The 72,089-nt window shown below is 39.7% G+C and overlaps 1 protein-coding gene across 1 annotated transcript; it reads right to left on the reverse strand.

The window, feature by feature from the left end:
* Positions 1–9,693: 9,693 nt before the first annotated feature.
* Positions 9,694–48,394, reverse strand: GALNT5 (polypeptide N-acetylgalactosaminyltransferase 5). Its single transcript, XM_068969455.1, has 10 exons — positions 46,947–48,394; positions 33,004–33,170; positions 31,222–31,341; positions 23,721–23,856; positions 23,020–23,139; positions 20,366–20,483; positions 19,039–19,362; positions 14,281–14,361; positions 12,179–12,340; positions 9,694–9,834 (listed from the first exon to the last, which is right to left on the reverse strand). The coding sequence occupies exons 1-10, from the start codon at positions 48,392–48,394 to the stop codon at positions 9,694–9,696; spliced, it is 2,817 nt and encodes a 938-aa protein (XP_068825556.1).
* Positions 48,395–72,089: the final 23,695 nt, after the last annotated feature.

Consider the following 72,089-nt stretch of genomic DNA (forward strand, 5'->3'; position numbering starts at 1 on the left):
ATTTTTAGTGAGAAAGCTCTGATGGTTGTTGGGAATATATAATTTACTGGACCTCAGCCCAAATCAAGATGCTTAAAACTGTGCTTGTGAAGCTTCACTCAAACCAATGTGTCAAATAATGTATTGAATATTTATGAAAAGGGAGAATCTATATTTATATTTTTAGATCCATAATTTTTCATTTCATGCTTCTATATATATTACCCTCAACTTTCTGTCACCACAGATAAAGACATTTTTTTGGCCCTGGGAGTAAAAAGACAATTCCTTATTGTCTGAATGTAATACAGTCTTCATTGTACTATTCAACCCTTTGTTTACTTATTTTCATTTTGTGAAAAACCCTGGGTTAGTCCTTCTCAGATTATTGCTTATTTATGTGTAACAAATCCCACACATTCTAAAGGCACTTTCTTTAATTCTCTATTGTCATATAATATGTTTCCATAGTATCATACACTATTATTTAGTGTTTATGAGACTCAATTTTGAATTTTTCTTTTTGTTTTTTCCAAGCAGATACTTTATAACCTGACCATATCAAAGTCTGTCATGCTTAGTCTATAGAATCTATACATTTTATTCTCGACAATGTAAGTGTTCAGAATAAAATCAGGAAGATTAGGTCTTTATTGATAAATTTAAGTAGAAGATTGATGCACTAGGACAGTTACCTGTTTATTTAGTGCCTTTAAATCTTTTTACCTGGACAACCTATTTTCTTTTTTGGATTACTGGTGACCCCTATAATTTTCTACTTAACTTCAAAGCACAGTATTGTATTATCCACCACAGGACAGGACCAATTGTTAACCTACAATTAACAGAGCCTGCATTTTGAATTATTTCAGCAGAGGTGGCAACTTCCAGTGGAACTTGAGTGAGGTGTGTGGTCTGTGGTCATTCGCTGTGGCCAATCAACTATCTCTGATTGGGCTCCAAAATATAGTAACCCTGGCCCTTTTAGCTTTGTGATATCTTATCAGATGATTAACCAGCTATGAAAGATTTCAACAAGACTATTGCAGGGTATGTTCAATGAGTAAATGCTTAATGCTCACGGAGGAGGCAACGTAGTTGCAGAGCATTAAACTATCATTTGGCATCAGTGCTCATTGCCCCGTGCTGCCATGTTGCTGTATACCCCAGAATTAAGGAACCAGAAGCACATAACAGTGATAGGTGGCTCTGTGATTCTTTCTAACTTAGGAAAGACAAAGGTCTGGTTCCAATTGTAGTGGGTGGGTCTTTGACATTTGAAAAGCATATAGGACACATTAAGAATACAAATTGGGAGCGACATGTGAAGGCTTACTGCCTTTGGGATCCAAGGTTCAGGGATGGAAGAAGGACTCTGGTAGCTGTTAGGAGGGAGAACTGATTTATTATGAAAATGCTGATATTCCTTGCCTGACTTTTTATCTTCCTTAGATGCTGGGTGAACAGGAAGTAATAACAGCTCTATTTCTCTGTCAATATAAAACTTACCCTTCATATAATGCTACCTTTAAAGACACAGCATGTACATCAGACTCTATCGATCTACCTATTAACAGTTTAAACAAAGAACTTCTGTGTTTGCTTGTTCTCAATAAAAGTTTGTATCCTTGTTTTTTTGGTGTCTAGATTTTACTTTCTGTAGTTGCCTTTTAAAATTTAGAAGGACCCTTGCACATCAGCAGCTATTAAGACCATCAATAAATGCTTTTTCAAAAATCAAGACAACACCTTATTTTAACTCATTTGCATTATTTATTTCAAAAAGGTCTTAAAATACTTGTATATGAAATTGCAAAAACAATTTCTGATGGGTAGATATGTAATGTTCATGAAACATTTCTATTATTTTTACAGGAATTGAACTATTGTTTTAGATGCATCTTAATTCCAACAACTTGAAACATATATACATATATCTTTGAAGTCTCTAAGGTAAAACATTGCTGTAAACTATGCTGACGTTTTTATAGTAATTGTTTTATGTATTTACATGGTGTAGTACTTTTGGAACATTTTCAAATGGAGAATGGGCATTTAAGTTTTTCAAAATGATAAGAAAACATTTAAAATAAGTAATAATAGAGAATTATAGAAAAAGAAGAAACACCAGCATATCATAAAGAAGAAATATGTCTGACCATATGAGAAAGGCACTAGTTCTTTTAAAGCCTAAACTTTCACTGCTCCATAAAATTAAGAGGGCTATAAAAAGTAATGTCAAAAGTATAGCAAACATTTGCTAATATTATAGAACATCAGACAGTAACATAATAAATATGAATGCCAAAATGTGTGAAGAACACAAGGTAAGTAGAACATCCAATCAACATAAACACATGGGTAGTAATGAGCAGTGGAAATCACCCAAATATATGCAAAACTATAAAATCAAAGAGCTTTGTAATTAACTACCAGTTTGAAAGAGTTTTGGATATGATTTTGAAAGGTAGTTGAACTTTTACTTAGAAACTTAGGTAATCAATAACAAAATTCACTAATTTAACCTTTGCCTTCTCTTTTTCTATGCCCGCCTCTTATAGCTAATATGCATAAAACTAGGAACATTCCATACAGTGGTCATGTACGGATGTGAGAGTTGGACTATAAAGAAAGCTGAGCACCGAAGAATTGATGCTTTTGAACTGTGGTGTTGGAGAGGACTCTTGAGAGTCCCTTTGACTTCAAGGAGATCCAACAAGTCCAACCTAAAGGAAATCAATCCTGAGTATTCACTGGAAGGACTGATGCTGAAGCTGAAACTCCAATACTTTGGCCTCCTGATGTGCAGAACTGACTTGTAGGAAAAGACCCTGATGCTGGGAAATATTGAAAGCAGGAGGAGAAGGGGACGACAGAGGATGAGAAGGTTGAATGACATCACTGACTCAATGGACTTGAGTTTGAGCAAGCTCTGGGAGTTGGTGATGGGCAGAGAAGCTTGGCGTGCTGCAGTCCATGGGGTCGCAAAGAGTTGGACATGGTTGAGCCACTGAACTGAGCAACATTCAGGCAGTTGTTTGAAGCAGAATTAAGACATATGTATAAGCCTAAACTGAATAACAAGGATCCTGATAATTTAGTTTGTTTACTCCTCACATCTGGAAAATAATAGCCAGAGTAAAAGTCCACATGAGATTCTTTCGTACAGAAGGCCAGATGCAGACAAAGCTGTGTACTTAAAAGAGACTTAAAAAATCCCAAACATTTAAAAATGTTTCTTTATTTGTAGAAACTTTTGGTTTTACTTTCTGTCAATTCAAAGTATAAAATATAGAAGCATCAGTTCAGTTCAGTTCAGTCGCTCAGTCATGTCCGACTCTTTGTGATGCCATGAATCATAACATGCCAGGCCTCCCTGTCCATCACCAACTCCTGGAGTTTACCCAAACTCATGTCCATTGAGTTGCGATACCATCTAGCCATCTCATCCTCTGTTGTCTCCTTCTCCTCTTACCACCAATCCCTCCCAGCATCAGAGCCTTTTCCAGTGAGTCAACTCTTCACTTGAGGTGGCCAAAGTATTGGAATTTCAGCTTCAGCATCAGTTCATCCAATGAACACCAAGGACTGATCTCCTTTAGGATGGACTGGCTGGATCTCCTTGCAGTCCAAGGGACTCTCAAGAGTCTTCTCCAACACCACAGTTCAAAAGCATCAATTCTTCAGTGCTCAGCTTTCTTCACAGTCCAACTCTCACATTCATACATGACCACTGGAAAAACCATAGCCTTGACTAGACAGACCTTTGCTGGCGAAGTAATGTCTCTGCTTTTCAATATGCTATCTAGGTTGGTCATAAATTTCCTTCCAAGGAGTGACTTTTAATTTCATGGCTGCAGTCATGATCTGCAGTGATTTTGGAGCCCCCCCAAAAAATAAAGTCTGACACTGTTTCCACTGTTTCCCCATCTATTTCCCATGAAGTGATGGGACCAGATGCCATGATCTTTGTTTTCTGAATGTTGAGCTTTAAGCCAACTTTTTCACTCTCCACTTTCACTTTCATCAAGAGGCTTTTTAGTTCCTCTTCACTTTCTGCCATAAGGGTGGTGCCGTCTGCATATCTGAGGTTATTGATATTTCTCCCAGCAATCTTGATTGCAGCTTGTGCTTCTTCCAGCCCAGCGTTTCTCATGATGTACTCTGCATATAAGTTATATAAGCAGGGTCACAATATACAGCCTTGACGCACTCCTTTTCCTATTTGAAACCAGTCTGTTGTTCCATGTCTAGTTCTCACTGTTGCTTACTGACCTGCATATAGGTTTCCCAAGAGGCAGGTCAGGTGGTCTGATATTCCCATCTCTTTCAGAATTTTCCAGTTTCTTTTGATCCTCCCAGTCAAAGGCTTTGGCATAGTCAATAAAGCAGAAATAGATGTTTTTCTGGAACTCTCTTGCTTTTTCCATGATCCAGCTGATGTTGGCAATTTGATCCCTGGTTCCTCTGCCTTTTCTAAAACCAGCTTGAACATCTGGAAGTTCACAGTTCATGTATTGTTGAAGTCTGGCTTGGAGAATTTGGGGCATTACTTTACTAGCGTGTGAGATGAGTGCAATTGTGTGGTAGTTTGAGCATTCCTTTGCATTGCCTTTCTTTGGGACTGGAATGAACACTGACCTTTTCCAGTCTTGTGGCCACTGCTGATTTTTCCAAATTTGCTGTCATATTGAGTGCAGCACTTTCACAGCATCATCTTTTAGGATCTGAAATAGCTCAACTGGAATTCCATCACCTCCACTAGCTTTGTTTGTAGTGATGCTTTCTAAGGCCCACTTGACTTCACATTCCAGGGTGTCTGGCTCTAGGTAAGTGATCACACCATCATGATTATCTGGGTTGTGAAGATCTTTTTTTGTACAGTTCTTCTGTGTATTCTTGCAGCCATATATATATATATATATATATATATATATATATATATATGTTTTAGTTTCAATATCTACTATAAAGACTTTATATAGATATTTTGGACCAATATCCTTGACTGGGAAAAATCCATCCATCAATAACAAAATAGGAAAGCCTCGTTTACAAAGAAATTATTTGTTACTACTTATTCGATGGCAAATGTTGTCATTAGAAACTCAGTATATTAGAAGTTGCTCTATTTGTTGGAAAATAAGAATTTTGTTTTTTGGAAAGCAAGACTTACATAAACTTTCAAAGAGACCCAAATCATAGTGATAGCTGCCAGTTGACTCTTCAGGTTGAAAGCAGGGGCATTAAATCTACTTAGTGTAATGGTATTTTTTTCCCCTTTATTTTAGACACAAATACCAGAAACACTGAAATTCCATCCTTTCAACTTCACCAGGAGTTAGATATTTTTGATGTTGTTCCGTTGTTAAGTCATGTTCGATTCTTTAGGACCCCATGGACTGCAGCATGTCAGGCTCCCCTGTCCTTCACTATCACTAGTTTACTCAGAGTCATGTCCATTGAGTTGATGATGCTATCTAACCATCTCATCCTCTGTCATCCCCTTTTCCTTTTGCATTCAATCTTTCCTAGCTTCGGGGTCTTTTCCAATGAGTTGGCTCTTTGCATCAGGTGGCCAAAGGTTTGGAGATACTCTTTTACATGACTTGTTCAAGCAGTCTGTGGAATGACTATTTGTCCAAAATAAATATTTATGTATATAAGCTGTAGTTAGTGTCCTTTTCTCATGTCAAGGTATCTTGGCTTCTAGCAATTGTTGAATACACTCATGCAAAGGTTTCTGTAAAAGCACTTTGGTGACAATCTACACAGTGAAGTGAAAGTTATAAGACTTGGTTTTTGTCTTAAATTTAAGGACTCTGATTTTCCACTTCCCACCTGCACTCAAATTAAGCAATCTGTCAGCTTTGATTAATGGTTAAGGGAACAAAGAGTTGGTAATATCATTCACAGAGAAGCAATCTCTCTATGTCCACTTCTCTCTCTCATACTTGTTCTAGGAAATGGAAAGGAATAAGTCTTGCATAAAGTCAGGAGATAAGACCACTGAGAAATGTGTGTATAACGATCCTTAAGCCTATACTTCAGTTGTTTAACAGTAAGGAGTGAAGCCTCTATTTCCTGTTGGTTCAACATCCAAAAAGATTTGACCAAAATGTAACATCAAATCACATCAAATCACCAAAAATCACATCTCATCATCAAAAAGACTCTGTACCATAGGATTTTAACTGAGTCCACCTAGGTTGCCTGCCCTACTTATAAAAGAAGAAATAGGAAGAAAAAGAGATGAAGAAGAAGAAAAAGAAGGAGAAGAGGTAGAGGAAGAAGAGGAAAAAGAATTAAAAAAATCATAGAAGAATGGTTTAGTGAAAGAGGCTCACTTTTTTTTTTTTTAAGCCTGATAGAATGGAAACTGGATTTTAACTCTTTCTAGTGTGATGCCTTTAGACAATCCCTCTCAATCATCCTCGTCTGCATAATGAGGAGAAGGAGACTCACCTCACTGAGTTGTGCAGACTGAGATGAGGCACAAACAATGCCTAGCACATAGTAGATACTCAAGGTAATTAGTCCCATCTCTTTTCTCTTTATTTCTTGTAATTTCCTTGTTTTTATTCAAGATTGTGGACTTTCTTTTGAGATGGAATTTGTTTTCTATGTTTGAATGTGGAAGATAAAGATATTAAAACAAAAACTGTACCATCTGGTGTACCTCAACTCCCTTCTCTTGCATGGTAGCCTCTTGAAAATCATTCTAAGCCATCCATAAAATCAAGATTGACTGGGAAAATTGAATTCCTACACTATAACTGGTATATTTTCCCCTTTACAATCTTGAAGGTTATTATTCTAAAGGAAATATGCTTTATTATTCAAGAAAGTATTTCCAAATTAGTTGAAAGCTAATGATACTTTATGATCATGGTGCATGGTAGTTTTTGCCCTTGTGAATGACAGTTGATTGAATATCAACAAGCAGAACTGAGCAAAGTTGATGCTGGTGATAAAACACAGTTGTACCAACAACAGCTGTGTCATCCTTCAAGAGAGTAGCGGTTGAAAATGAGAAAAGAACTGTGCAAACTGGAAGGCTCAGAAGTACTCAAATGGTTTGGTAAATTAGGTTTTGAGCGAATAAGACCTGTAAAATATTGTCAACTATGCTTGTGTTCAAGGTAATAAGATGCATATATATTTTTCTAGGAAAAGGTAATAAATAGCTTAAGCTAATCCAGGGAAAACTCTGTAAAGGCCCTAAGAACAGAACCCCTTATTGAAGAACTCAGGGCTGATAAAGACCCTAATGTGTCTCATCCAAGGGTTTACCATTAGAAGTACCAGAATATCTAGAGGCATTTATACTTTTATTACAGTCTTCAGAAAACAAAAATTTAGAGCATATTGCTTAAAAGAACGTTGGTGGTAGCTTTCACAATTAGTCAGTACTCTTTTAAGGGAGGTCCATATGATTTCTAACTACTGATTATTGCCCTGCTTCTTAGAGTAAGTGGGAAAAACATGGTAAAAGCTGTTTTAAAAATTCTACCCAAGAACAAACATGTGATGTATGAAAATAGTTCTTTGCTATACTGACAATATGGATTCAAATACAGCTTCACATAATAAGTATGTCAAGGCAAAGCCAGGAGAAGAATACACCAAACAGGTCACAGAGGGTTCTTTTGAGCAAAAACATTTCAATTTCTTCAGCTGGTATATCCAAAGATAAACCTATCCAAAACATAACTCATCTTTTTCTGAGTAGAGTTGACAATTTTGGTGGAAACTGTTTTTGAATAAAAAGAGATTCATTAGACTGGCAGAAAACCTTTCAACATTTTTTCACTCACACAAAGAATTGCATAGGGCATCCAGCACACTGAGTTTGGTCAGCAACTCAATTAGTCCTTTGGCAACTAACTTATGTTTTATCCCCTACATGGCGCTCTTTTGAAAAGAATTATCTCATTTTCTAGTCATTTTCTCATCTCATCTGCAATATCAATTATTTACATAAAATATCTCAAATATGATACAAATGTTCAAAACTATTTCCCCTTCCAGTTCATAGTTATTGCTCTGCTTTTGTGTAATTAATTGGGAATTAAAATTAAAGTTTTAATAGGAAATCAGAACTAAGGACACCAAGTTTCACTGTCAACTCAATTGCACAGGTTTCTTTCTTTCTTTTTTTTAAAAATATTAACAAGCACGTAGCATGATTATTTTCCAGACACCCAACCTCAACTGGAAAATTTATGCTTTTTTTTTTTTTCTTTTTTAAGAGTGTCATGGAGCAATTTTGGTTAGGCTGGTGGCCTCATCTCTGAAGATCCTGATTCCAGATATTTAATTTAATCTAATCTTGATTCTAATTCTGATCCTGATTCTCTTACTAACTGGCCTGGGATTTTTAGATAGGTTATGTGTCTGCTGAACATCAAATTTCTACAAAATGAATGCAAAGGTTATCAGAATTTCTTAGATATCTTTCAGTATGACTAAGTTTTGGCATACTTAAGATTAGGTACTCAATTTGGATCAGAGTAATATTGGGATTGTCTCCAAATTTATCCGTGTAATCTTTAGGTCTACATCTAGGCACTTATTCTTTTCTCCCCCACAGAGGTGCAAGATCCCTTTCCTTATCTGGGCTAAATCTAGGACATTTTTCTCTTCACTCTCTTCTTCACTGTGGTTATCATTCTCTTCCCCTTTCTTTATGTCTCCTTCACTTTATTTCTACCTTGAAAACTTGGAAAGCCTATTTTAGCATACTTCATCTGTGTGAATGCTACTGAATATAAAGTAGTATTTTCACATAAGAGAACTTTCATATTTTTAGTGCTCTATTTCTGCTTTATTCATTTTAACTCCTCTTATTTGGTTCTATATTAGAGTAGGTTCAATGATGAAATTTATTTTCAGTTACTAAAATGTGTGAAGTGATGCAGTCTGTATTTCTTTGCTTTTTTTTTTTTCTTGTTTAATATCCACATACATCTAGAAGCTACTTGTATGGCTATTTTTTAAAGTGCAGTTTAAAAGCACATAATGAATGGAAACATCCATGTCTAGAACTGAATAAGCATTTGACTACCTCACTTAGAAATTTTCCACTGACTCAGAGTAAGAAAAACATTATACAGTCATCTAGATCAAAACCCTGCCATCAAGGAGTATTATATTAATATTATTTCTAACATTAGGTAAACATGTGTGTGGTTGGGAGAGATTTCACCAAGGTGAAGGCTGTGTGTTTCTGAGGTCTTTTAGTCTAGGAACTCAAGTAATTTTCTCTCTTTCCTTCTACCTCTTTTATTTTTGACGAAAAACTGGCAACTAAAGGACCAGATTCTTACTAATTATACCTACTTGTGGGTCAAAAGAGCTGGTTTTGATCAGCCATCATTGAATATCATTGTGCTTTTCCAAGTTCTTCTGTCTTCATTTCTAGTTACCTGTTAGATGGCATGGGATAACTAGCAGGCTTTGTTCCAGCAGAGAGTGGAAAGCAGGCAATTCAAAAGGCCACCTAGTGCTGAAGAAGGACTCCAATCCAATGTTGAATTGTCTCCCTGAGTTAAATTTTGGTATCTCAAATATTGTGATTAAAAAAAAAAATCTTTCATTTAAATGTTATTAATTTTGAAAATTTTAAACTAGCATGGAGAAATATGGTCACCAAGTTCACTGTCAAATTCACAGTGTCTAGTGGGTTTACTAGATAAAAATATCACTTCCTCTTCAGTCTTCATAATAGTTTTCAAATTTCCACTTTTGATTTGGCTTTGCTGGGTCACAAGGAGCAGCTTTCAGGGTCTTCTGAGTAAAACTTCCTTCCAAGCATAACAACTGATGATGGTTTCCGAAAACAATGTGATTCACCTGGAGAGAAAGGGGATCTGATAATGAGCCATAGGCTGAATTTAACAATTGTGATGTAAAGAAATTAAAACCAATTACCAATTTTTTAAAAAAGGTGATTTCATTTTTTATATTTTAGGAATTCCCCTGAAATAAATTAATAACATAGACAAGACTTTAGACAGTATTAAATTTGTCTTTATCTTAAACTAAATTCTCACACTCTCCAAGCTACAACTTTTAGTTCTTCATGAAGCAAAAGATGAATTTTCTGATGATATGGCTGATAACTGTATTATTAAAGGAAATAGCTCCAGATGGTGTTTACTGTATATGGTGACTGGCTCCCTCATGGATGGTAGTAAAGAAAAACAAAAATAAAAAACACCATCACAAAAAATGAGTTAATTTCTTAAGTTCATGCCTTAGAATGCAAATTTAGAATAAAATGTGTTAAAAATCATGTATTTTATTTATGAGTTCCTTACCATGTTCTCTGATAGAATGCCCAGTGTCCAGAAAGTCCAGATATAACTAGAAGTCACAGGCATTTCAGAGGGTTCTGTTATTGATTAATACTTATTAAACATCCTAGAAATTGTCAATAACCTGCTTACAACTTGCTCATGAGTTTACAATTTTTTCACCTATCAATCCTCTCAAATGTCCATAACTGTGACAAAAGTCATCTTAATCATTCTTGCCTGGAGAATTCTATAGATAGAGGAGCCTGGTAGACTACAGTCCATGGGGCTGCAAAGAGTTGAACACAGCTGAACCACTAACACACACACAGAGGTTTTGAAATGCTCTAAAATTTTATCAAATAGAGGTGACTTTAACTTATTTTAAAGATACTCTTACAAAAACATTGTCACCCTTGGACTTCCCTGGTGGTCCAGTGGCTGAGAATCTGCCTGCCATTGCAAGAGACACAGGTTCGATCCATGATCTGGGAAGATTGCCATGGGGCAACTAGGCCCAGGTGCCACAACTGCTAAAGTCTTTATTCCCTAGAACCTGTGCTCCACGGCGAGAGAAACAACCTCAATGAGAAACCCATGCACAGCAACTAGAGAGTAATCCCTGCTTGCTGCAACTAGACAAAGCCACTGTAGCAGAGAAGACCCAGCACAGCCAAAGAAAAAACCCAGAATATTGTCACCCTTTTAGAATTTTAGAAATATGATGTTTGAGTAACCTCAAGGATTTGTAAAAAAGATGACATTGAGAAGATCTGGATTAGCTATAATAATCCGCTGGTGAGTTGTAAAGAGATCCCTCAAATATAATAGGGATGAGGTATGAAAAGGAAGATTGGAGAGTGTGATGCTTAGGTCCTAATTTTATCTTGAGCAGGGAAAAAAAATGTCATGAAGAGAGCAATCACTGGCTGTGACATCAGAAAGAATGGAGACACTCCAAGGAAAAAAGTGTGCATGCTTTGGGGTCATCCCTGAGCAAAATGATGGTCTCCAATCAAAATGATACTCACTACTCATTCAGTGGGTTTGGTGGCTACCTGCTAGTGAGACAGAAAAAAATTTGAGAAGGCAGGCCTGAAATTATTCCTGCCATTCAAAGATCCTACAGAAAACTTATGACTTTGTATCTTACTAAAATATGATTGGGGAAAGCAGAGTACTTGGGCAGTGAATAGGATAGGGCATGGTTGTTCTGGTTAATATCTACAACCTGACCTCTGGAAAACCATCCCTTGATTTCTAGCGTGGGGTTTTGTAAATACTCCTGTCATGGTTGGTTTCAATCACCAATGTGACATCACTGAGTGTGAAGTTGGCAAGAGCTGCACACGGTCAGCACCTGCAAGCTGGTTGGAACTGACTCCAGCACCCAGAGACTCCAGCACCCTTAGACTCTCCACAGCCTAAGTCTTGAGGAAACAGAGGACATGAGAAAATCTCTCTAAGGAAAGTAGGCAGGAACTGGAGACAGATTCATACTAAGCGCAGGGTTTGGGGAAACACACTGCTTCTTGCTTTCCCCATCTACTCTCCCTATAAACTTTTCTGGTAATCAATGAGAACCAGTTCTAAGCCATAAGCCTGACTTTTGGCATTGCTAACTGACTTTCAGAAGCAAATGACTTTCAGAAACAAAGATGATAACAGAAATATAACCAACAGAACTGATTTGAAGTAAATTTTGTTAAAAGAATAAAAAAGGACTCAACAATTTATTTTAAAAAAAAATCTGTTTATCTCTGTGTAAGAACTTTACACTGCCTCTATTGTCCCTTATACATTTAAAGCCTCTGACTGAAGAAGCTGACAAGGAGGGTTTATGTCGCATTTAATGGAAAGTTGGATTTGTGGTAAGGAAGAGGTACAAATATTTTGCTTACCAGTTCTGGACGGACCACTGATGTTGATTTATGCAGCCATCTTAGCCCTTTGTTTCTGTTATCACAAAGGTGCAGCCTCAGGGCCCCGTTATCAGGCACAGGAGCTAAGCACCACGCTCTGTGTTTAACAAGCCTTAACCAGGTGTAATTAAATTGTTGAAGCTGTGGGGAAAATGTATAAGGAGAAGGTGACTTTCGGCAGCAAACTCTTTGCTAAACATTTTTATTAGTAATGCTTAAGAATATAGGCACTCTATTCAAATGTTCAAAATCCTGGTATTGCCACTTTCAATTCTGACAGTATGGCTCTATTATTTACCCTGTCTAACCTCATGCAAAGAGTTGACTCATTGGCAAAGGCTCTGATGCTGGGAGGGGTTGGGGGCAGGAGGAAAAGGGGACAACAGATGATGAGATGGCTGGATGGCATCACCGACTCGATGGATGTGAGTTTGAGTGAACTCTGGGAGTTGATGATGGACAGGGAGGCCTGGCGTGCTGCAATTCATGGGGTCGCAAAGAGTCGGACATGACTGAACAACTGAACTGAACTGAACTGAACGGAACAGGATCTCATTTTTCTAATTTTTAAGTTGGATAGCAGTAGTGTCTATCTCAAAAACATGGAGTAATGTCTGACAAGTGTTGAGCATACAGTAAGACATCAATAAGTGTTAGCTGCAATAATAAAACAAAATTTAGTACAATTAGTACATGTCTGTGAATGCGTGCCCTTTTAGGTGTTCTGAGTGCCAGGCTAACCTGGTACTTGAAGTATTGGAGCATTCAAACCACCACACAATTCAGGCCCCTAGCCACTGGGGCTAGAGGGAGAGCCAAGTCCCAGACCTAAATGATTTCGATGGGAGTTACTATGCTTGTTTTTTTTAATACTAATTAGACATTTGTATTTTATTTAATAGTTTACTTTCATATAATTTGGACTATTTATGGTTTTGTCTTATACTTTATGACTTGATTTCCTCTTTGAATTCTTAATGCATGAAAATTATTTCTTTCAATTAATTTTTGACACTTTTCTCTTCCCTTCTGTCTCCTCTTTTCTAATTAAGAAAGAATTCCATTAACTTCAAGTTTACAATCCATGGCTGAATTATATCAACAGAGATGACAAAAATGTCTTTTTATTTTCCTAGCAGCAGCTTTGAATTAAGAGGTAAACATGGGTTGTATTTGAAAATAAAGTAATATCTCTAACACAAGGCAAAGCAAGCCTAGATTCCCATCATAAGATAATTTCTCTGGCAAAGAGTTATCTTCAGTTTTAGGGGGCTGAGTTCGACTCCTGAATCCATGTTCCTGTGAGAACAAGCTGATAACTGTCCGAACAGAATGAGAGTGGGTAGGAGCATATGTTGGAGAGGGAGGTGCCATCGCTCAGAGCTCTACAGAGTCAGGGCTCTATTTTCCCAGGCCCTACTCCCTCCCCTAAATACTGTGCTCAGATTTGTTGAAGTTTGGCTGTAGAGTTTTCCACCATGGATCATGAATTGTGCTATTTGCATTACTTCCTTAGGAGTACCTGGGTAGGGGAGGGGGAAGGATGGGTGGAATCAGAGAATAAAACTGCTCCTTTAGATTAATTATTTAAGAGTTTGTATGACTTTATTTTTATCATCTTGTCTTTATATGTGATGTGTTACTTTTCTGATTTTTGTTTTTATTACTATAGCAGTGAATATTTATAGAGCACCAAATGTTTGATATAGGCTTCCTGCGTAGTATCTAATTCCATCCTCACAACAGCTTTGGGGCCAGCACTATTATCATTGCCATTCACCTAAGGGTTAAGGAATTTGCAGTTAATGCATTTTTACAAGTGGTGGAACCAGAACTGGGTCCATGGTGGGTTGACTAGAGTATCCACCTTCATTCCCTTTGTCACTCTCTTTTACATGTAGAGGTGGACCCTAAATGCCACCAACCTTATGATGATACAAAAATGTGAAAATTAATTATTGTTTCCATAGGCAAAAAGAACATCTCAAGTGAGTGATGAAGGTGTCATACCTTCACCTATCAACCTCACAAGCACTATCAGCTATACTGACTATGAGAGAGAAAACCCCAGCTCAGCGTACCTTGCTGCTCCCATCACAGTCTTCCAGAATGGCTGTGGTGTTTCTGATGGAAATGCATTTACCCAAGGCCACATTAATAAGCTAGGAAGCAAAACATAAAATACGCATTAAGAACAAAATATTTTAAAGTAGAACAAGACATTCAGAAAACACAGAATATAAAACAATAATAAGGTTAAAGATAGTTAAGTTAATAGCTTAGCATTACTTAGTACTATACGATTTTATTGGTTGCTATCTCTAACAGGGACATAATGTAATCTTGCTGAAGTACAGCTTCAATCTGTCAATTTAGGCCTGTGATTCAGCCACAGAGCCAACACACAGAAGCTTTTAATTAACCCTTTCCTGGAATGCTGAACAGGAAAAGAGCAAAAGGTGGCATGAAAAGCAGTTATTTTCTTGTCTCAAGTTTGTCTGATGCATATATTAAAAGTCAGTGCACATACTTGCAATTTAATCAGAGCAGTGGTTATGGGCTCTGTTCCCTGGCTGACCCCTCCAAGCTATCTGACTGCTTAGGCAGTGAATCATAGATAAATTGAGTCTTTCAAAAACAGCAGATTCCAGCTGACTCCCGGTCAGAATCTTCCTAATGACTCAGGCAAGCTACAATTCATTACAGGGAAGTCACGAACGCTAGTATGGAGCCAAGCTTAAAGACACTTTCTGGCAGGCCCCCAGGTTTTTAATGGATTTGCAGGGTCCAACATGGAGGCAGCTGCCTGTAAGTCACCATTTAACGCAGAGAAATGTTGATTCCCTTGCTCCCTCTGACATTCTGGGCAGGTCTAAAGAGAAGGTGGGTTAATAGTATAACACAATTTGAACTTTTCAGACTTCTGGAAGAGCTGTGTAGAGCTCAGTCTATACTCAGGGAAGCACCCTGTGCTGGCAAGTGGGGTGGTCTCTGTGGCTAGGGACACTATTTTTGTCCCCTCTTGTTCCAGGGTAGCTAACCAAAAGCTCTAACTAGGGAGCACTGTAGGACGTAAGTTGGGGGTTGTCAGATTTCATAACACAGTGCTCAGTGAGTTGGTTTGCACTTTTACATGCTTAATTTTTCCTACAAGAAAGTAGGGGGCATCTTTAGGGTCCAGAAAGTGAAGAACAAAACCTAAAAACAAGAGGTAAAATGGCAGATACTGGTAAGCAGGGGACTGAGACTGAATATGAAAAAACCTGGAGTTGAGGTCTTCCACACATGATGGAAAGCTAAAACGTTAGGCCCTGGCTGCAATGATGTACAGGGGAAAACAGTTTATTCATTAGCACTGGGAGACAAAGGGGAAGCTTCTCCCAAGGGAATCTGAAACCTTACATCAACCGTCATTTGAGTTTGAGATGCACACACCACTTGCATTGAGTAGGAACCCTAACAGAACCTTCAAAGCACTGAAAAAAAAAAAACCATTAAAATCTACCAGTTTTGTTGTTTCTGGGGTGACCTGCATGCAAAACAATTCTAGAAGAACAGACTCTCCAACAGAAATCCTCAAAGGAAGCTCTATTCACAATTTAAAGTGCCAGATTTGGGAGGAGACAATTGGCTTCCCAGGTGGCACAGTGGTAAAGAATCAGCCTGCCAATGCAGGAGGTACAAGAGATGCAAGTTCAATCCCTGGGCTGGGAAGATGCCCTGGAGAAGGAAATGGCAACCCACTCTAGTATGCTTGCCTGGAAAAGTCCAGGGACAGAGGAGCCTGGTGGGCTACAGTCCACGGGGTTGCAAAGGATCAGACATGAGTGAGTGACTGAGTGTGTGCACACATGCACACACACACACACACTCCATCATTAGTGGGAGCAGCCAGAACCCACAGGAGGAATCCACCACCAGGAACTTCAGGGAAGAGAGTAAACAGTCATGTGTGGAGGTAGAATAATCCTGGAGTTGAAAGAAAGGAAATGGTGTCCCAGTTGATCTTAACAGAAAACAAACAAACAAACAAAAACTCCTGTACTTGTAGATTATGCAGAAAATATCTTCAAGTGAGTTTGGAGAACTCTGGCCTCAGGACAGCTGACCAGGCTGCCCTACTCCAGAACCTCTCAGAACCTCCAGTATGAGTGCAGAGGGAATGTGATACAAGAATTTGCCAAATACATGTGACCACAGAATCCTCTTTGACAGCATAACTTTGCCCAGAACAGTGTTTGGGAACCCCTAGTTAATTGATTGCTTTGTATTTATTTCTCACAATCCCTTCCTCCAAGCACTAAAAGGCACGAGAAGGAGAGAAACCTTTTCTATTCCTTGCCGCCCTCTCCCCCACTTCATTTGAAGATATGTTTCTCTTCCCTCTTTTTGGAAATTACTATATAGAAATGGTCCATGAAGTGCTAAGGAATTGATATTCTTTCATTAGGAATAGTTTTGAAAACTGGGCTCTCACTTAAAAAATACATCTATGTTTTTATTGTAAAACATATCAATCTTATTTTAAAATCAGGAAATATGTATACATTTTACATTATCCATTTTGAATTATTTCATTTTCCAATTTAGGAGGTTGGAGTTCTCTGTGGTTTATCCCAGAATTTGTAAACACCAGACTAGAAGCTGTTTGCTGAGTTAAATCCAATATAAGTTCAAATTATTGCTCAGGTTCTTTTATTACTTTCAAATATTTTTGTTTCAGTGAGAAAAGAGTTATTCTCATTTTTAAGAAGTCAAACTTTCGTAGGTGTGTAGGTTAAAAGCAGGAATGATACGGAGCAAGTAACAAAAAGTTGTGGATTTCAGTTTCTTGGACATTTACAAGATTATCTATCCAAAACAATGATTTAGTTAACCTTCCTCTGACTTTCCTGGAGAAAAGTCCTTTTTTTTAATGGTAATAATGCTCCCTACTCGTTGCTTCAGAGGGAACCAATGTCATCTTTATTAAAATTTGTCTAAGAAAGACAACAAATAAGGAGGAAAACAGAAAGAAAGAATTTATTAAAATCATTTCTGCATTTTGTTGTATTGTAGCTCAGGCATCAAAAGAAAGCGCTTTCATTAAAAGAGTTCTTCAAAACTCGAATGGAAACTATTAGACAAGCTAACCTCAAAGAGGAGGCAAAAGATAGTTTTTTAGTTCCCTCTGGTGGTTAAATTCCAGTAATGCTCTTACTGAGATTCTGTGTTTTTAGGACAGGAACAAATTACTATGATGAGAATTTCTTTTTCTTTTATCCTGCTTAAGAAATAGAGTTAAAAAATGTAAATTTATTTTACAGGCATATTACTTGAACAGTATATAAACTCAGGGTATTCTTCCTAAAGAATTATCTAAGATAAAATAATCAAGCTGAACCTCTGAAATAGCAGTTACTGCATTTTGACCTACAAAGATGAACAATTATGTTATATATAAACCGGTTACATATACTTATGTGTCAGTTGAATTTTATGACAGCAGAACAAATTCTTAGACTGTTTTTCTCTCTTTTGCACTTTTTCAGAATCTCCCTTATGCCATTAAGGGAAATTGCCTGAATGTTCATCAGGAAATTTGGTAGGCAGAGAAAGATTGATTTATACAATCCACTTGCCAGGGAGAACTGAAAAAAAAAATGATGTAAAAAGAGCTTACTGAGGGCCAAATCTGAACATTTTGCAAGAAGAAAAAGAAAACAGCGCTGGGAATGTATATAAGTAAAAATTAAACGAGAAATAAAATAGTAAAAGAGATTAAAAATTTGCATGACCAGGGAAGACCTCTAGGTCAAGGCTTGACTAATCATCTCTAAACTTAGTGTATGGTAAAGATCCTCATCTCTTGCCATCCTCTTCAAATTAAGTCTCAGGCTTAGAATGGGTTTGAAATGGCTTTTTTTAAAAGAGTTTTTCTCCTTCCTTAATTTTTTCTTAGCTTTGTACTCTATCAAACCTATCAAGTTTGACTTCTTTCTATTTAGTATGTTATTTTGTGCCCTGGAATTTTCTCTGCTGTTGTCTGACAATTTCTGTTATTTTCAATCCCTTTTTGAAATCTATAAAACTCTAAATAAACCATGTCATCCCATTGCTTCACCCTACTCAGTAACTTCCGATTGCGTCCTGAAAAAAGAAAGAGACAGATAAAGATGAGAGAGAGAAAATCCTTACTCTGCCCACAAGGACCTGCGGGATCCAGCTCCTTCTCTCTCTTGACCTTCATCTGATGCCATTCCTCTTGCCTCCTCAAACCTTGATAACAACATCCACCTTCTTTCGAGTTCCTCAGTGCCTCGAACTGTCACATGTCAGAGTTTTTGCATACGTGACATCCTTTGCCTGAGGCTCTCTTCTTTACAGCATGGTGGACTCTTGGTCTTTCAGACCTGGCCTTCAATGTCTTCATAGATTTGACTACTCTTAAGAAAAGTTCATCACTTGTGGCCAATTCCCTGATTAAAAGTTACTATATTTTTTATTTATACTTTACTTGCTTATTTCTTTATTATCTTTCTATCCTACCCAGCTTTAAGTTCCACAGAGAAGGGATCAATCTACTTTATTCACTACTCTATAGTCCAGTTCTTAAATAATGCCTGGTTTCTTGACACTTGGTAGGTGTTTGCTGAATTAATCAATAAACATGCCTTCCTGGAAGCCTTCCTCAGGTTTACTTAATATGGGCAGTCAAAACAAACCACACTTTGTCTCCTCTGCACTCACACTTGGTGCTTATTTATAAAGTAATAATTCATTCTTTCCCACACATTTTCAAAAGTGTTTTTACCTTGTATTTTCACAAAGTCAGATTTGAAGTTGCTGCTTAAACTTACCACACCACTCGCCCTCACAATGGGAGCCTTCAAATCTGGAAAAACATTCTCCAAGTACCACTTGAAGCTTTTGCATTTTAGCTTCTTTCGAAGTTCCCGCTGCTGGGTAAGGTTTCCGACGTCTAACCCTTGGTCTATGAGGTGATCCCCGTGGCCGTAGAAGAGCTCCTTGTACTCATCGAGCCAGACCTCAGCCACCCGCCCCAAGTTCCGCTCCACCGTCTTCATCCGGTCTTTGGGGAAGGAGTAGGGATTGTCATTTCGGAATATGTGTCCCACTCGGGAACAGGGAATGATCTCAATTTCACCACCACACATCCACACCTGGAACAGTTTAAAAATATGTACCAGTTATCAAATGATTGTCCACAAATCATGAGCAATTAACAATAACGAAAAAGCCACCTGGCGACGATTTCCCCGTTGGAGCAATACTCTTCTAATATCCTTTTCAACAGAAAATTAAACTCAACAGGTATATTTAATTTTATTCTGTTGCTGTGAACCATTTTAGCATTATTAAATTACATATTTTCTCTTTTCCTCTCCTGAATTGTAAATCATTCCCTCCACCCCGCTAAGGAAAATCCTCACAGAATCCCAGTGTATGAAATGTGTAACATAAGTTCCTGCTTGAGTAGAATCAAGGGAAAGAGTATATGTTTCAATTTTCTCAATATCTCCTTCTCACGTTTGGGAAGATCTACCTGACTTGTGGAATACATCTTGAAGACCATCCTTCTTGATCAAGGGTTCAAAGTCACACCCTATTACTATATAAACCCAACTCCATAGGAAAGCAGGTAATGTGGGATACTCTGCACTATGGCTGCCGCCACTGGTTTCTCAGATATTAATCAATGGTTATATACATACCCAGCATTATCTGAGCTTCCCTAAGTTGCTGTAGTACGGCCTTTTGGTGGCCTGCTCTAGCGGCTCTTTTTATTCTTCTGTCTTGTGCTCGCCAAGATGGCCTATTACTAAATAATATCATTACTTCTAATATTTTAGAAAAATATATGAGTTATTTGCATCAAATATTCATCCTACAGCCTTTACACGAAATGGCAGACAATTATTTCCCTCACATTCAGATGCAGAAACTGTGTTGTGAAATATGAGGGAATGGTAATAAATTTCATGAGGGTTATTGATTCTTCCAAATTCAATCTGGGATATGAAGACATTAATCCAGAGGCCCTAATATTTCTGTGAAGTTTCCTCCCAGAGGCAGTCACATATCTGATTGCATTAGTAAAATGAAACCATTTTAAAGTGCTAGACTCTTAATTGTAAAGATAATTTGAGAAACACTCAGCGATACCTTGAAAGAGAGCTCCATATTTTCTCCACCCCAAACATCGAGCCCAGGATCATATGTTCCAAGTTCAAAAAAGTAATTTTTATCAATAGAAAATAATCCACCTGCCATGACGGGACATCTACAAAAAGAAAAGTTGGCTTTTAAATCCTGCATGTCAGGGGACCTCAACTTTTAAGGAGTGTTCCCTAACAAGAGGCATTTTATAATAGTTACCACATGCGGGGAGGTCTTGGATAAAGTCACAAAGAACACCTAAGTGACAAGTTCCCTGGTTCTTGTGGCAGAACTTGATTAGAGGCAACAAAGACAGGGTCTGGAACTAGGATTCTTACTTGGCCTTGACACTTCAACACAAATTCTCCAGAGATGTTATTTTTAATAAGTTATTTAGTGCTATTTAGGAAAGATGAGTCAGGCATTGTTTTAAATGTTATAGATGTATTAATTCAGGCCTCACAAAAATCCTTTGAGTATGTACCCCTAAGAAACTACAGCCCCAAAAGGCAAGAAAATTTTCCGAGTTCACAGACCAACCCATCTGTGGGATGTACACCTAGGGTTCAAATTTAGGGGGTCTGGCTTGACTCTAAGATCTCTTCTCCACTATACTGCCTCAACAATACAGAAACTTTACAACAGCTTGTTATGTGGCAAACACTTATATATACATATATTTTCTTTTTTTTTCCTTGGCTGGCCTGCAGAACTGTGGCTCTTAGTTCCCTGACCAGGGATGGAATTGTGTACTGGGAGCTCAGAGACTTAACCACTGGACCATCAGGGAAGTTCTTGGCAAATACTTTTTAAAGCACTTTATATATAGTATTATCTGATTTAATTCTCAAAACAATCCAAGAGGTAGCTACTTCTGTTTAGTGTTAATATAAAAATGAAGAAACAGAGACAGAAAGAGGTTAAGTAACTTTTTAAAGCTCACACCACTAGTACATTGTAGAGATTTAAACCCAAGGAGTCTGACTCTAGAGTCTTCACTCCTGTTATTAATCATGGGGAAGAGAAACCACACTTGAGTCAGCAGTTAGAAAAGGCAGTAATCACGTCCCATGGTGGTTCCCATGGAGCCAGCTGAAAGAGGTTTGTATGGAAGCTCTGCAGCAATCTCAAAGGTAATATAAACCTCACCCCACATCTAGCTCTCTTCCCCCATGATTTATGTGTATTTTTTTATCTGAATCTCAAATGCCCTTTCCAGACTATCCAGAACTCATTCTCTTTCTAACATTATGTTGAATAAATCTGAACTCAATCACTACACTGATTCTCAGAATTGGAGTCTAAAACAGACAAAGAGGTTCTTTAGGTGTAGGATCAGAGCAAGTATATTATATCCAGGCAGATTTGGATTTGAATCCCAATTTCTTCTTTTGCAAGCTGTATATCCCTTGGACTGCAGGGAGATCATACCAGTCAATCCTAAAGGAAATCAACCCTGCATATTCACTGGAAGGACCGAGGCTGAAGCTGAAGCTCCAATACTTTGGCCACCTGATGTGAAGAGTCAACTTATTGGAAAAGGCCCCAGTTCTGGGAAAGATTGAAGGCAAAAGGAGAAGAGGATGGCAGAGGATGACATGGTTGGATGGCATCACCAACTCAATGGACATGAGTTTGAGCAAACTCTGGGAGACAGTGATGAATAGGGAAGCCTGGGGTACTGCAGTCCATGGGGTTGCAAAGAGTTGGACATAACTTAGTGACTGAATAACAGCAACAAATATCCCCAGGAAAATTACTTAACTCTCTTAGGTCTCTATTTCCTTATCTCTATAAGGGAAAAACCACAATCTTTCTCCTAGAGTTATAGAGAGGTTTCACAGTGCTTAATAATTGGTCGTACTTTTCCTTCACTTGTTAGGAGTATCAGTTGTGAAACATCACATTTGGAAGAATATAAGGCAGTGTTTGGAGGGGTGAGTTCAGAGAAAAGATGCTGCAATGTACAGGCTGGGCTCAAACTTTCTTTTGGGACTTTCTGGCTTAAGTCTGCTCAAGTTCTTTCTCCAATAAGGAAAGCTCCAGGGATCCTGCTGTTCTGCCTGCGGCTGGCAGAGTGCTTGTCCTACAGGTCTCGACTTCGGGGGAGGAGTTAGGAGGCCCCCACTTTAGCTTCCAGTCTAAAATCTGTTCTTTAATCAAGTTTCTCCGGCAATAATGCCCCAACTTTAATTCACATCTAGCTTCTGTGTCTGTTTCTCACTTTATTCACAGAATTTGGCACTCCTCCCAGGGAAAGTATAGGATTAGACTCAAAAAGAATTAGAATGATATTTTTGTTACTATTATTTATTCTTAATTTTCATTCATTTTACTTCAGTGTTATATGTGTTTATACAGAATTTAAGCAGCACATTTAAGTGGCTTATGTTTCTTAGTCTGCAAATCCCAGAGAATAGAAATAGTGAATTTCTCGGGTTGAGGGGTGAATAAGATATAATTACCCACTTAAAAGGTGAGTTTTGGCTGTGGGAAAGTAATTTCCAAGGAAAAATTTCTGCTTTTGGTCGTCTGTTGGCTAGAACTGTAATTCTTGGTGTTCTATAAATGACAGCTAATACCTGTTTTGTGAAATTGCTTCCTATGCCTTTGTAAGAAGATACATGACTCCTTCCTAGTCTTAAGTTTCACACACTTACCTTATTATATCAGTTTCTTTAATTTTGTTTTTTGCAACAACGTCTGGAGGAATTGTTCTCCAACCAAAGTTCATTGGCCACATAAATATGCCTCTTTGAAAGTTGTCCACTGTCATGTAACTAGTCAAGGGAAATAAAAATGGTACCTGAGATCATTCATATAATCAACCTGACACCATGTGTTGTGCATGGGAATGAAACAAGCACTTATGAAGATGATTGTAGATCACCACAAAGCGTCTAATAACATTTCAATGAAAGATATGAATATAAATAGAAATAGTGCTGGATTGCTTGCTTTTAACATACTTTTCTTTTAATAATATTCTGGCCATTTTGAGGGGAAAAAACCCTATTTAAGAATATACATGTGTATGTATATATATATACCACAAAAAGAAGAACTAATCTTAAGAAAAATAAATATTTTGGTGTTGAGCTGAATAGAAAGAGGAAAGTCCTGGACACTGAGTATTAGTATTTATTGACGTTTAGGGTTGAGAATTTGTGATGATCAAATAAACAATTGGATAGATCTGCTTTGATCTCATGATATATATCAAGTATTTCAATTTATTTAAACAGATAAACCATGTACTACTTAGATCTGCAAAGTTGTACATTTTACGAGTATGACCACTACCTTCTGGTGCTGGTTAAAAAGTCACTTAGAAGTATCCCGTGGAATATGACAATATTACCTCATATCCTTATCATTGATGACTTCAATTACTGGACAGGCTACTTTTTTTCTGCTTAAGTAAACTCTTTCCAGGAGAGGTTCCAACCAGCCAATGTTACATTCCACGTGAGAATCTAAGAATGTCAACACATCACCTAGAGAGCCAAAAAAAAAAAAAACCACACACACAATTTGAAAATGCAGTATACTTAGTGTGTGTATTTTGTGTTCACAGGTTCTGGAGATTGTTCCAGAAATGTGGTAGTAAGCATAGTAGTCTTTTCTTCTTACTGAGTTTTGTAGTTTTTTCTTCTAATTTTTCTTTGTCTCTCTAATTTAATTCTATAGTTAAATTAAAAAAAAAAGTTGGTTTCTAGTAGTCTTTTGGGGCAAGTAGCATTTATGGTTGAAAAAAAAATTGATAAGCCACTTAGAATGATGAGTCAAGGCTCTGGAGGGAATATTTAGTATTAAAGGTAGTCGCTTTTGTCTTTTCTAAGGGGGGTAAATCCCATTAACTCTTGAGGGTAGAGGACTGAAACTTTGTTTTGTGGAAGATGAGGAAGAATCTGAGATTCCAACTTTAGCCTTAGGAATGATGAAAAGGAAAAATCATTCCACATTATAACAATGAAAAGAAATTAAAGTGGGGGAACTAGTAACACTAGGAGGTAGTTTTAAAAGTGTTACAGAGGGGGAACAAGGAATTGTTTAATGGGTATAGAGTTTAGTTTCACAAGGTAAGAGGAGTGCTGGAGATTGGTTGCTCAACAATGGGAAAGTACTTCACAGTGAACTGTACACTTGAAAAATGGCTCAGATAGTAAATTTTATATATGTATTTTACCATAATTAAAAAAAAAGAGTTACAGGAGAAGAGAAAAGAAACTTGGAAGACAGGAATAATTATGAATTCTTTTTGTTTTATTAGTTGTGTGAAGTAACACTCTCTCTTTCCAATGAAAATTTTAGCAATGGTCTACATTGTTCTAAATGATTCTGTACAAGTGGATTGCATGTGTGTGTGTGTGTGTGAGAGAGAGGAATCTGGGTTCTGGCCAGAATCCTATGTGTAATCTCAGACCCAGTCGTGTATGCATGCATGCTAAATTGCTTCAGTTGTGTCCAACTCTGTGCAATCCTATGGACTGAAACCCACCAGGCTCCTCTGTCCATGGATTCTTCAGGCAAGAATACTGGAGTGGGTTGCTATGACCTTCTCCAGGGAATCTTCCTGATCAGGGACCAAACTCACGTCTCTTATTGTCTCCTGCATTAGCCAGCAGGTTCTTTACCACTAGCGCCACCTGGGAAGCCGAGGCCCAAAGCTATTACAAAAGCTTTACCTGGCAGGCCTCTTGAGGGAAAGCTGCCATCTCCACACCAGACTCGGTTCACAGTTTGTGCCCTAGAGTCTCTGAAGGAAGATATAGTCAAGGACTCAGGTCCTCCAGTCCCCTAGCTGGACATGCACTTATAAAGAACTGCATTCCTGACCCAGGTTCACCCAGTTGGAGACTGTCTCATGCCAAGACTTCTTTCTCACCTTGTGGGTGATGGGTAGAACTTCAAGACATTTTTTTCTTACTACTAGCCCTTCCCCCTTTCTTTCATCCTGGGCCCTAGGCTCCAAAAGAGGAGGAACCTTATTTCAGGCTCTTTGGTCAGTAAGATGATGTACACATCTGCTCTGATCCACCAGCCCATTCTTCCATGGGAAAATACGGAGCACTGAGGGAGTCAGTGCTGTCTTTTGTCTGGCTTCCTATCTATACTTTTAATTTATGTGATTGCAGACTTGAGTGTTACTTTTATTTTGGTTTATTGTTTTAATTGACCACTCTAAATCTTAGCTACACCCCTCAGCATCTGAAAAACCTACAATAACATCACTGATTTTTGACCTGATGCTTACTCTGTGTCAGATACTGTTCTGAACATTCTGAATGATTGTCTTATTGTCCTATTTAAGGTTTATCCTTGTGACAAACCTGAAGTATAGGTCTAAGTTTTATCCACATTTAAGAGGAATGAAACACTTAGGCAACTTTGCCAAGTTTGCAAAACTACTGGCAGCCCGATACTAGAAAATATCTGCATACACCCTCTTGCCTCTCCCCTCCCACCCCCCCACCCCCACAAATGAGAAAGAGACAGAGATATGAGTATGGGAAAGCTTAAAGTAAAAGCAGAAGACAGCAGCAGGCAAAGAAAATGGTGCAAAAAAATACCTGGATAATAGATTAGTATCCACTGAAATCTCTAAACTACTTCTTAATGAATAGATCTTACTAATTACCTGATTAACAATGGAATTTTTGCATAAAGGTGAAGGGACTAACCTTAGCCAAAGTCTTGATGGGAAGTGGTCTTGAGATGTCTCTTTAAATAGGAACAGGCTGTGCTAGCCAGAAGCCCCCTCCCCATCTCATCCACTACTCTTGGAGGTGCGGTTACATCTCCTGATCATGCTGGGATTGAGGGGGGTTTCCTGTTTTCCAGGAGTTATGGATTGGTTGATAACGGAAGCTATTGTTTCCTAAGGGTGCCCTCTTGCATAGACCTCTCCCTATCCTGGGAAGGCTTTTAGGGTTCATCTAGGTGTACAGGGCATACAAGTATGTTTGCTAGGTCCTATTGGGCTTCCTTGGTGGCTCAGATGGGAAAGAATCTGCCTGCAATGCAGGAGACCTGGGTTTGATCCCTGGGTTGAGAAGATCCCCTGGAGGAGGGCATGGCAACCCACTCTAGTATTCTTACCTAGAGAATTCCCATATACAGAGGAGCCTGGCAGGGGCTACAGTCCATGGGGTCGCAAAGAGTCAGACAAGACTGAGCAACTAAACACAGATGGTCTAGCTGTATAGAATGCATAAAAGACAATCTTCTTTGTCACCACTCCTACTCCTGGTCCATTCAGTCCGGGCGTTTAAAGAGTCTAGTTTCTACTAGATTGCCTTTCTTTATCTCCATGGCGGTTTACTGGGTCAAAGGGTCTGGATCTACTTCTTCAGTCCTCAGTGGCAGCAAGAGGAATCCTCAAACGTGCATTTATTTCCCCACTTGTGGGCATGGTGAAATAACATAGGATTGAATTTCCCCAGAACTGCCTTCATCGTAGCTCTGCTTTTCTTGGCCACATTGGATAAATTACTTAATCTCTTTGAGCTTTACCTTCTGGAGATATTTCTAAAGTATACTTAATACCTAGATTCCTGATAGATAGCTATTATGATGACAGGTTTTCAATGATTGTTCAGGCTAGAGCTCAAAATAACTAACTCCATATTGATAACTACCTGGAAGGTTGTTCTGAGAGTAGATTCCAGACATACTGGACTGTTTGCAGACGGGTTTGCTTGTAACTTACTTAGTTTTCAATTTTTTGTGCCAACTCAGACATGCTTATTGTGCCAAATAGCTTTGGCTCCTTGTTGAGCTTTGATCCCCCTTAGATTTAGCTGACCAGCTTAGGACACTGCTGTTAGCACCAGTTGGTGCTACTGTTGTGTCTAGAGTTCCTTGACGAATGTGGACCTGCTACCCACTTAAGTTTAAAGAATGATTTATAAGTGATGCTAAGGAAGCTACCTGTTTGACCTGCAGAAGAAACGAGCTGTACAAATTTATAAAAGGACTGTTGCTTTACAGGGAATGTCAGCATTGGCCACAAGTTAGACGTCACTTGTTGTCCACATATTTAAAATTAGCCAACTGACTCTTTGGAATGCTCACAGCATTACAGCTATTTTGCTAACTGCCATGTTATATAGGAAATGAGAATCTGATCTCTACTGTGACCTTCCAGAATCAGAGCACTATTAAACCTGCCCACCTGCAGGCTGCTCAAGTCAGGGTTATAACTGGCTTGGTGTGTTCAACACTATCATGATATCTGGCTTGTTGTTTGTATCCAAATTACCTCATTTCTTTTTACTTCTGTTGCCTGTATGTAAAAGACTTTCCCTTGAGACCCACTGACCAAGGCCTGTCTTTTAATTTTTGAAATCCAGCTTGACCTAATTCCTCATTCACAGTAAACAACTGATGACTGAACCAGAGAGAAAAATCTATCATGCCCTGGAGCCTGAATGTGGAGTGGACATTGCTTGAAGTTAGAGAGTTACAGATTTGTCCTTATTTCTTTGTGGAATACTCTAAAAGACTCTCAGAAAGCCTGATAGTACTCTGAGACCAAAATGGGGCCAACTCGACTTCTGCTTCTGCATGTCCTTGACTGCTGCTACTGCTGCTAAGTTGCTTCAGTCATGTCTGATTCTGTGCGACCCTATAGACAGCAGCCCACCAGGCTCCCCTGTCCCTGGGATTCTCCAGGCAAGAACACTGGAGTGGGTTGCCATTTCCTTCTCCAATGCATGAAAGTAAAAAGTGAAAGTGAAGTCGGTCAGTCATGTCCGACTCTTTGCGACCCCATGGACTGCAGCCTACCGGGCTCCTCTGTCCATGGGAGTTTCCAGGCAAGAGTACTGGAGTGGGGTGCCATTGCCTTCTCCCATGTCCTTGACTAGCTGATCTCAACCTTGCTTGTGGTTCCTCTTCTTTTTTCCCTGAATCCTAAAGGATAAATCAGTAGCTCAAGGCCTATCAGATTCTGGATTCAGATTCTTATCTTTGATCTCTTTGGTTATGTATTCTAGAAAAGATTCTGAAGTGGCATCAATGCAGATCTCTGATTACAGAGACTCTTCAGACCCAGAGCCATCTGCTGCCTGTACTCTACCTGTGAGAGCTGGGGAGTGCTCCAGGGGAGTTTGGGAGGACTCACTAGGCTGGTCAGCCCTGCTCAGTGAGGGCCCTGAACAGTCCCTGAATTACAGCCTTGGCTAACATTGCACTAGAGATAAGGATGAAGACCATCTCCAAGAAAAAGAAATGCAAAAAGGCAAAATGGCTGTCTGAGGAGGCCTAACAAATAGCTGTGAAAAGAAGAGAAACAAAAAGCAAAGGAGAAAGGGAAAGATATAAGCATCTGAATGCAGAGTTCCAAGGAGTAGCCAGGAGAGATAAGAAAGCCTTCCTCATCGATCAATGCAAAGAAATAGAGGAAAACAATAGAATGGGAAAGACTAGAGATCTCTTCAAGAAAATTAGAGATACCAAGGGAACATTTCATGCAAAGATAGGTTCAATAAAGGACAGAAATGGTATGGACTAACAGAAGCAGAAGATATTAAGAAGAGGTGGCAAGAATACACAGAAGAACTATACAAAAAAGATCTTCAAGACCTAGATAACCATGATGGTGTGATCAATCACCTAGAGCCAGATATCCTGGAATGTGAAGTCAAGTGGGCCTTAGGAAGCATCACTACAAACAAAGCTAGTGGAGGTAATGAAATTCCAGTTGAGCTATTTCAGATCCTAAAAGATGATGCTGTGAAAGTGCTGCACTCAGTATGGCAGCAAATGTGGAAAACCCAGCAGTGGCCACAGGACTGGAAATGGTCAGTTTTCATTTCAATTCCAAAGAAATGCAATGCCAAAGAATGCTCAAACTACCGCACAATTGCACTCATCTCACATGCTAGTAAAGTAATGCTCAAAGTTCTCCAAGCCAGGCTTCAGCAATACATGAACCTTGAACTTCCAGATGTTCAAGCTGGTTTTAGAAAAGGCAGAGGAACCAGAGATCAAATTGCCAACATCTGCTGGATCATGGAAAAAGCAAAAGAGTTCGAGAAAAACATCTATTTCTGCTTTATTGACTATGCCAAAGCCTTTGACTGTGTGGATCACAATAAACTGTGGAAAATTCTGAAAGAGATGGGAATACCAGACCACCTGACCTGCCTCTTGAGAAATGTGTATGCAGGTCAGGAAGCAACAGCTAGAACTGGACATGGAACAACAGACTGGTTCCAAATAGGAAAAGGAGTACGTCAAGGCTGTATATTGTCACTCTTTTTATTTAAATTATATGAAGAGTACATCATGAGAAATGCTGGGCTGGAAAAAGCACAAGCTGGAATCAAGATTGCTGGGAGAAATATCAATAACCTCAGATATGCAGATGACACCACCCTTATGGCAGAAAGCAAAGAAGAACTAAAGGGCCTCTTGATGAAAGTGAAAGTGAAAGAGGAGAGTGAAAAAGTTGGCTTAAAGCTCAACATTCAGAAAACTAAGATCATGGCATCCGATCCCATCACTTCATGGCAAATAGGTGGGGAAACAGTGGAAATAGTGGCTGACTTTATTTTTTGGGACTCCAAAATGACTGCAGATGGTGATTGCAGCCATGAAATTAAAAGATGCTTACTGCTTGGAAGAAAAGTTATGACCAGCCTAGACAGCATATTAAAAAGCAGAGACATGACTTTGTCAGCAAAGGTCTGTCTAGACAAACCTATGGTTTTTCCAGTAGTCATGTATGGATGTGACAGTTGGACTGTGAAGAAAGCTGGGCACTGAAGAACTGATGCTTTTGAACTGTGGTGTTGGAGAAGACTCTTGAGAGTCCCCTGGACTTCAAGGAGATCCAACCAATCCATCCTAAAGGAGATCAGTCCTGGGTGCTCATTGGAAGGAGAGATGTTGAAGCTGAAACTTCAATACTTTGGCCACCTGATGCGAAGAGCTGACTCATTTGCAAAGGTCCTGATGCTAGGAAAGATTGAGGGCCGGAGGAGAAGGGGATCACAGAGGATGAGATGGTTGGATGGCATCACCGACTCAATGGACATGAGTTTGAGGGAACTCCGGGAGTTGGTGATGGACAGGGAGGACTGGCGTGCTGTAGTTCATGGGGTTGCAAAGAGCTGGACACAACTGAGCAACTGAACTGAACTGAACTAAAGCTGGTGCAGGACCTTGAATTTCCTTAAACTCCCCACAGGGTTCAGGTGCACTTTAGGGCCACTGAATTTATCCTTAGATGAGTCTATTACTAACTCCATTCAAATAGATCTTTCTGCCTCTTGTCACACTCAGAAATCAGCCCTCCATTATTGCTGCTCTAGGTGTGGCTCATAGACACTGCCATCCATAGGGAGACAGGGACAGAAACTGAGAACACATGTTTTGAAACTTCACAGCAGTTTGCCAGAGTAATTGTTAATTTGTTGTCTACTTCATATATATGAGTGTTAAAATAGACACATACCCACATATATGTAATTATGTATATATAATTGTGTATATAGTTATATATTTTTCCCATTTCTTTTTTAGGTAATTCATTTTTATTATCATTCATAAAGGTGTCCACAACAATGTTAATTAGGAAAAAGAATGTCCTTCTGTGATAGTTTGAGAATATGCCCTCTACTGAATAGTGGCAAGTAATTAAAATGTACCTAGCTGGAGTTTTTCAGAGTTGTGACCCCTCAGTGTGTCATTAAAACAGTTTAGTGGGATACATATTGCAAAAAGTTAGAAACTGCTGGAATGAAATGATGGACAATAGGACATTGTACTATTATTTCAAATTTGATATGTATTTGGAAAAGATTAAACTAAAATAAAGATGCAGCCTAAACAAAAAATTAGCAGCCTCTTACCTGTTGCCTTTTGTGCCCCTGCCAGCCTGGCTCTTATTAAGCCATGTCTCTCTTTGAGGCGAAGAATCCGAACTTTTGGAAACTGAGACATGTATTTATCCAAGTTATCTTTTAGGTAGTCTATATCAGGGAGAAATTAGACAAGGAAATACTTTAAAAATAAGATCTGGATAAGACCAGATCAAATACCCAAAACTATGATATTTACCATAGTCACTATATTTTATCCTTTGAGCCATGATGTCATTTTCTTAGATGGATTTTTGTCTGGGTTCAATACTCTAAGTTTCTGTTTTCCTAAAACTCAAATCCGCCTTTCAGTGTAGGTGAGTTACCAAGAGGAGGGCTTACTTTTTCTGAGCATTTGTCAGGACAGGTACAACTTTACCTTGAAATAAATGAAGCTCGGTTTCTGCACAAACTTTTTTCCTTGTAAAGGCCTCTTCTAAGACCTAGGAGAGATGCTATGCATGGTATGCAAATTGAAAAATTTGCAAAAGAAAGATATTGCAACTGCAATTGGCTAAGACGATTGTCACTTCCTACTATGACACCCTCTCCATCACACCTCTGCTCTCTTGCTCTTTGTGGGGGGGTGGTATATTTATGTAGCTTACAGTTACTTCTATGTATGATTAAGCAAATGACATATCCCAGGTAGGAATGGCTTCTGTGAATACTTCTGCTGCTCGCTTTCCTACCAATTGTGTCATCTTTCTCTTGAAGAGGACTTCACAGATCCTTCACCCACTCCAGTGTTCTTACCTGGAGAATCCCAGGGATGGGGGAGCCTTGTGGGCTGCCGTCTATGGGGTTGCACAGAGTCGTACACGACTGAAGTGACTTAGCAGCAGTAGCAGCAGCATAGATCCTTCAGGCCCACAAAATCTGAATAGGCCATTCCTAAGGGGACTGTTATCTGCTTGGTAGCTAGATTTTATTTCTGTTGATGCTTTCAAGACTACTTCTCAAAGTTTTCAACTAGTTTTCCTTACATATCTCCTTGCTCCTGGAGCTCAGTGTGACCCTGGTAGGCACTCTAAGAGAGAGAAGTGAGAACTGGCTCATGTCCTTGTTGTCATGACCAAGACTAAAGTGTTCTATTAAGGTTGCTGTCTCCTTGCTACTTAAGTTTTTCTGAAGTGGGTTGCATTTGGGGATTTTTATAATGTGGTCTAGGACCTTTGGCAGTCATGGGACCACTTACATACCCAGTTTTTTATTGTCCAAAGAGAGAGATTCTTCACTGTAAGAAACAAAAAAGTAAAGACAGTGGTGAATTCTGCCTTTAAACTCTGTTGGAACCTCATTTTTCTGGTCCCATTGGCAACTTGTCTTCTCAACCCTTAGCTGAACATATAATAAAGCAGAAGCCGTAGGGCTTACATTTCATTGTCTTCTATAACTAATTCTGTTAATTGGCATCTTTGCTTGTTAGATTTCATTAAAAGGTTTTTATGCAATTGTAGAGAACATCTTCTGGTCTCCAGAACCTCAAAGTACCCATCTCCAAAGACCTGTAATTAGAAAATCACTCCTACACAGCAGAGAAGTCACAGCTGAAGGAGAGTCTGTGGTGACTAGCTGGACAAGGCCATGGATGGTTGAGCTGACTTTCTGTAATCCACAGATGTTTGGACTTAGGCCTCTAAGCCACAATATCAAACAATGATTGGGCATTTATAAAACATTCATTCCTTATCAAATTATCCTATAATTTTTGTATCTGAACAGTTATTGCCTCACATCAAACTTTGATTTTCCAGGGGGTAGTTTTCTTACCTTTGGTGCTGAAGTCATCCACTAGTAGAATCTCCTTGATGAGGTGGGGAGGAGAGCGGTTGAGGACGCTATGCACAGACCTCAGGAGAGTGGACCACACCTCGTCCACAAAGCACATGATGACGCTGGTGGTTGGGAGGTTATTGTGAACAAGTTGCTCTGCACACCTGGGCCAGAACACAAGCAGAGCACAAAAAGTGTGCCAAGATCCACAAGGTACAAGAGGAAGAGACAGCAGAAATGGAGCTCCTTCTCTCTCTCTCTCTGAGGACACAGAGAGAGGTGACTGTCTACAAGTTGAGGAAAGAGGCCTCACAGAAACCCAACCCGCTGGTGCCCTTCCAGGCTCTAGAACTATGAGAAAATAAATGTTTCTTGTTGTAAGTCCTCTAAGAAAAATCCACAAGGTGCAGTTGTGTGTAAATACACATATACTCAAGTTCTCTGTCTATCTGTCAATCATCTATCTACCCACCTATCTATCCATCCATCCATCTACAATCTATCTATTTCTTTATGTTTATCTATCATCTATCTTGGAGAAGGGCATGGCAACCCACTCCAGTATTTTTGCCTGGAGAATTCCATGGACAGAGGAGCATGCCTGGCCACTGTCCATAGGGTTGCGAAAAGTCCAACGTGACTGAAGTGACTTAGCATGCACACACCATCTATCTATCAGTCCATCTATCTATATGATGATTTTCTTGTGCACTTTTGTTGGAAAGAGTTACAAATAAAGAGCATAGGAAGGATTTTTGGTTTTGTTTAGTTGCGAAGTTATTTCTTTTTGGCAAACCCATGGACTGTAGCCTGCCAGACTCCTATGTCCATGGGATTTCTCAGGCAAGAATACTGAAGTGGTAGCTATTTCCTTCTCCAGGGATCTTCTCCACTGAGGGATCAAACCTGTTGCTTCAGGCATTGGCCCAATGACAGTTGTTGCTAAGAGGCCTAACCGTGCAAGGCATGAGAACTTCCTGTGAAGACATCACCCTGTCGTGGAAAGGACACCGGCATTATAGGTGGTTAAGACACTATTTTGAAGCTCACCAACAAAATTTTTCAAATTGTCATCTAGATTCTTTACTTAATCTTTGTGTGCCTCAGTTTCCTCATCTGGAAAATGAGGTAACATGTCTTATTGAAAAGAGATTTACAGCTTAGTGAGAATGCACGTAAATAAAATATCTAGCCCAGTTTCTAGGCCCAGGAATTCACCAAATGGTAGCTACTGCTTTCCTAATTAAGTTATAGACCACAAGAGAACATTCCTATTCTCTTATTTAATGTTACTTAATTAACATTAATTCACTTAATGCTACAAAGCAGTTTATGATTGCCTTCTCAACTGGCCTTTTGCCAAGTGCCAAAGGAAATATTCTTTCCCACTGCATGTGAATGTATTTATGGATATATATGATATGTATCTCTTTAAGGGGTCCTTTCTGAGACTCTTTTTGCTCCAGGGTAGCCGCAGTTGAAATAATTTTGCTGGCATGGAAATGAGAACATGACTATAGTGGGAGATGGTATTCAGGTGGGTTGTAATTGGTCTTGGGTTTTCTCCATACCCTGAAGTGCATCAAGCCTCACTACTGGCAGTCTTCCATCTCCTGCCTGGGTAACTCTTCACATGATGGTACCCAGTGGACACTCATAAAGAGTATTTGCCATTTTTCTAACTCAGATACTCTCTGTAATGCAATAATTAAATTATGATGATCATAAATAATATTATCAGCCTTCTGCATTATTTCATTTAAACCTCAAACCAACAGCATCTCTTCTTCCCTCATTATAGAAGAACAATTGAAATCATGGGGAGACTATGCCATGATTATACTGCTAGTCAATGGTGGAGTTGGGACTCAAGCTCTCATCTAGTTTGGCTCCAGTAATAGCTATTCAGGAAGTCATAAGTCCACAAGAATAAAAGCAGCTGGCAGTAGATGTGGCATTTTGTGTAAGCAGACATTTCTGTGAGACAACATAATGGCACTGTGCTTAGTCCACAAATAAACAATAGATGAGTAAAAACCATAGGAAAAACATATTTGCATGGCACTTTACAGTTGGTATATTTTGGGGGGCTCCAAAATCACTGCAGATGGTGATTGCAGCCATGAAATTAAAAGATGCTTACTCCTTGGAAGAAAAGTTATGACCAACCTAGATAGTATATTCAAAAGCAGAGACATTACTCAACCGACTAAGGTCCGTCTAGTCAAGGCTATGGTTTTTCCTGTGGTCACGTGTGGGTGTGAGAGTTGGACTGTGAAGAAAGCAAAGCACCGAAGAATTGATGCTTTTGAACTGTGGTGTTGGAGAAGACTCTTAAGAGTCCCTTGGACTGCAAGGAGATCCAACCAGTCCATTCTGAAGGAGATCAGCCCTGGGATTTCTTTGGAAGGAGTGATGCTAAAGCTGAAACTCCAGGACTTTGGCCACCTCATGCGAAGAGCTGACTCATTGGAAAAGACTGTGATGCTGGGAGGGATTGGGGGCAGGAGGAGAAGGGGACAACAGAGGATGAGATGGCTGGATGGCATCACGGACTCGATGGATGTGAGTCTGAGTGAACTCCGGGAGATGGTGATGGACAGGGAGGCCTGGCGTGCTGCGATTCATGGGGTCACAAAGAGTCGGACACAACTGAGCGACTGAACTGAACTGAACTTACAGCTGGTAAAATACTATTATGTACATAAGTTCAATCTTTTTAACAACTACTTGAAATGCATACTATTATATTGTTCTTCAAATAGAGCAGACTGAAGCTTGAAAAGTTACATGACCTACCCAGCACCATTCATTAGAAAGGCTGTGTATGGAAATGTGAACAGATGGTTTAATCCAGATCTAGGAATCATCAGAGAAGATGAGGTAGAAACAAAAGTGGTGGAAGATTTTGAAGGTACTAGTGTAGTATGGTTAAGTAGTCCACCTTAGGCTCTAGGTTGGGTAAGAGAAAGTAAAGCGAAGACGAGTTGATTAGCCTGAATGAAAGAAGAGTATAGAAAATATCAGTGACCTCCTGTGACTCCCTCATCTCTAATTTTATAGTGTAAATGAATGGGAAATACTCATTTTGCACCTAAATATCCTTTACAACATTTGTCCCTGAAAAAAAATAAATCAGTTCTAAAAAGGAAGGGTCAGCTGCATAAATTCTGCCTGAGCTATGTGAATCAACAAGCCTTAGTTGTGAAGTCCCAAAGTTGTCTTATCGTTACAATGTGGTTGACTTCAGAAACATCTAATTACAAATGAAAATACATTGGGGAGAATTAAGCAAGCAGGCTAAAGTCGATGGATCTTTTCACAGTATAATTCAGTAGAGTTTTGGTCTCTTTTAGAAGAAAGTTCTAGGAGGTAATGTGAACCACTCTGAAATTAGAAGTTGACCGAACCCTCAGAAATTTGAGAGGTTTGGGAAAGGCAGCACTCTTCATCAGATAATCTGTCCTTCCTCACCTCTCAACCTTAGGTGATGCTTTAATTTCCCCATCAGGACTGATCATGAAGAATTTCAATAGATGAATATGTAGATTTCTATCCCAGAAGATGGCCCCTCTGCCGGTTATGAACAGGAATATATTTTAGAAGCATTTGGGGAATTACATTGAGGGTGATCCTGTGGAAGATTATGTTTACAGGTCATACGGTGCCTGGAAAAGAGGGTGACATTCAAGATGTGGAAGAGGGACACAGAAGGCAATGTGGGGGGGGCGGGGAGGTTCAAATACACAGCTTTGTAGCGTGTCTTGGTTTGGGTGGCTGAGATGGTGGGCCACTCTACGTATAAAGCTACCTGGTTTTCTGCATTACTAAACAGGTTAAACATGTTTCTAGGTGTCTAGAAAACCCAACATGCTCATTTTGTTGAAAGGCACAATGTGTCAAACTAGAAAGTCTTTTGGTCTTATTAACTCACATCATTCTTACACACTGACTGTCATCGATTTTCCATAGGTGGTGAAACTATTTAAATGTTGTCCTACACTGACCCAACTGAAGCAAATTTCCTTTCCTCCAATTTGCCCATTGGAAACCATTCTGCTATATTGGAAGGAAGAGTTGCAGCTCAGGTAAAGTGTAAGTTAATACAAGATACTTCTGAGTTTAAAATCTTTTCTGAGGTTAAGAAATCATATTTGTATCCTATATGCCCATGCATGGCACAAGTGAGGTGTTTAGAGTCTGCAGACCTTGTGCTAGACTTCCAAATTGACCCAAAGATTGCTATCGTCAATTCAAGTACTCAGAACAAATGGAGACTAATGTGGGGGCTCCACTGTCCTGCCCACTGTGGACACACCCTGAACTTGAGAAGGATGACAAGGAACTCAGGATTTAGACCTTTCTGATCCTGACTGCATGACTATAGGCAAGTCAGAACTTTTCAGAACCTCAGTTTCCTCATTTTCAGGATGAAATTACAGTGTCTTCATCACAGCCTGTCTGTGAAAATTTGATGAGACAATGGAGATAAAAATACTTTATAAAAAGAAAGTACATGGTAAAAGAAATGGTAAAATACATGGTAAAAAAGAAAAAACAAAAACAGCAAGGTCATATGATTATCCACAAAACATGCACACATTTTGACTGGGTGCATTGCCCTTTTCCCAGGCAGTCCTTTAATCCAAATCCATCTAGGACTCGTCATTTACCAAGAGGCTCAGAAAGTGATGTGTTTTGCCTTCTTGCCTTGTGTGTGCCGAAGGCTCAGCCACTAAACTGCTTTGAATGTATCCTATTGAATAAAGGTTTTAAATCAGATGATTGAGAGGATGATAATATTCCCTCATGTCTATGAATTTTTCATTTTTATTCCAAAACAGTCAAAACGGACTATGTGGGTCAAGTCTCAGTGTTCACAGGTTTGAACAGAAGGTTGAGGAGAATATTCTCTCAGCCTCTATTTGCAATTCAACTACTGCCTCAGTGTGAGCGTTCTGGGGCCTTCCCTCCCCAAGCTCTGGTATCTTCGGGAGGATCAGAAAGAGAATAGAGCATCTATCTGAGGAGCTCTGTCCAGAATTATATTCTTTTCTGTAAGACCTTAGAATTATTCAGGCTTCTTCTATTCTTCTCACTGATAAGGAGGTATAGTTGTTCTATAAAACTTTTACTTTCAGGTTTTGTTCTTTCAAGGGTAGACTGTGCTGTGCTTAGTCACTTAGTTGTGTCCAACTCTTTGTGACCCCATGATCTGTAGCCCACCAGGCTCCTCTGTCTATGGGTTTCTCTAAGCAAGAATACTGGAATGGTTTGCCATGCCCTCTTCCAGGGGATCGTCACAACCCAGGGATAGAACCCAGGTCTCCCACACTGCAGGCAGTTTCTTTACCACCTGAGCCACCAGGGAAGCCCAGCCCTGACATTTAATCAGAATCGCCTGTGATTACTAAGTGAGAAGATTTTAGTCACACTCCAAAGGCTGAATCTGTAGTCCTGAGGCAACTGTCTACCTGTCAAAACTACTGGACTCAGGCTTAGAAATAGAAGTCACCAGCCACAGCATTCTCCACTTTGACAATAGTCTATTGAGCAGGCAGCTGTCAGAGTGGGGATGGATGGGAGGCGGGAGAGCAGGAGGTGGCATGATGTAACAGAAATAGTTCTAGGTTGAGGTTAGGGCACCTTGAAGGTAGTTCTGTCTCTCCTGGAGGGTCCTAGGACCTTGGGCAAGTCACTTCCCTCCCCAGCCTTCTCTGTAATGTAAGGGGTGGGATTAGAGATCTTTTGAAGGAAGTTTTATCTAATGTTAATATTCTGTGATGCTCTATGCAATTTTAGCCTCATTCACCCATTAGCGCTTCCCTTTGGGTCAGAAGACATCTGAGAAAAGGTAAATTAAATTGTTGTTTGGGGTTTTAAGTCTTTGGGTATTTTCCCATCGGTTCTTGAAGCACTTTAACAAGGTCCTACTTGATCTGGACTCATGGTTATTTCTATGGTCTCATTTCCACCCTCTCTGCTCTCCCCAATCTCAGGTCAGATTTCCCTCAGTTTCTCAATGGATCACTCTTTTTACCCCCTCCCCTTATGTCTTTAACTCCCTTCAGTTTGCAGCTCAAACACTTGTGCCCTCTCTCAGGCCAGGCTCAGCCTTTCCCATCCTTGCCTGAGTAGTTCACTCTACTTCCGAGGAACATTTTGTTCTATTTGCCTTGAAGGCAGGATCTATGCTCAGATGTGAGATGGCAGAGTGGAAAGGAGCTCAGAGATATTTGTTCATTGCTAAGCTGTGGTTGTTGGGCAGTTTTAAATAATCATCTTTGCTTAATGCTGAATAGAAGATGATTTCCTATAAATTTTCTCCCTGACAAGATGACTGATGTGCAAAACTAATTCTCCTCAAATACTTCTGACTCTATTCCCCACCCCCTCCCAAGTATAATGAAGACAGCTGTTTTAATTTCTGCTCAAGTCATATGATTATAGGGAAACAAAGGAGAGAGGAGCTGTATCCAATGGAAAGAGTATTAGAATTAGACAGAGAACTTTCTTTTGAACTGCGAATCTGCTCTTAGGTTGCTGGGACAGCAGATCTATCATTTATTCTTTCGGAGTCTCACTTTTCTGACCTGTAAATCACATACGAAAGTATGTCTTTCATAATGTGGCTGTGAGGATTGGTTAGAATAAACACACACATATAAAACACACAAATGCACACACACACACACACACATACACAATCACTACATGGAACATAAATAGGCACCATTTTGGTGAGGCTTAGCAAGGGAGAGATCCCTTATTGACAGAGACCTGGACAAACTCGGGAGAGGTGGAGATAGGACGGTTGCCATGAGGGCAGAGCAGGTGTCGATGTGAGAGGCAGCCTGGGGTATAGAATTACTGCTGAGTGAGGAGAACCAGGAGACTAAGGGTTGGATCCCAAGCTTGTCATACATGAGCTGTGAGTCCCTGGGCAAGTTACCCTTCTCTGTGCTTTGTTCGCTCATCTGTATCACTTTATCAATCTGGTATGGCTGTTTTAAGGATCAGATGAGATGATGTGCGTGGAAGGTGAAAGGTCCCAGCTGTCCAAGTTATGACAAGCAGTGAGCAAACAGATGTGAATAGAATGAACTGCCCCAACCACCTCACCTACCGCCATCTGAGACCTCAGCCTCCTCCCTAAGTCTCAGCTTCTCTTAAGGTGAAGCTGGGATGGTGACAATACCTGTCTTGAGGAATGGGTTTAAGGAACAAATGAGAAGGCAAGTAGTAAAGCCCTTTATGAATACTCTGCTTCTCTCTATATAGCTCCTTCTCACACATATCCAGACACTAATGTTTTAGAAGTGGGGCCAATTTAGAATGCATTTTAGTGTAGAATAATATAGATTTTTTTTTTAACATAGAGAAGATTCTAAAATGCTCCCTTTCTTCTGAAAGCAAACAACAAAACAGAGATTCTAAACATTTCCCCCAATTTTCCGAGCCTTGACCTGAAACTGTTCTCTTTTTAGGAAACTCTGCTCTGAATGGTTCACCCAGAACAGCCCAAAAGAAAGCTATTTTATGGGACAAGAGCACTCACTGCAATATCACTGTAAGAATTCGATGAATTATTTTATGATGGTTAAACTGGGCCTTAGATGAGGTCTGTACAAAGAAGTGTGCTGTTAAGTCGCTTCAGTTGTGTCCGATTCTGTGTGAACCCATAGACGGCAGCCCACCAGGCTCCCCCGTCCCTGGGATTCTCCAGGCAAGAGCACTGGAGTGGGTTGCCATTGCCTTCTCCAATGCATAAAAGTGAAAAAAGAAAGTGAAGTCGCTCAGTCGTGTCCGACTCTTAGCGACCCCATGGACCACAGCCTACCAGGTTCCTCTGTCCATGGGATTTTCCAGGCAAGAGAACTGGAGTGGGGTGCCCTTGCCTTCTCCGACAAAGAAGTGTACACAGGTTCAAATTTCTACATTTACTAATTCCTTCTCCCATAAATATTTCTAGGTCTTTGGCTGTATTTAGGAGACAAAGTCATTGAGTTGCTTTACTATTTCTCAGTTTTACATTAATTAGTCCTTTTTTACCTGTTTTCTTCTCTTCAAGTCAGTAGCAGAAGTATGTTTTATACCTTCTGATCATTTCTCTCCTTATCACCCCCCTAATTGTGAGGAGAGTGTGATGACTAAAAACATCAAAAACTCTATAGTCATCTTTTGGCCACATTTAACCTATGTTTTGTTATGGTCTATCTTGAACCTTTTAAACAAACTCTACTGTGTATTTCCAGCTTTCAGATACAGCTTTTTAGTGAAATGGCACACTGCCCTCTAACACACGCACACACACACAAATGTGCATGAACGTGTACACACACACACAATTCAAAAGCAACTTGCAGCATTGCTTTGTGTACATTTATAGAAGAAAAAGCAGGAAACAACCTATTAAAATCCATCTTCTGAGATTTTCTTCTCCCCTGCCCTTGTTTGGTTTCTTAGGGAGATCTCATAGCTTTTCCAGTCAGTTTTGCATAATGTTCTCCTATCACTGAAATCACAAAAGCTATCTCATTTCACCAATGGAAATTTTAATCCAATGTAAAATTAAGGATATTGAGCTTCATTTCACTGTTACGTTTCTTTTTCTTCCAGCCTGATACACACATTTAGAAGCCGGAAGTGTGCAAAGCTATGTGATCGGTCTATTGTCTCTCTTTGAGCTCCTCCTCTAGTAATTCATTAGTTGTGGGTTTTGACCTCACTAGGATTGGAAGAACAGGGGGGACAAAAATTAAGGATCTAGAAAGGTTTTTCTTTTCCCTCCGTATTAGACTGGTTTGTGGCAAATGCACGGTGCTATCTTTTGCTTTTCATATGTGCCAAAAGAAAACTCTCTTTAGCTGTGTAGGAAGGAATCAAATTATTGGTTGACAGTCCCAGCTCTGGGCTAAGAGAATAGTCCCATTTTAATTGCTTTATTGAGGGGCTTGCCAGAATACTGTAGGAAAAGCAAAGAATTAAATTAAACAATCGACTAACATCATGACCGCAGCAGCGTAGAGGAGCATGCTATAATTCTTACTGTCCTCTAAAAAACTAAATGCTGGCAACAAACGTGTCCTTGAGTCATTTTTCTCTAAATGCAGATTCAGGAAGTGCACTCTTAAAATAGGTTCCTTTTTGGAGTTTCATCTTCCCTCTAGCTGCAGGCCACAGGACAGACCTCTTTAAGGAGAATTGGCTTGCATTTCCAGTAGGCAGGACCCTGTCTTAGTAAATCTTGTGTGGGTGTATTGATTATTGCTGGCTAAACCAAGCTTCAATACGAGTAGGAACTGCAAGGATTATCTTTTTATAAAGAAAGGGTTAAATATGGAAATGTGAAATGACTGTCAAAAAAGTATTTTATTTGAAGCATATTTTATAGGCAAAAATTCTAGGCAAAAATGAAATTGCATTTTACTGACGGACAGAAAACTTTCTTATGAATGAAGCAAGGAGATTTTCATCTACTGAAAATCAAAACATTAAAATGCAAGACAAACAACAACAGAAATATGAATTAGTAAATAAACATGACAATGAATAGATCATAGTGTTAGAAGAGGACATATTTACCTTAAACAAGACACTAACATATTCTATGTATCCAAAATGAAAAATTAGGAAGTTACTATTAAATCATTATTACTAATTCATAAAATGACTTCTCACAAACCTAATTTGAATAGATATCTATCATTCATTTTTTTTAGAAATAGCATCAATTTTCAAAATTCATTTAAGAGAAACTTGTCTTTAAAACCACATTGCATAAACTTGAATCTTTTGAGTGCCCAGCCCTGTGCTCAGTTCTGTTGTTGTTTAGGCACTAAGTTGTGTCTGACTATTTTGAGAACCGGTGGATGGAGCCCTCCAGGTTCCTTCTGTCCATGGGATTTCCCAGGCAATAATGCTGGAGTGCATTGCCATTTCCTCCTCCAGGGGCTCTTCCCAACGTAGGGGTCAGACACCCATCTCCTGCACTGGCAGGTGGGTTCTTCACCACTGGTGCTCTGTGCTAAGGGGATACAAAATGAAGTAAGTGAAAGAGTTTCTTCCTGAAGCTTTGCATTTCACTGACAAGGTGAAACAGATTCTCAAGGCTCTGGCTACTGAAGAGCACTTAGTAAGGAGTGTTTTAGTAACAACAAGAGAATTAAGGGTCACTGAAGCACAGAGCTGCTGCTGCTGCTGCTAAGTCGCTTCAGTCGTGTCCAACTGTGTGTGACCCCATAGACAGCAGCCCACCAGGCTCCCTCGTCCCTGAACCACAGAGTTTACAGTCAAATTACGGTACAGGTGGAGATGAGATACAGTTAGATGTTAAGCAATGTCAGGATAAGATGTTTGGGGAGAAATGGTGAAGACTGCAAGGTGAGGACAGTAGCAGGCTGTGAAAGGGACCAGTTAAGAAAAACATCAGTGGGTAGTAATGACTTGATGTGTAGAAAAAGATCGTGAGACTAACTATCCTTATGCTGAAGGCCCACATTGGAGAGATTGACACACACCATAAGTGATAGCCACAGGGCAAGGGGTAGAAATCTGGGTGGCACTAAAAAGGACAGGAAAATAATGCTGATGACAGAAAGGGGTTTGTGCTTTTGAAAAAGGCCATTACTGCATCTCCACACCTTAGAATGGTTCTTTGGGACTCAGGAGAAAAGGAGGGAAGAGCAGGTTTTAAAAAGAGTCTGATTTTAGAACAAGAGCAGAAGTTGTCCTAGAAATCTTGCTTCTCTCTTCTCTATGTTACTCTCAATCTAGCATATCAGTTAAATCATCATTCTTAAGAACTAGTAACTACTTATTATCCTTACCAGGCGGCAACTAAATCAAAACAAACATACCAGCAAACCTATGGTTCTTAATCCTTGTCTTGATTCAGTGTATATTCAATAGCCAGTTATGATACAAATTTGGGGGAAATGAGAGAAGCAGTAAGGGAGATAGTCCCCAGATCTCTTAAACTTTAAAGGTTTCAGTGGATTGTTACTGCAACTAATTTTAAGCCCTGTTCTTCTGCATTCTTATATATTTCTTTCTTTTCTCTTCTCCCCCTCTTCTCTTTCACACACACATACATATATTCTTACTATATTCTATAGCAATTTCCCCCAAGCAGACTTTTAAAAATTATTATCTCAAAAAATCTTGTAAGTGTGTACTTACAAGCATCTCATATACCTTTTGAGCAAAGCTGGAAAAAAAATAAAATCAAAATAAGAAAACTTTAAATCATGCCAACCTGAAGAATCAAGTGTTTTTCGCTTATATTTTCTTCCAACCTTTATCCATTTGAATACATAATTTGCACATAGTTGTAGTCAGTGTTTGGATAAAAGAAAAGAAAAATAATCTATTCTATTTCCTGAAAGAATGGCACAAAAGGGGCTCGGTACATTGGATCCCTGTTGGTTAAACTGTCACCTCCATCCTGTTGGAAAAGTAGAGCATCAGATAGGCAGCTTGCTAGGGGCACCTATATTTAGCCAAGGTAGGTTGTGTGATAAGAGGGAGGGTCCCTGGCCACACGCTGTCTGACTCATGCTCTCAAGCACACGTGTCACTTTCTCCTACAGTTGGGACAGCCTCCTTCAGAAAAGAGAGCCTGACTGTGACTTTCCTGGGCAGCAACCCTTAGCTTCCAGAGATCAAATTTTAGAAAATAACAAGCTCTGGAAGCCATTGAGCCTCCAATAAATCACATGCACGATAACATCATTATTGCTTGCTTTGGCTCTCATACAATTGCCCTTTCTCTGGTTTGGAACTGAAGCCTGGACTTCTGTGCAGTGTCTGATTTTTTTCCCCAAGCTCCATAGCAGTCTGCCAGACCACAGAAGGGATATTAAAATAAAGCTACTTTACTACTTCATTCCCTGGCATTTTGTATTGAAAGTTGCCATGGATAGTATATGGCCATATAGTATATGCTACATAGGGTATGTATAGTAATATGCCATTCATAGTGGCATATATAGTATATGCTGTATACTGGCATATGTGAATTTGCCTTATGTAGTGAATATACGTAGTAATTTAGTGATATGTGTGTGTGTTCAGTTGCTCAGCTGTGTCCGACTCTTTGGGGCCCCATGGACTCTTCTGTCCATGTCCATGTCCACCAGGCTCTTCTGTCCATGAGATTTCCCAGGCAGGAATCCTGGAGTGGGTAGCCATTTCCTACTCCAGGGAACTTCCTGACCTAGGGATCAAACCTGCCTTTTCTGTCTCCTGCGTTGGCAGGCAGATTCTTTATCACTGTGCCACATGCAAAGCCCCAGTATAGTGATATAGTATATCATAAATATATGTGATATATTTGACATGTGATATACAGGATTTCAGATCAGAGCTGGTGCAACACAATTTGGGGGATTTTTTGTAGTAGTAATTAGCAAAAGATGGGCAATCAATAGCACAACATAATTTTGAGCATGTATTTTAATCATTTCTCTACAATTACTAGCTCTATGAACACAGACAATACAGCCTCCCAGGGCCTCAGTTTCTTCATTTTTATTTTGGGATGTTAGGTATATTTGAGTTCTCCTCAAGGTTGTGAGTTTCACCAGGGAGAGGACCATGAATGGCAGAGTGCTTGTTCTAAACAGATGATTAATGCATGGCCGATAGACATCTGTCAATGGCTAAGAGCTGAAAATGATTAACATCACAACAACGAGGCCCTTCCTAGCAGTATGAATGCAGGTACATCTCTGTCTGCCTTCTTCCTAGTAACACTGATATCCAGATCACAAAGAAGAGTTGTTTACTTTTACAGAGGCCAAACAAGGGCATTATTTACATACTACACATTGTAAGTCTGAATCTTGACACTCCCTAATTTCAACTTCTTGGCAAACATTGTTTGGCTCAGGAATCGAATATCAAGGCATGTATGGAGCTGTATTAACAATTAATGGGAATTAAACATGTGGCTATAACATATGGCTCATACCTTCACTTATGAGTGAGCTGAAAAGAGCCAGGAACCAACTATGTTTGAATCAGATCAGGTTCTGTGATCTACCTTTTCGTTACAGGAATTTAATTCTTTAAAACCTGGTTCATGAAGACTCATTGGGCAGCAGTAGAGCTCGATTACTTTGGGAAAGCGACTTAGTCTCTGAGTATTCTCATTTGCTCATTTGAACCCATAATATGTGCCACCTCCTTTGTAGGGCTCTTATGAAGTCCATGTGATTTGTATGCAGTTGCTTCATAAATAGCGAAACTCTAGAAATATAAAATATATTTTTGTGTGTCTTGCAGGTGTTTGCTACTTATTAGCTGATTGACTTTTTCCAACATTATTATTCCTGCATCACCGAGCTCCTGAGCTATCTACCATCCTCATCTCTAAAGGCTATTAAATTCTAGGGAGTAGAGTCACTTCTTTACCTGCTATTATGATAATCATTACTCACAATTAGGCAGAATTCTGCTGCTTAAAATATGATTCCAGAGAGGCCTAGAAGGCTCCTTTTCCATGCCCCTTTTCCAAATAGACTCCTGACAAACGTGCTAGTAATAAAAAGTTCCAAAATTGAGAATTCACTTCACTGTCACTGTTTTAATGAAATTACATTTTAAGCTCTACCATTCATACACACCTTATTAGGAATTGAGCTCCTCTCATCACTTTAGTAGGTTTTCAATACAGAAAAGGGAACAGAACCATGAGCTAACAAGGATGACGGCCAAAGTCTCAGAGAAGTGAAAGAATAAAGAGAGTTCATTGGGTCTGCTGATGGCAGAACTTTTCTCTGGGAGGATGGGAGACTATCTGAACTCTGCCTAGTGATTACTATTTCTCTAACTCTCTAGGCAACCAAAAATCACACAGAGTTATCTAAAAATAAATCTTTTCTGTATAAGACCCAAAATACCTGGGGCTGAAGAAAGAGAAGAGAAATGGATCTTACCCAGCAGGTCTTGTGTCTTCAATGGCTCTGTCCACTGGGATCAAATCACTGAGGTAGACATTGAAGTTTCCTTCTTTCCATCTTCTTTCCACCTCCTTCTCTTTTCCGTGGGGAACAACGACTGGACGTCCAAACTGACCTGGAGCTTTGGGGTCCCTTGGAGAAAGCGTCACATCAATTCTTAACACACGGTGCATTCCATCATCTTCAGGTGAAAGGGCTTTTGTCTGACTTTGGTTGAGTCGTGCAGGCCGGGTCTTGGCAGTTAAGTTGGTCCTTACTAGCTCCTGTCCCCGAGTTAAGGCTTGACTGGTTTGAGACACTGCTGCTCTCTGTAGAGCAAGTGAAGAGAAAGATGCCTCATTGCTCTTCATGCCAATGCGTTTCTCTTGGCTTTTGCCCGATACTACAGTAGATGTAGTTTTGGTGTTGGAATTGGGGACGTCTTTGGTGTCTGTCTTTAGCTCCTCCTCCTTGGTTATAATTACAACATGGCTTTCAGACAAACTGAATTTCTTCCCATCAGCCACCTTGCCTCCGTCATCCTTCAGCAAGCCTCCCCACTGTATCTTATTAATAGATGGCTTCTTTAAGCGATCTGCATTGGCAATGAACTTGGAAAAGGTAAGGTTCTTATTGGCTTTGTGTTTATTTGCATTCAGTTCTTTGCTCTGAGTCTCAGTCTTATTTAAGGCTATGGCTTCCCTGGGTCTTGGCACTGGTGGGCTGGCAGAGTAGGTCCTTTTATTTGCTCCTGCCTGGTACTGCTGCTTTGATCTACTAAGACTGGTGGTCACATCCGGGTACCTCTCAGCTGCTTGCTTTGATGTGTCACTGTTGAGATCACGGCTCTTCGGGCCCTGCTTGTTCATACTGACAGGTCCTGTGTGCACAGATATTTTGGCCAGTGGAGTTCCCCTTGCTGCGATGAATGGAGTTTTCTCAAGCCCCTGAGCTGTCGTTTGCTCTGGTGTCATGGGGTGAGAGGAAACTGCAGGTCGGATGTCTCGTCCCTCTGTCTCCCACTTGGTAAAAGTCACTGGGTGAGTCTGCCTATATGCAGGATGCCACAAAGGCGCAACCTTGCCTCTTCCCGGGGCGTTCTGTACTTTTCTTTCCTTCTGGGTTTGGTCCAAATCATCCTCGACCTGGAGCTTACTCTCCTCAGTCTTCCTAAAATTCTCTTTGCCCCACATGCCCTTCCCGTGTCCCTTTGGTGGGGGCTTCATCTCTGTCCTGCTGCTGTCAAGGCTCTTTACCTGGTCTGACTGAACTCTGAACCCTACCCGCTCCCTCCGAACAATGTCTTCCTTCAGGATCTGAGTGTTGATCTCGCTGAATGAAAGGCGGAGAGCTGCCATGTCAAAGAGCAGCCAGATGACAGAAGCTGCAAATATAAATGCCAGGACTCTCCCACTTCCTCGGAAAAACTTTCGGATCTTGTTCATGGTACAAAGGCTTCCCTTGCAGCCTGCCCTCCCTCTGAGCCTGCTTACCTTGAGTGGAGAGGGAGCTGAAGTAGTAGCAGTAGCAGTAGCTGCAGCAGCCAAGTTGCCAGAAAGCGCCCCCCTCCCGTGAACACAGCAGGAAGCAGCCGTCAAAGGGGAGAGCTCAGCTCCTACTGCTTGTCAGTCTCTGCCTGCGTGGCATTTCACAGCAGAGCATCCGTGCCTGCTCAGCTGGCCCCTGGTGAAGCCCTGCTCGATACTGCCCTTTGGTCACTCTGGGAGCAGTCGATTCCAGCCACCAGACAGTTCAACAGATCACCCATCTCATCTCCACGAGCACACGTCCACCTCCCTACAAGCCCCAGGAAAGGTGGGGGCCCGGATGGGGCTGCGGCTTCTCTCCTCCCAGTTCTTGGTCTGCACACTGTAACTCAACACCACTTCTCATAAGGAAAACATTTCAAGCCATTACCCAGAAAACTTCATTCAGCTCTCACCTTCCGTGTTATGTGAGAGTGTGTTTGTTTTCAGAGCAATTAAAGAAAGCTATCTAACTTGGAGGGCATGTGTTCCTGGTTTGTAACCCCACCTACCACAGTCCTGTTTATTAACCCTGTTGTACCCAGCTCTCCAAGCAATTTGCCCTAGCAATTATTGGCCTCCATGTTTCAGCTTTGAGAGGTAACAGCTTAGAGAAGGGTCCGGGCAATCCTCCTTACCAGAGAATGGTGTTTGATTACTCAGAATGCCTCTTTGGGGCCGGGTAATCAAAATGTTTCTTTGGAAGTCAGTTTTTTGTTTTAAGCAAATTCATCTATTTTATTGCTAGATTCAGTAGACATAAACTTAATTTGTCACATTGCTGTAAAATTTCTAAACTCTTACTCAGTTTGGGTACTTATCTTGTCACAGGTGCAGCAGTTTGCAGACTGAATCAGAAATTTGGATCAGCCCCTTGAGTGGCGCTGGTGGACTGGTAGGTAGAATCCTGGTTCCCACAGCTTTGTAATGGAATCTCACTGAAGAAATCTTCCCAAATTCTGATCGATTGATGCGGGGAAGGAGTAAAGATGACCACTGGTCTGCACCGTGTTTTCAGAAGCTTCCCGCATCTTTCTAATGTACAGCCAAAGTTGAGCAACACTGTGCTGTGCTGTGCTTAGTCATGTCTGACTCTTTGTGACTCCATGGACTGTAGCCTGACAGGTTCCTCTGTTTATGGCGATTCTCCAGGCAAAAATACTGGAGTTGGTTGCCCTAGAATAAAATGCCTCACTGTAATTTTTTGGGTTTTTGAACACTGCCCACAATTTTTGTGAAATTTTTCCCAGACAGAGTAAAACCTAATAAAAACTATACATCCCTAGAACCATTCAATCAGAATCTGCCATTTTATAAGTTTAATTTATATTTTATATTAGAGTATAGGTGATTTATATTGGAGTATATGTGATTTACAATGCTGTGTTAGTTTCAGGGATGCAGCAAAGTGATTCAGTTCTACATATGCATATACCTGTTCTTCAAGAGTCTGCATTTTAACCTCACCTGCAATAAACGCTGTCCCTAAAGTTTGAGAGGCACTGCCCAGGAGCGCTGTTCTCCAAGTGACTCTGGATGATCTACAGATGGTGATGCCACGTATTACTGCAGTCTTAGGAGCAGTATAGTGTCCCTGCTTTGAGATAAACTTAGGCTCCCATAGACTTGGGATTATAGGAAGGAAAGATTGTGAATTTTTTTATACTTACACATTGTCTTTCATAGACAAAATAAGGTTGTATTTTACCCCATGGGAAGGAACCAGATAAATGCAGGCATGGCAACGTGTTTCTTGAATCTCCGATTGTTCTTTTCACTCAGCGCCTACCGTCCAGTTTGGAATGCACCCATGGCAGCCGTTGGTGGCTTAGGCATTTCCTCCATGCATCCATGCCTCCATTTACCCATCCTTCCAACGTTTTGTTGAGTCTCTCCCATCACTCAGGCCCTGTTTTGAGTGTTGAAAGATATTGAGTAAGAAGGACCTAGTTCTTATCTATGAGCTCTCACAGTCTAGTGGGGGACATAGATAGGTAATAAGTACCATAAAACGCTGAGTAAATAGTATGAGAAAACTATATTCTGGATTCTTTGGGGATGATTTTTGGTGAAGTTATCCTTAGATTTGAAGGATAAACAAGAACATAATTATCTCTGTTCATGCTGTGTTCCAGAAAAAGAAATGCTAGCTGGATGGTGAAAAACAGATGAATTAGAAAAAAACATAGAAGTGAAGAGAGATTACTTATGGTCACAGTACTTATGGGAAGCATGCATTTCTAAGAACCAGCATGACTGGGCTTCCCTGGTGGTTAAGAATCTGCCTGTAATGCAGGAGACATGGGTTCAATCCCTAGGTAGGGAAGGTGCCCTGGAGAAGGGAATGGCAACCCACTCTAGTATTCCTGCCAGGATAATCCCATGGACAGAGGAGCCTGGCAGGCTACAGTCCATGGGGTTGCAAAGAGTTGGACATGTCTTAGTGACTAAACAACAACAACAACATGATTGAAAAGTCAGGATTATGTGTATGTGTGTACCCCATATGCCCCAACTCTTTGCTAAGCTCTTTCTATTGAGTATTTTATTCAATCTTCACAACAATCCAATGGGAAAAATATGATTCTAGCCATCACTTTGTAGCAAACAGACAAACTTAGAGAGGTGAGAAAATGATGGCAGTAGTTGGATTTGGAATGAATGAGTGTGTGATGCTACAGTCCATGTGCCTAAGTACTATACAGTACTGCTTCTCTAGCTGCACAGCCTGCAAGGTAGCTCATTTTATGTGTTTACTTAGCTATACAAAAGGAACTTATTTCTGTTTTGTAGATGAATGCAAAGACTAGAGAAAATGAAAGTTCTTGTCATTTGAATGTACTCTCTAAGTGATAGTCACTGCCATTAGTAATGTTGCTGATACTTTGTTGTGATAGGAATGTGGGGTGCATGTGGGAGAAAGCACACCCCTTCTCCACAAAACCTGAATAGAAGACTGATGACTCACATGGCTTCGGCGATAGGACAAGAAGTACATCTGAGCATTTTATTTTTTTCTTGCTGTTCTTATTTTCCTTTTATTATGGATTGAATCGATAAAAAAATGTTCACTAAGAACTCCCTACACGGTCAAAGCATGAAGCAGGTGATATTGTTTCTGCCCCCAATGACCTTAAAACTACCATGAATAGAACCTTTGCAACACAAGTATTTAGGATCCACCTTCCCAAATAAAGTAGGAAAATTTTTTTTCAGTGTCATGGATAAGTGGCTTGCATTACATATTTTAAAACTTTGAATATAGAATACTTTGAAAATACTTTCCAAGATTTAAGTCTTATCTAACCATAGCCCCACCCCAAACGGCAGCTGGAATTGCTCAAACTCCTATTTGAAAAGTCAACACTTGTTACATCCTTACTATGTCTGACAGGTTTAAAACACTGCTTGAAAAATATCCTATGTCTTCTGTATTCATTTGATCTAAGAACAATGATTTATTCCTCTTTCTCTCTCTAGTCTGTCCATATTAATTGAAACATAAATTACTTGCAATAGGAGAGAAAAATGTTAAGAAAATTAAAGGAAAATCTTGGCTTATCTACCCTAAGTAAAGCTACTTATTAACTGTGGCTTAGTCTTCCTCTCCCCCTGACATAGAATTCAGGATAAGACATGAAGAGTATATGAGAGGAAAGAAACATTGGGGAAATTCCTAGAAAAGAAGGAGTGGAATGATAGACCTGTCTCAAGTACTGATTTGACTATTAATACACATGACTACGGATATGTCACACTTGAAAGAGCTTCTCTAAAGGTTTCTTCCCAGTATTTTCCACATCTTTTGTCCAGTGAGTCAGTGAGAACCTGTAAGGATGACAGAAGTTGATTATAAGCCCCTCTATATTGGAGAAGGAAATGGCACCCCACTCCAGTGTTCTTGCCTGGAGAATCCCAGGGATGGGGGAGCCTGTTGGGCTGCCATCTATGGGATCGCACAGAGTCAGACATGACTGAAGCGACTTAGCAGCAGCAGCATAAACTCAATACTAAGTATCTTCAGAAACTTAGTAAAAAATCTCTACTGGTACATTTCTCCTTTTTTTCTTCCACTTTTAGCTGGACTCCCATGATGTTCACAGCAATGACAAAGTAGGAATAGAAAAGAACGGAAAACAAATTAACAACTTTTAGTTTTAAGAGTGCTCAAAATACACTTTATCCAACAGATGAATTTCATATAAATAAAAGATTCTCTTTTTCGGCTTCACTTCATTTCAGTTCAGTTCAGTCGCTCAGTCATGTCCGACTCTTTGCGACCCCATGAATCGCAGCACACCAGGCCTCCCTGTCCATGACCAACTCCTGGAGTTCACTCAGACTCGCATTCATCGAGTCAGTGATGCCATCCAGCCATCTCATCCTCGGTCGTCCCCTTCTTCTCCTGCCCCCAATCCCTCCCAGCATCAAAGTCTTTTCCAATGAGTCAACTCTTTGAATGAGGGGGCCAAAGTACTGGAGTTTCAGCTTTAGCATCATTCCTTCCAAAGAAATCCTGGACTGGTTGGATCTCCTTGCAGTCAGTCCAAGGGACTCTCAAGAGTCTTCTTCAATACCACATTTCAAAAGCATCAATTCTTCAGTGCTCAGCCTTCTTCACAGTCCAACTCTCACATCCATACATGACCACTGGAAAAACCATAGCCTTGACTAGTCAGACCTTAGTCTGCAAAGTAATGTCTCTGCTTTTGAATATGCTCGTAACTTTTCTTCCAAGGAGTAAGCATCTTTTAATTTCATGGCTGCAATCACCATCTGCAGTGATTTTGGAGCCCCAAAAAATAAAGTCTGACACTGTTTCTACTGTTTCTCCATCTATTTCTCATGGAGTGATGGGGCCAGATGCCATGATCTTCGTTTTCTGAATGTTGAGCTTTAAGCCAAAATTTTCACTCTCCTCTTTTACTTTCATCAAGAGGTTTTTTAGTTCCTCTTCACTTTCTGCCATAAGGTGGTGTCATGTGCATATCTGAGGTTATTGATATTTCTCCCGGCAATCTTGATTCCAGCCTGTGTTTCTTCCAGTCCAGCGTTTCTCATGATGTACTCTGCATAGAAGTTAAATAAGCAGGGTGACAATATACAGCCTTGACGTACTCCTTTTCCTATTTGGAACCAGTCTGTTCCGTGTCCAGTTCTAACTGTTGCTTCCTGGCCTGCATACAGATTTCTTAAGAGGCTGGTTAGGTGGTCTGGTTTTCCCATCTCTAGTTGTATTAATTTCCATATTACCAGAAGAGAGCTAATTATATAGGTGGGTTAGGTACTCAGTTGTCATCCCCAATGGTAGACTTACCTGGTCAAATTTCACAAGGATCTGCACATACTTAGTTCAAGTGGGTATTATTTAAAACCCTAGGGCTATGAAGTGGTCCTTGGGGGGCTTTTGAAGGGGGTTCCCTAATTCTCTAATTTTGAGTCCACCTATGTAGTAAAAAATTAAAAATAAATATTTTTGTTTCTTCTTCTGTAAATGAGTATATCAGTAGAAGAATCTGTCCTTAAACTCTATCTGTTTGCTATAGGAATTACCATGTTGATAGCTATCATTTATTGAGAATTTACTGAGTGCCTGACACTGCATTCTCCTAGACCAAATCGTAAACTATTTAGCAGGACAGTTCTACGCATAGTTAGAGTAGACTCTGTGTACCTTTCTTCTGCCTCCATGGTGAATATCTCTGAGTCATTCTTACTGATAATCAGTAGGAGTTCAATAAAGATTTTTCAAAATTTATGTTCTCAAATTTCCCCAGTCAGAATGTGGAATATTAGAAGTGCTGATTTCAGTTCCCTGGATTTGTATCTAAAGTATCTCTCTCAGAATATTTGTATGTTTTTTGACTATGTAAAGTATATTCTGAATAACGAATAGCTATTGACTTTTACAATATTTACTCACTTGCTTACCCTTAATTATAAAAGATATGAAAGGAAAGTATCTTTAAATGTGTATTCTTTAGAGAATAATGAGAATCTACAGATGCATCACTGAATTTGAATTTAGATTTAAATTTAGAGATTCCAGTTAAAGACATGGGATGAAGAAATTATTCACTTGTGAAATTTGAATGGGAAACCTAAGTAAATATTAAATATCATTTTGCTTTTGTATTTTAATATGATCATTTTTTTCCTTCAGAATTCTTTTTTCTTGTTTGGAAAAAAGAGAAATTGTATTCAAGAAAATAACATGGTCTTGTGAACAGTTGAAAGATAATACACTGTGCTTAGACCTCAGGTTTCATTAATATTTGAAGAGCGGAGTCAGCCAACATTTGTGCTTCGTAGGTCCTTCACCAACTTAAATTTTTTAATATTTTATTTTATTTTATGAAAAAAAGAAAGTTGAAAACAATAATTTAAAAGCTGAAGTTTTTATAAAATCCATGGGTAGCATAAATATAAAAATGATAATTTTATCACAATTTAACTGATTTTTCCAGTAAAGATGGATGACTACAACTGGCAGCCACAGAAGCTTAGGATATGTGTCCTTTTTTATAAGATTTAGAAGCTGGTTAACAAACAGCCTCATCGTCTAAAGCCCAGAGAATGAAGACTGCTATGATCTTCCCTCCAACATATGTCCTTGAAAATTTTTCCCATGTTAGTGGTGGTAAATCATAATCCATTTAGCCCAAGTCTGAAGAAAGCAAGCCCTCTACCATTGAAAGATAATACACTGTGCTTAGACCTCAGGTTTCATTAATATTTGAAGAGTGGAGTCTAGCCAACATTTGTGCTTCATACGTCCTTCACCAACTTAAATTTTTTAATATTTTATTTTGATTAAGAAAAATTTAATAAATTAAAAATAAGACATCTATTGAGTATCCACCTTGGATAAAGAACTGTACTAGTTATCAGAAGGGGAAAAATTGCCCTAAGAGACAGGTTGTGAATAAACCCAAGACTTTTAACTCAGATACTAAGTTAACAGAGCCATTGGTATTAGTTAACTATAAATTTGGAGGAGAAAGGAAAATAGCTCAGGATGACTCTGATAAAGGCTGTACTAATACAGACAGAAAAGGTATGGAGAACAATGATAGTTTGGAAAAAAAAGAAGTTCAGATAGTAACATGCTGGGATTGAAATACATGTGGAATATGTAACCACGTATATAGTGAGCAAGTTTTTATTGAGTATCAACCATGCACTAGACTCTAGGAAAACTAAAAAGCTGAAACTCACAGTTTAATGTAGTTATTTTCAATTTTTTTCACATCAAAAAATCTCATGGGCAGGGATACAGATTCTCATCTTCTACTCTCAACAATTTTGACGTTGGATATAGGGCACAGGAATCTAAATGCTTAACTAGAGTATCAAATGAGTTTGATATGAATGGATCAATGCTTGGTTCAATGGCAAAGGGAAATATTTATATTAAAATGGGAAAGGTAAAACAAGCAACTATTAATAATTTATCAGGGTGGTTGGGAAGGCTTCCTGGTGGTAATGATTGAGTGTGAATTCACCTTACAGATAGGAAAGGGGAAGCTTGGGAAGAATATTCCAGCAGAGGAAAGAGCAGCTGAGTACTAAGGGAGAAAGACTTGAGAATGACATGGCCGAATAACTGTTTGAAATAACTGGATTCTCTAGTGGATTGCCAAGAAATGTGGCACAGATTGTTGGCTGCACTTGGGTTGCGATATGCTCTTAGGTCAAGTTGGGATTTAGAAATTTTTTCTTTCAGGGAATAGAAGCATTTGGAGCTTTTTTAAAGTTAGAGTGTGATACACTCATGTTTTTTAATAGAAAACTAGTGGCTATATGGAGAATTGGTAGTAGGTAAGCTGTGGGCTGGGAGACAGAGCGCTCCCTATTCACTAGAATTCCCTAGAATGAACGCTCCCTATTCACTTTCGCTGCCCTTCTTGCCATCAGTCTAATCAGACATGGAATAAAATCTAAACTTTAATTGTAGGTGTTTAGACTGTTTAAAAGATATTTTTCTGGATATACAGGATCATTTCCTACTAAAAGGATGGGCTTTATTAAATACACAGACTCTTAGAATACAGATAAAGCACACTATAAATGCCTCTCCATGTGTGTGTAATCTGTCACTCAGCTGCTCAGTTGTGTGTCGTTCAGGTGTGTCCAATTCTTTGTGACCCCATGGACTGCAGCCCACTAGGCTACTCTGCCCATGGAATTTTCCAGGCAAGAATATTGGAGTGGGTTGCTATTTCCTACTGGATCTTCCTGATCCAGGGATCAAATCTGTGTCACCTGTGTCTCCTGCATTTACAGGTGGATTCTTTACCATTGAGCCAACTAAATGCCTCTACCCCATCTTTAAAAGCCTAGAGTATGTTTAACTTTTAAGAAACTGCCAAAGTATTTTTCAAAAAAATTATATCAACAGTTAATATTTCCAGCATTACTGTATGAGAGTTCCAATTGCTCCAAATTCAACAATATTTGGCTTTTCGATGTTTGTCTTTCCTTTAGGCATGCAGTTGCATCAATTTGTGCTTTTTAATTTATGCTTTCCTAGCCACTAAACCGGAGAAGGCAGTGGCACCCCACTCCAGTACTCTTGCCTGGAGAATCCCATGGGCGGAGCAGCCTGGTAGGCTGCAGTCCATGGGATCTCTGGGAGTCGGACACGACTGAGCGACTTTACTTTCACTTTTCATTCTCACACAATGGAGAAGGAAATTGCAACCCACTCCAGTGTTCTTGCCTGGAGAATCCCAGGGATGGGGGAGCTTGGTGGGCTGCCGTCTATGGGGTCGCACAGAGTCAGCCACCACTGAAGCGACTTAGCAGCAGCAGCAGCAGCCACTAAACAATAAAAATAACTAATGATATTGAGCAAATTTTCATGTGCTTGCTGGTCATCTGCATAAATTCTTTGATAAAGGACCTATTCATACCTTTTGCCCATTTTTTAATGAATTAATTTTGCTATCTATTAGGGACACAAAGGCACTTTTAAGGATGATAGATTATTGTGATCCTGGTGATAGTTTCCTGTGTAACACAACATCAAAATTTATCAAGTCATACACCTTAAAACATGCATTTCACTGTATGTCTATTATACCTCTCTAAAGCATTAAGAAATGAAAAATAAAAATAATTCTTAACAAGAAGACAGGTTAAGCATTTTAGTTTCATAGCCCTTCAGATAGCACAAAAATGGGAGTAGCCGTTAGTATAGCCTGAAGTTTTACAAGAAATCAGGTCCTAGCTCTCTGTCCTAAGAAGGATCTGCAGTCCTGTCAGAGGGTCTCATCTGGACCATGCAGAATCTATGACTTGTACTGTGTTGCTTTGGACTATCTGGGAAAGCAGGCTCTTGTGTAATTGTGGTTACTTCTTAAGCATTAATGTATATTTTCTTGTTTAATGTCTGACCCCTCACTAGATTTTAGGTTCCATGAAAGCAAAGACTGAATTTCTTTTACTTACCACTCTATCTTTGGAGTCTACTACTCAATCAATACTACTTTTCACAGCGTTCTGGGCACCAAGAATACAATAGTGACTAAACCAGAGAAGTTCCATCCTGTTGCAGTTCACACACAACAAAATAAACAGACAAAAATGTGTAATTTTAGGTACTCATGCATGCTAGAAAGAAAATTAAAGGAAAGAGGGAAAGAAAAGAGAATATAAATCAGGGAAACCTCTTTTAAGAGGTAACATCTGAGCAGTAACCTGAATAAAGTAAGAGAGTGAGTGAGCCATGAGAAAATCTGGGGGAAGATATTCCAGATGGTAAAAACAGAAAAATCAAGATCTGAAATTGGAAGCAAGCCTGGCATTTTGGGGACTGATAAGAATGTGAGGGTAGCTAGAGTAGCATGAGTGAGGGGTGTAGAAGGAGATGAAGAGGTCGGCAGGGTCCAGATTTCCTAGCCAATTTATTGTGTATATGACTCAACTGGTTGAAAGAGTGGACTAACATTTATAGCACTACCTATATTACCTCACATAGTCTTTACTTAAAATCAGCTTTATGATTTAGGTGCTGATATCTCCACTTTATAGGTAAGAAAACTGAGACACAGTGAGATTAAGTAACCTGTCAAAGGTCACACAGCCAGCCAAGTAGTGGTGGGTTCAGGATGTGGACTCATGATGTCGTCTGGATCCTCTACATCAGTGTTTCTCGATCTCTTTCTCATTATCAGAGCCCACTCCTTGGGAGAAAAATTAATTTAAAACTCTCCCTGAAGAGAGAGAATTTAAATACTAAGAAATACTACTTTGTATTTCTAACCCTAACCCTAAGCTTTGGAGGGCCAGAACCCATTGCAATATTGTAGAATGTTTTTGAGGCACCCCCCAAGAACTAATTTTTGGCCTCTTGACAGTGATAACACCTCATTGAGAAAACTGCATACACTGCACTGTAATGTCTCTTCTAAACACATAATTTTTGTAACTAAGTTTTTTATAAATAAGAGAATACTTTTTAATAAATAAATACTTTTATAAATGAATTTATAGTATAATTTTTTAATAAATAGGGAAATTAAAGGGGTTTAATCACTGGCTTGATGAACTGCTTTTTATTTTCAGATGAGCTAGACTTGAAAGTTTTTGAAGACTAAGGCGTAAGGGTGGGAAGGTTGAAGACAAAGAGTAGGTAAAGCCTTATCAGATTAAAGTGAGGTCCCAGAGGAGACAGGAAATAGGGTTAAGAACACAGGTGGATTACTTAATTCATTTTAGAAATGACTAGGGGCATGTTTCATTTTGAAATTGTACCTGTTCCAGGGCAGATAAAAATGAGAGGAGTTGAAGGAAATAAAGTTCAGGGAATTTGTACATGATGGGCTTCCAGTGATTTTACATAAGCACGAGATAGACAGTGGAGTTGGGAGTTGGTAGGCAGGGGACAAGGCACTTGGTGAAAGTTGGAATCAGTTTTTACGAAGAGAGAGAAGTGCAGCTAACTCATCACAGGAGCAAAGACAGTCAGAGAGCTTTGAGCATCCCACTGACTTTTAAGCCCATGCCTCTAATCCAGGGGAAAACACACTGAGTGACAACAGAACAGAGTGGGATGTAGACAGTCCATAGTGTCCACGAACAGACTGACAAAGGGTGATGGAGAAGCAGGTATGGGATGATGGTTTCTACCCAGCTTGGTGGAGAGGAGGATGTCATGGGATGCTTCCTATAGGAAGTGGAAGGGTTGGCTCTTGAGGCATTTGTAGTTTCTACCAATACTAGGGTTTTGTTGGGTGTTTCTTTGTTTGCTTGGTGGAAGGAAATATTCTCTAATAACCACAGGCATGCTAGGGACCTTATCCTTCAAAAACCTGTCACTAATGATCTAAAAATTTCCCCCCTGTCTCTTTTGGCAGAAATTGGATTCATCTTCAGTTACTCTCCAATATCACCCACTTAAGTTTCAACAACTCATAGGCAAGGCTTGAGTTAAAGAGACAAAGACCTGGGTGAGTCTCTGTAGGGCTTGGCCAGAGCAAAACGGTCAGGTGAAGTGAAATGAGTGCTTGGCTCCCTCCCTCTTCCCTGAGCCCCGAGGAGCCCTCTGTGCTCAGCTGGGACCACCTCTGCCCGATTCCAGGTGCTGTACCAAAGATGCCCTCAGGGCATGTCCTGACTTGTCTTCTTCTTATTGTCTCAACCTGGAACCATTCTGTTCTCTCTGTAGCCTCTATTTTAACAAAGAGTAGAGAAGGAAGAGTGGAGAAGGAATAGAGATAGAAATCTTGTGGGAGGGGAAGAAAGCAGGTGCTATGGAGGGCACTTGAGGGCACTTTTTGTGTGCTGTGAAGAAGTAGGATGAAATGAAATCCTTGAAAAAGAGCTAGAGGCTGCCTCATATCTCTCCCCACCACCTCCAACTCAATTTCTGCCCCCAGGAGCAAGATCAAAATAACTTTCTGTGGGATGAAAGGATGACAATGACTTTGGATCCAATTACATTATCATAACCTGGAAACAACCCTTGCATTGGAGGTTTGCTGAAGTACTGAACTGTAAAACTCAAATTACAATACGAGAAATAAAAGCGATTTGAACTCATGGCCCTTTGGACACTTTCCTCGATATCAAAGAAGGAGGATTTCATTTTTCTGCTTTCTGAAAATAGGATAGGAAATGGACAAGTGGTGAACTAACCAGAAATGATGGGAAGAAATATTTAACTGGAAATAAAACTAAGAGAGGAAAAGACAAGTGGGTTTAGATTAATGTCAGGCTTGCAGTTATCACAGGACCTGAATTTTGTTTACATGATCACATCTTCAGAGTTACTCAGCTCCTCTGATACAGAATTCTAAGTGTTTCCTTCCCTTTGGAAGCTGAAGATTAGCTAGCTACGCAAGGCTGGGCACGTAGAAGATAGGAACATGCAAGCATCTGCTCATGGTTGAACTAAGGAATGTAAATATAACCCTAAAGTCCCCACCTTATTTCCAGGGGGATGAAATAAGCCTGGAAATAGATGAACTCTCTCCATGAACTTGGACTGGATGGGAGCCATGCAAAGAAGAAATACTTGAGAGAAAAGGAGAGATGAGCAATGTGTATGTTTTACATGTGTGCACACATATGTGTCTATATATTTATGTGCAAAACTCCATGTGTGGTTTATGCTTGTGTGTACATATTCATATTTATGCACATATGTATGTACAGAGTTCACTGAGCACTCCCAAACAAATACACACCAGATGTGCTGATTCTGAGTGCTCCAAAAAAGATTATTATTGAGAAGGAAATGAAACAGGGTTTTTGAGGACACTGGTCATACTACCAGGTATACTGATTTTTGGAGGGCAGATTCTATGCTGTGCATATGTTTATTTTGGGTAAAAAGAGACACAGGGCAACATAATAACTGCTTCAAAATTTTGGAGAGATATCATGTGGAAGAAAGATTTAACTCATTCCATATGGTTCCAGAGGCTAGAAATGAGGCCGAGGCGTAGCAGATTTCTGTTCTAAATGAGAACGACTTTCTAACAATTAGTACTACACAAAAGAGACATGTATTCCTTCTAAAAGGAGATAATGATCTGCCTACTCTTGGAAATGACATGTGGCAGAGGCTGCGTGGCCATCTGTTACAGAAGTTGCAGGGGGCATTTTCCCATTTGGTGAGGGGTTTGCACAGTAGCTATGGCTGGGCCATCTCCATTCTGAAATTCAATGGTTCTAAAATATTCATACCTTTGTGGGTATGAACAAACACCTTTTAAGGGGAGTTGAGTCTGATAATAGTTTTGGTTTTCTGACTGCTTTTATTTTATTCAGTGACTTATGAGCAGTGAACTCCTATCTCAATAGGTACTAGACATACAATTTCTTCTGTCTTGTATTTAATTTCTGTTTTCACCTACTTCTTTTTTTTGCTTTTAGGTTTTTTGTTTTCTGTTCTCTTTTCCTTATCTTTCCTTCATCCTACCTGTACCCTCTAGATATTAGAGATGGAAGGAAGGCGGTGTTCATTGAGACAATAACATGAGGAAGAAAGGGTTTAACTTGGTTAACATTTTTTTTTTTCCCCTGAAGGGAAGGTCCTAGCTGTGTATCAGTATGTGAATATGTGTATGTATACTGGAGTGTGTGTGTGTGTGTGTGTGTGTGTGTGTGTGTGTGCGCGTGCGTGCGTGTAGACCCTCAGTGAGCTGTCACATTGCCTGGAGAATAAGGCTTATTGTATTTTTAACCTAGAGGAGTCCTCTTCCAAGTGGATGCCTGTAAGAGCTGGGGATTGGGAACCACTTTTAATTGTCGCAATGACTGGGGACTGTTATTGGCATTGAATGGGAGAAGGGAAGGAAAGCTGAGTGTTCTGCACTGTATGGAACACTCTCATCCAATCCAGAATTATGCCATCCCAAATATACCTACCCAACTGAGGTAGATGAGGTGGAGATTTTGGAGACAGACAATCTGGGTTTGAATTCTGGTTCTGCCCTCTTTAGCTCTGTGATCTGGGACAGGCATTTTAACCTCTCTGGATTTTTGTCTCCTCACCTGTATTATGAAGGGTAATAAGAGCACCTCCTCACAGTGCTGCTGTGAAGATTAAATGAATTAACATTTCAAGTGCTTAGAGGTACATAGGCAATAAAACACATTCAACAAGTGTCAGCTATGATTTTGATTTTTCTGAAATGGCTGAATGGCTATTTGGATTCATCTTATAGGTTGAATGTGTGAGAATTTCCATATACTTTAACTAGCTCTTAGGAAACTAGACCGTAATGAACCAATACTTACATAATTGTGACCTATAGACCCTTTGAAGTTGTGAGGCTGCTATGGTATCACCATGGATATATTTGCAGCGAGCACTGACATGACAACACCAGTTTGCCTTTCTTTCTCCTCTTCATACATATGTAAATACATACCCAACCATTTCCCTAATACAGCATTGTAATTAACAAAACAAAAAAATTCATTTAAAGTCATAGGAATTTTGTTCCTATGCATTTGCTCAATAAGTGGATACAAAAATGTATTTACAATATATGAGAGGACTATGAAATTTTGAAAAAAATTTTCTTCAATTTCTCATGCTTGGAAATGTTATGATTCATACAACAGAGCATTATTAGTCCTGCACTGATAAAGATTATTTTATCTTTTTAAGACTGACTCAGAAGGTGTTTCAGGATTTTACTAATCCCAAGGTTATAATCATGGATTTTCATGATAATTTTGTCAAAAGTCAATTTAAGAAGGCACACTTGATTAAGCAGAATCTATTAAAACATTGTAGTGCCAAAAAATTGCTTAAAAAAATCCCAGACACTAATTTGATTACTTTTCATTTTTAATCTGTATTATGAAGACAGAGTCAATCAAATTCTTCATAACAGTGTGTACTTTGGGATGATAAACAACATTTTCAATTGATTGTCTCCTATTTGTTTACAATGATTTTGTCCCATCTCTTTTCCACTTTGACTGACTCTTTGAAAGGAAATACAAGTACATATGATAATATGTGGAATGAACCCTATTATTCCCTCATGATAGGACTACTATATTTTTCTATGAATATATGTTGAGAAGTGTTCAACTTTTTCTTGCCTTTCATGTATGCATTTGTGATCAACCTTTGGCACATGAAATTTGCATGTTCTAGGTTCCACAAATTCCATGGAGAGGATGGAGATATCTTCAGTTCAGTTCAGTTCAGTTGCTCAGTTGTGTCCAACTCTTTGTTATCCCATGGATTGCAGCACGCCAGGCCTCCCTGTCCTTCACCTACTCCCGGAGTTTACTCAAAGTCATGTCCATTGACTCGGTGATGCCATCCAACCATCTCATCCTCTTTTGTTCCCTTCTCCTGCCTTCAATCTTTTCCACCATCAGGGTCTTTTGAAATGAGTCAGTTCTTCACATCAGGTGGCCAAAGTACTGGAGCTTCAACTTCAGCATCAGTCCTTTCAATGAATATTCAGGACTGATTTCCTTTAGGATGGACTGGTTAGATCTCCTTGCAGTCCAAAGGATACTCAAGAGCCTTCTCCAACACCACAGTTCAAAAGAATCATTTCTGGGGCACTCAGCTTTCTTTATAGTCCTCCTCTCACATCCATACATGACTACTGGAAAAACCATAGCTTTGACTAGATGGACCTTTGTTGGCAAAGTAATGTCTCTGCTTTTTAATAGGCTGTCTAGGTTAGTCATGACTTTTCTCTTAAGGAGCAGCAAGTGTCTTTTAATTTCATGGCTGCAGTCACCATCTGCAGTGATTTTGGAGCCCCCAAAACATAGTCTGTCACTATTTCCACTATTTCCCCATCTATTTGCCATGAGGTGATGGGCCCAGATGCCATGATCTTAGTTTTCTGAATGTTGAGCTTTAAGCCAACTTTTTCACTCTCCTCTTTCACTTTCATCAAGAGGAGATCTTACGATTTATTAAGAGTACACCACGTACCACGCTGATACAAGATCTTGATAGTGGGGGAAGCTGTGCATGTGTGGGGCAGCGAATATGTGGGAACTGTCTGTACTTCCTCTTATTTCTTTTGTGGAAATAAAATTTCCCTAAAAAGCAAAGTCTATTAAGTGCTGCTGCATGTGTTTGTGTGTTAGTTGCTCAGTCATGTCTGACTCCTTGCATTGCCATCGACTGTAGCCAGCCAGGCTCCTCCCTCCATGGAATTCTCCTGACAAGAATACTGGAGTGGGTAGCCATTCCCTTTTCCAGGAGATCTTCCAGACCCAGGTATCGAATCTAAAACCCTACATTGCAGGCAGATTCTTTACCATCTGAGCCACCAGCGGAGAACATTAAGTGCTTACAAAATATTTTTGGGATTAAGATTGGGTTCTAAAGGAGATCAGTCTTGGTGTTCATTGGAAGGACTGACATTGAAGCTGAAACTCCAATACTTTGGGCACCTGATGTGAAGAGCTGACTCATTGGAAAAGACCCTGATGCTGGGAAAGATTGAGGGCAGGAGGAGAAGGGGATGACAGAGGATGAGATGGTTGGATGGCATCACCAACACAATGGACATGGGTTTGGGTGGACTCCAGGAGTAGGTGATGGACAGGGAGGCCTGAGGTGCTGCTGTTCACAGGGTCACAAAGAGTTGGAAATGACTTAGCAACTGAACTGAATTGAACATGAATTCAGGGTCCATAAAATCATAATTTTAAATTATTTCTTTTCTCTCATGTATATCTCAACCCCCAGCTCCAATGGGGTGGTAACACTTACTAGAATTTGATTTTATGGGGAATTTCATTCACTAAATTGTATCTTTCCGCCTCTGAGGGAGCCCAGCCTGGAAAGAAAAGCTAACAAGGAGTCGTCTTCATGGTTGTATGACTGGGATGCTCGGTACTGCTGAGTACCTTTGCTTTCAAAGGTCCTTTAATGTTAAAACTGAACATAGGTTACATGGGAGGAATGGCATATAATGGCTGACCCTGGTGACATTTTGTGTACAAGGCCTTTGGCCTCTCCTTAAATCATTCAGCCCTATGAGGTCACTGATTTAGTTACATCAAGGAATTTCTTTACTCAAATTTAATGCTTCTCACGCTTCAATTTCAGAGCTTGCTACAGATTTTTGTGCTTTACTTAAAAGAATTACAAGAGCCACAGCTGCACTGGAGAATCAGCAGCCCCTATTGCAGTCTTCTTATGTTCTAATGTATCTACAGCAGCAGCTGTAGTTACTAAACTCTTTACTTTGTCATCATTCACTCTTTCTCCTGCCAGATGGAGCACTGACTGTCTCAACCATGATTCCATGTATCCTCACCAGGCAAAGTCCTTAGGGGAAATAAACTGCATGATTATGGAGTCACCAGTAATTTGTTCTTTGAGAATGGTGCCCTTGGAGCTGTGTAATACTGCAACTTTGCACTGTATGTAAGTACAATATTTATCCACTTTTGGCTTGACTATTACTCCATCTTCCTTAACCTGTGCTTTTCAGTATCTCCTTATACACCTTGTTCAGCTCAAAGTTCTCTCTGACAAACCACAATAATCTTCTCCATATTAATGAGAATAAAATGAGATCTTCTTGTTCTTGACCTAAGGCCCGTCTCAACACTGGCTTGTAGGAGGTTGAGTTAGGTGGGTGGCGAGTGCTGTGACTATTTCTTCTTTGATGATTTTGTTCTGGTTATATGCTTCCACTCTGTGGCAAAAGTAAATTTTACATTTTGAATAGAAGTTACCTGTGTTACTTTTAAAGTCTTTTGAAGACCCTCTTTGCAGTCAGACAAATTGTACACAGACATTTGTAGTTTATTAACATAACCACCAAAGACCACAAGACTATCAAACAGAGAGACTTGATCTCTCTTTCCTTGTTCTCTTTAGGTTCCCTAAAATATTGGGATACCATTTTGATTTCCTCTCAATCATTAGCTGGAGAAACTCCCTAGTTACAGAGAATGATTTGTCTTATTCTGCTATTGTTAACACTTTGAAGCACCTCTCAATGCAAATCAAAAACTCCCTACTTACGAGTTTGAAAATATAGCCCTTCATGCTATTTTAAGTTTGGAGTGGTATGGACTTAACTAATCAGTTAATCTACGTAACAGTGACTATTTTCTCAAGGAAGGACATGCTGTTCAAAAAGACAGGAACACGTGTGTATATATTGAGAAATTCAGTCTACAGTGCTTGCTATGTGAATGTTTAGCCATGTTAACAGAAATAATTTTCAGGGTTCAGGCCGAAAACTGAACATTTAAAAGTATAGAGTGTTGTCTTCGGGACTCCTTGTGAGAAAATATGAATGACCAGCTATCTAACCGAGCTTTGCCAAACAAACTTCATTAAAAAAAATTATCTTCCTTCACTTTTATCAAAATGATAATCTTTTAATTTAAAAAGTGACATATTAACTAACTGTTATTGAAAGTTTAATGTAGAGATCTGTTTATAACTGGAAGAAATAGGTATTTTTTTCTTTTCTCTTCTTTTTAAAAAAGAGTTTCTTATTTCATTTTCAAATAGAATTATCTCCTTTATTTTCATTCCAATCCCAATGAAGGGCAATGCCAAAGAATGTTCAAACTACTGTACAATTCCACTCATTTCACATGCTAGCAAGGTTATACTCAAAATCCTTCAAGCTAAGCTTTAGCAGTAAATGAACTGAGAACTTCCAGATGTTCAATCTGGGTTTTGAAGAGGCAGAGGAACCAGAGATCAAATTGTCAACATCGGATTTCCAGAAAAACACCTACTTCTGCTCCATTGACTACTCTAAAGCCTTTGTGTGGATCACAATAAACTGCGGAAAATTCTTAAAGAGATGGGAGTAGCAGACCATCTTACCTGTCTCCTGAGAAACCTGTATATGAGTCAAGAAGCAACAGTTAGAACCGGACATGAAAGAAAATACTGCTTCAAAATTGGAAAAGGTCCCTGGTGGCTCAAATGTAAAGAATCCTCCGGCAAGGCAGGAGCCACAGGCATGTGGGCATGTGGGTTCGATCTCTGGGTCAGGAAGATCCCCTGGAGGAAAGCATGGCAACCTGTTCCAGTATTCTTGCCTGGAGAATTCCATGGACAGAGGAGCCTGGCGGGCTATAGTCCCTAGGGTCGCACAGAGTCATACACGACTGAAATGACTTAGCATGCACACAAGCACATATATACAATATCCAAAGCTATATATTGCCACTCTGGTTATTAACTTATATGAAGTGTACATTATTCGAAATGCCAGGATGGATGAATTACAAGCTGAACTCTAGATCGCAGGGGAAAACATCAACAGTTTCAGATATGTAGATGATACTACTCTAATGACAGAGTGAAGAGGAACTAAAGAGCCTGTTGATGAGGGTGAAAGAAGAGAGTGAAACAGCTGGCTTAAAACTCAACATTCAAAAAACTAAGATCATAGCATCTGGTCCCATCACTTTAAGATGGCAAATAGAAGGGGAAAAAGCGGAAGCAGTGACAGTTTTATTTTCTTGAGTGCCATCATTGTGGATGGTGATTGTGACCATGAAATTAAAAGATGCTTTCTCCTTGGAAAAAACTTAGAAACAGTGTTAGAAAGCAGAGACATCACTTTGCCAACCAAGGTCCATAAAGTCAAAGCTATAGTTTTTTCAGTAGTCATGTACGAATGTGAAACTTCGACCATAAAGACAGATGAACACTGAATAATTGATGCTTTTGAATTGTGGTGCTGGAGAAGACTCTTGAGAGTCCTGTGGACATGAAGGAGACCAAACCAGTCAATCCTAAAGGAAATCAACCCTGAATGTTCATTTGAAGGGCTGATGCTGAAGCAGAAGCTCTAATACTTTGGCTACCTGATGTTAAGAGCTGACTCACTGGAAAAGATCCTGATGCTGGGAAAGATTGAGGCAAGAGAAGGGCGTGACAGAGGATGAGATGGTAGGATAGCATCACTTCCTCAATGGACATGAATTTGAGCAAATTCCTGGTGATAGTGGAGGACAGAGGAGCCTGGAATGCTACAGTCCCATAGGACTGCAAAGAGTCAGACATGACTTAACAACTGAACAACAGCATCAGCTACTTTACTTACTGTCAGGATATTCCAGATGTAGTGCACACATTTTAAAGCCTATAATCCAGGTGTATTGCATCACTCAAGAAGAAAAGAATTTCATAGCAGGAGAACATTTTATGATCCTCAAGTATCTGGAGAAATGTCCTTCCTTTTTCCTCTTTTTGCATTTATTCATCCACAGTAGCCTTCTTCGTGGTATGGTGCTAAATGCTTGCAATATCAAAATGGAATAAGTTTTTGTCCCAACTATCTGGAAGTTCTCTGAAAGAGGGGTGGTTTCCATTATTCTATCTTTCAGGATGCTTATGTGTTCTTCTGAATCACCTATTAATAATTTGCTGTAGATTCCCTCTAGTGTATTTTTCATTTGAGTTATTGTATTCTTCAGTTCTGATTCACTCTTTTTTATATATTCTTTTTTTATTTATTTTTAATTTAAATTTATTTATTTTAATTGGAGGCTAATTACTTTACAATATGGTATTGGGTTTGCCATACATCAACATGAATCCTCCACAGGTATACACATGTTCCCCATCCTGTACCCCCTCCCACCTCCCTCCTCATACCATCCCTCTGGGCCATCCCAGTGCACCAGCCCCAAGCATCTTGTATCCTGCATCAAACCTGGACTGGTGATTCATTTCTTATATGATATTATACATGTTTCAATGTCATTCTCCCAAATCATCCCACCCTCTCCCACTCCCACAGAGTCCAAAATACTGTTCTATACATCTGTGTCTCTTTTACTGTCTCGCATGCAAGGTTATTGTTACCATCTTTCTAAATTTCATATATATGTGTTAGTATACTGTATTGGTGTTTTTCTTTCTGGCTTACTCCACTCTGTATAATCTGCTCCAGTTTCATCCAGCTCATTAGAACTGATTCAAATGTATTCTTTTTAATAGCTGAGTAACTCTACTGAAGTTCTTATTGTATTTCTCTGTTCTTCCAAGTTTGGTGAGCATTCTTGTGATTATTGCCCTAAATTCTTTTGTAGGTAAATGACTTCTCATTAGTGTTTTCCTCTGGAGTTATATTTTATTCTTTCATTTGGAATCCACTCCTTTGTCTTCTCATTTTGTTTGACTTTCTGTTAATTTCTGTGAATTAGAACAGTTATCTTTGTGCGTCTTAGGAGCATGGCCTTGTGTAGACCGCACTCTCTGCAGACTGCTTATGCTTGGTAGATTTGATAGTAGAGCTAAAATTGCCATGGGCACAGACCAGGGCTTTTCTTGGAGTGTCCCAGGGCCCAGGGACAACGGTGATTTTTTGAGTGTGTGTTTAGGGGTGCAGTCTTGCTGGGAGAGCTGAAGCTGTAGTTGGGTAAAGGCTGGAGTCATGCTGGGGCAGTCTTGGCAGGTCAGCTAGAATATCAGGTGCTTTTTCAGTCTGCTACATAGAGGTTTGATTCCCCCAACTTGCTAGAGCAATTTATGACACTCATCAGGCTGCAACTAATTATTCAATACAATTTAAGAGGTATTCTTGCGGGTGTGGGTGTGTGTTATTCGCTTAGTTGTTTCTAACTCTTTGTGAACCCTTAGACTGTAGCCCACCAGGCTCGTCTGTCCATGGGATTCTCCAGGCAAGAATACTGGACTGGATTGCCATTTCCTTCTCTGAGGGATCTTCCTGACCCAGGGATCAAAGCCTGGTCTTCTGCATTGCAAATCTGGAAAATAGCTTGTTTCAACAGCAACACTTGGGCTTCCCTGGTGGATTGACAGTCAAGAATCAGCCTGCAGTGCAGGAAACCTGGGTGCATGGGGTTACAAAGAGTCAGACAGGATTGAACAACTAACACACACACATACACCAACTCTGTAATGGGTTTACCAATGACCCAGGTTGATTTTTGATTGACTCACTGATTAGTAATGGTCTCGGCCCAAGTCAGTATGACCAGTATGAGGACAATATGGCCCCACAATTGGCTTTTCTGGAAGCCAGCAGACACGAGGCTACTGCAGGCCAAGCCCTACATGGGAGGACCTAGTGTTGCTTACTGTGAGAGGGCACCAGCTATTCCTCATAGCTACAGTCTCCTTTTCCATAAATCCTCCAGGCAACCAACCAGTTGACTGTCTCCATACTGCTATAAAGTATGCAGGCCCCTTCACCAATAATAAGGCAGATACCACTCTCAGCTTGGTGACTGATGGAAATTTTGAACAATGATTTCACAAATCTCTGCTGTCTCCACCTCTTTTTTTCAGGGATTGAAGATGGCTCTGGCCAATAGCAGACGCTGAGTTGGCTTTTAGATGATCCCGCCCTCTGTAATGGCTGATCATTGTGGCTGCCGGTATACTGTGAGCAGGTCAACACAGGGGAAGTCAGGTAAGGGCTGCTGATCCAGGGTCAGAGAGCTTTGTTTCGTTTTTAATTGGAAGATAATTCCTTTACAATACTGCATTGGTTTCTGCCATACAATGTGAATCTGCCATAAATATGCATATATCACCCTCTCTTTCCCCTGTGTGTCCACCAGTCTGTTCTTCATCTGTGTCCCCAATCTTACCCTGCAAATATATTCAATGGTACCATTTTTTGAGATTCCATATATGTGTATTAATACATGATATTTGTTTTTATCTTTCTGAGAGTCAGTGATTTTTTGCATGAGTCTTTTAAGAGCAGAGTCTTGGCTACCTACAAACATCTGCCTCTCTGGGTGGTAAGTTTTGCTGATTCTCAAAGCCAGTTATTGGGGCTCACCTTCCTGGTGCCAAACCCCACCCCTGGGGAGTGCTTAGTATGGGGCTTGAATCGCTTGCTCCTTAAGGGAGTACTGGGAGTTTGTGATATCCCTTTTGCTTGTGAGTCCTCTGTGGGGGATGTGAATACTGACTAGGTTGCATCTCTGCCCCTCCTCCTCATCTCAATGTGTTTTTTCCTTAATATTCTTGATTGTGGAAGGGCTGTTCTGCTGGTCTTCATGTTGCCCTCAGAGAATTGTCCTGAGTGTAGTGATAGTTTTGCCCTGTCTGTGGGAGATAGTTAGTTCAAGATCTTTTCATTCTTCACCGCATGCCTCCACAAGAGACGCATTATTTTAGACTGCAAATCAAGTCTCAAATATTTTAAATGAATGAAAACAGAGTATCTTATCAGACTACAATGCAGTTGAGCTAGAAACTAGTCAGCATGATCACCATAAGATTTTTATGTATTTGGAATTAAAGGAGCATACTTCCAAGTAACCAATGAGTCAAAGGAAAAATTAAAATAAAAACTGGAAAATGTATAAATAAATGATTGCAAAAACACTACACATCCAAACTTGTGATATATGTATATGTATGAAAAGTGAAAGAACGTGTTAGTCATTCAGTCATGTCTGACTCTGTGACCCCATGGACTGTAACCCTCCAGACTCCTCTGTCCATGGGATTTACCAGGCAAGAATACTAGAAGGGGTAGCTGTTCCCTTCTCTAGGGTATCTTCCCCACCCAGGGATTGAACCCAGATCTCCTGCATTACAGGCAGATTTTTTACCATCTGAGCCACCAAGGAAGCTGATATATATTTGTATGTTTATATGTTAAAAAAGAATGACTGAACATCAAAAAAGCAAGCA

This window comes from Capricornis sumatraensis, chromosome 3 (genome assembly GCF_032405125.1).
Source record: "Capricornis sumatraensis isolate serow.1 chromosome 3, serow.2, whole genome shotgun sequence".
NCBI lineage: Eukaryota > Metazoa > Chordata > Mammalia > Artiodactyla > Bovidae > Capricornis > Capricornis sumatraensis.

Coding starts and splice junctions, on each gene's coding strand:
- GALNT5 (XM_068969455.1), bottom strand. CDS start 48,394: ATGAACAAGATCCGAAAGTTTTTCCGAGGAAGTGGGAGAGTCCTGGCA. Junction 12,341..14,280: donor ACTGTGATGGGAGCAGCAAG/GTACGCTGAGCT, acceptor TTTTCCCCACAG/CTTCAACAATTTAATTACAC. Junction 9,835..12,178: donor CAGTGGTCCGTCCAGAACTG/GTAAGCAAAATA, acceptor CTTTCTCTCCAG/GTGAATCACATTGTTTTCGG.